The 71,250-nt window shown below is 44.4% G+C and overlaps 5 protein-coding genes across 5 annotated transcripts; 2 read left to right on the top strand and 3 right to left on the bottom strand.

Annotated features, from left to right (window-relative positions):
• The first annotated feature begins 25,282 nt into the window (after positions 1–25,282).
• On the top strand, positions 25,283–27,496 carry LOC124689323 (tyrosine N-monooxygenase-like). Its single transcript, XM_047222871.1, has 2 exons — positions 25,283–26,296; positions 26,837–27,496. Exons 1-2 carry the CDS (start codon positions 25,283–25,285, stop codon positions 27,494–27,496), a joined length of 1,674 nt encoding a protein of 557 aa, XP_047078827.1.
• Positions 27,497–34,257: 6,761 nt separating this feature from the next.
• Positions 34,258–37,970, top strand: LOC124691408 (peroxisome biogenesis protein 16-like). The gene is made up of 8 exons (XM_047224690.1): positions 34,258–34,337; positions 34,686–34,743; positions 36,127–36,325; positions 36,430–36,752; positions 36,861–37,126; positions 37,217–37,284; positions 37,377–37,438; positions 37,535–37,970. Exons 1-8 carry the CDS (start codon positions 34,269–34,271, stop codon positions 37,594–37,596), a joined length of 1,107 nt encoding a protein of 368 aa, XP_047080646.1. The 5' UTR covers positions 34,258–34,268; the 3' UTR covers positions 37,597–37,970.
• Positions 37,971–38,557: 587 nt separating this feature from the next.
• LOC124691407 lies at positions 38,558–41,969 on the bottom strand. Its single transcript, XM_047224689.1, has 5 exons — positions 40,370–41,969; positions 40,143–40,293; positions 39,888–40,035; positions 39,564–39,809; positions 38,558–39,166 (listed from the first exon to the last, which is right to left on the bottom strand). The coding sequence occupies exons 1-5, from the start codon at positions 41,967–41,969 to the stop codon at positions 38,903–38,905; spliced, it is 2,409 nt and encodes an 802-aa protein (XP_047080645.1). The 3' UTR covers positions 38,558–38,902.
• Positions 41,970–46,139: 4,170 nt separating this feature from the next.
• LOC124689322 (NADP-dependent D-sorbitol-6-phosphate dehydrogenase-like) lies at positions 46,140–50,264 on the bottom strand. The gene is made up of 5 exons (XM_047222870.1): positions 49,953–50,264; positions 47,730–47,847; positions 47,499–47,631; positions 46,680–46,899; positions 46,140–46,532 (listed from the first exon to the last, which is right to left on the bottom strand). The coding sequence occupies exons 1-5, from the start codon at positions 50,262–50,264 to the stop codon at positions 46,302–46,304; spliced, it is 1,014 nt and encodes a 337-aa protein (XP_047078826.1). The 3' UTR covers positions 46,140–46,301.
• A 14,950-nt stretch (positions 50,265–65,214) lies between these two features.
• LOC124691406 (NADP-dependent D-sorbitol-6-phosphate dehydrogenase-like) lies at positions 65,215–68,888 on the bottom strand. Its single transcript, XM_047224688.1, has 6 exons — positions 68,619–68,888; positions 68,162–68,256; positions 67,260–67,377; positions 67,017–67,149; positions 65,776–65,995; positions 65,215–65,671 (listed from the first exon to the last, which is right to left on the bottom strand). The coding sequence occupies exons 1-6, from the start codon at positions 68,758–68,760 to the stop codon at positions 65,441–65,443; spliced, it is 939 nt and encodes a 312-aa protein (XP_047080644.1). The 5' UTR covers positions 68,761–68,888; the 3' UTR covers positions 65,215–65,440.
• Between the last annotated feature and the right edge of the window lie 2,362 nt (positions 68,889–71,250).

The following is a 71,250-nucleotide window of genomic DNA, read 5'->3' as shown; positions in this document are numbered from 1 at the left end:
ATGAATGGGAAGGTATGTTTCGCTTCTCTTTGGAAAACTTTTGTGATATGTTGTGAATCATGTATGCACTAGTGTTGATGAGATGAATGTATGGCATTCATGACTTTGTCATGTTAATTTAGGTTGTATATTGTGGCTTGGTGGTATGAGTTTAATACCAAAGTTCACCTTAGTCAAATGCTACAAGTGTCATGTTTGCGTGCAAGCAAAGCATCCTCGTAACCCTCACATGTCTGGAGAGAAAATAAACTTGCCACCACTAGAGATCATACATTAAGATCTATATTTGTGAGATGAATGGTGTGTTCACAAAAGTTGGAAAGAAATATTTCATGATTTTGATTGATGATTCCACCAGATACTATTACGTGTATCTCCTAAAAACTAAAGATGAGACTCTCAATTTCTTCAAAATATATAAGGCTGAAGTTTGGAATCAACTTGAAAGAAAGATAATAGAGGGTTTGGTTTGACCGTGGTGGAGAGTACTTTTCTAATGAGTTTAATTTAGTTTTTGTGGAACATGGTATAATCTATGAGAGGATGCCTCCCAATTCCCTTCAATCTAATGGCATCGCCGAAAGGACAAACCATACTCTACCAGATTTTGTTCACCTTAGTCAAATGATCCAAGTGTCATGTTTGTGTGCAAGAAAAGCATCCTCGCAACCCTCACATGCCAGCAAAGAAAAGAAACTTGTCACCACTAGAGCTCATACATTAAGATCTATGTGATATGAATGGTGTCTTAACAAAAGTTGGAAAGAAATATTTCATAACTTTGATTGATGATTCCACCAGATATTATTACGTGTATCTCCTGAAAACTAAAGATGAGGCTCAATTTCTTCAAAATATATAGGGTTGAAGTTCATAATCAACTCGAAAGAAATATAAAAGAGGATTCGGTTTGATCGTGGTGGAGATTACTTTTCTAATGAGGTCAATTTAGTTTTTGTGGAACATAGTATAATCCATGAGAGGGCACCTCCCAATTCCCTTCAATCTAATGGGATCACGGAAAGGACAAACCAAACTCTGACAGATTTGGTAAACACCATGTTAGATACTTCGGGTTTATCCAAGGAATGGTGGGGGGTCTATATTAACTTCGTCTCATGTCCTAAACCGTTTTCCAACTAAAAATAAATAGATTGCCCCATATGAGTAATGGGAAAAAGAAAAGGTCAATACTCTCCTACCTACAAACTTGGGGTTGCTTGGCGAAATTGAATTTGCCAATAAAAAAGAAGCGAAAGCTTAGACCAACAACTGTGGACTGTGTTTTCTTGGATATGCTTCTCATAGCATTGCTTATAGATTTCTTGTGGTGAAAGTGCATGTCATGAATGTCGGAATAGTGTTTGAGTAAAAGATGCTACATTCGTGGAGGATATATTTCTATGAGAGATATACATAGCATGTCTAGTTGGGAATCTGATCCAATTCCTGAAACTCTTATGGATTTTAGTGAAGAGTCCGAGAGTTCAGATTCAGATGAGGAGGATGAAAATGAAGCTCCCACAAAGAGCAAGATACAAATGACTGCAAAGTCTTTTGGTAACGACCTCATTGTGCACCTCATGGACGACGATACTCCCACAACCGTTTTAGAAACTCTTGCATCTCTAGATACAGACTACTGGAAGGAAGCAGTTCAAAGAGAGATGAATTCCATTTTAGCTTATGGAACTTGGGAGTTTACTGAACATCTATATGGGTGAAAACCTATAGGATGTAAATGGATATTTATGAAGAATCTTCGAGCTGATGGTACCATTGAAAAGGACAAAGCTCGGTTTGTGGCTAAAGGCTATACCCAAAAGAAGAAAAATATTTCTTCGATACCTACTCACCTGTGGTGACATTTGGCCACAATTTGAGTACTACTATCATTGGCTGCCTCACATAGTCTGCACGTTCATCAAATGAATGTTAAGATGATTTTTCTAAATGGGAAGTTGGACGAGGAAATTTACATTTTATACTAGATGGTCAAGAAACAAAGGTGTGTAAGTTAAAGAAATCTTTGTATGGCCTCGAAAAAGATCCCAAAAAATGTAAAAGAACTTAATTTGGCATATGTGGGCCTTGTTGCTAATAAATAAGACTAATGTGTGTACTACCGCCATAGTGGGGGTGACTAATTTTTGGAACAAGTATCAGAGTGATTGAGGAGGTCAAAACCTTCATATCTCATTGTTTCAAGATGAAAAATCTTGGAGAAGATAATGTTATCTTGAACATCAAGTTGCTGAGAGATAAGAATAATGCGTTGGGGATTCGTAGCAGAAAACAAAAAATTCTAACTAACGCATCCCATTTGCCCAGATCTATCTAGGAGTAATGAAGTAATGGAGCTAATATCGGTGACGTACCCTCGTAGAATGATAGCGGTTAATGTTCCACTAGAACATGGTTGATGTACTCATACTTCGAAGCTGACCTCGAGGTCGTGTAGAATTCCTCTCGTATCACCATGAGTACCGCAAGGGCGGAACCTCGTAGTTTCGCTCACACACGATGCTCAACGACACTCCCGGCATCAGATCCAACTAAGGTTGCAGAAGAAGATCTTCTGGATCCGAATCCTGGTAGCGCTCCCGCGTACCGGGTGGAGTCAAATCTCTCCGTTTGCAGCTCTTCGAGGAACCACACCCGGGAGGAAAAAATCTCAAAGGGGGTATCTCCTTTTTTCCCATGAGGGATGATGGTGTGCTTGATGGAAGCGGTTGGGAAACCCCAAGAGGAATGTGTGATAAGCACAGTAGCAAGTTTTCCATCAGTAAAAAAACCAAGGTTTAATCGATTAGTAGGAGAAAGGAGTGACTTCGGAAGGTGTTGCTAGCTGACTTGTCGCAGGGTGCACTATCGGCATCGGCAACAACGTGGAACATGCACACAACACAACCACAATACTTTGCCCCAACTTACAGTGAAGTTGTCAATCTCACCGATTTTGCTGAAAACAAAGGATTAATCGTATAGTGTGGAAAGAGATGTTTGTTTGCAATAGAAGAACAGTACTTGCAGTAAGTAAACAGAACAGGATGATTGTATCAGTGTAAAAGAAATGACCGGGGTCCACAGTTTACTATAGGTGTCTCTCCATAATGATAAATAGCATGTTGGGTGACTAAATTACAACTGGGTAATTGACAGAATAAAGACCATACATGACAATATGATTACTATGAGATTTGTTTGGGCATTACATCATAATACATAGACCGTAATCCAACTCCATCTATGACTAATAATCCACCTTCCGGTTAGCATCCGCACCCCTTTCAGTATTAAGTTGCAAGCAACAGATTATTGCAATAAGCAATGTGTGTAAAGTAAATAAAAGAATTATCCTTAGAAAAAACATTGTTGTTTTCTCCCTAGTTGCAACATCACATCTACAACCTTAGAAGTTATTATCACTCTTCCAGATTACTAGAGGCATGAACCCACTATCGAGCATAAATACTCCCTCTTGGAGTCACAAGTACATACTTGGCCAGAGTATCTACTAGCAACGGAGAGCATGCAAGATCACAAATAACATATGACAAGTATATAGTCGATCTCAACATAGTATTCAATATTCATAGGACGATCTTGATCATGATAGGGAGCTCACAAGATCTAAACATGAGGCACAAATTGGAGAAGACAACCATCTAGGTACTGCTATGGACCCATAGTCTAAGGATGAACTACTCACGCATCACTTCGGAGGTGGGCATGGCGATGTAGAGGCCTCCGGTGATGATCTCCCTCTCCAGAAGGGTGGCGAGAAGAGCTACATAACCCTCCCGAGCTAGGGTCTGCAATGGCACCGCGAAGGAACTTTTCGTGGATGGAGGCTCGGGTGTTTAGGGTTTTCCCGAGATCGTGAATAAATAGGCGGAGAGAATAGGTCGGTGGGGTTCCTGGGGGCCCACACCACCCCTAGGCGCAGCCACCCAGGCATGGCGTGGCCGCCTCCTGGCGCCCCTCCGTCTCTCCTCTGGACTCCGTCATCGTTTCGGTAAAATAGGAACTTTCCCTTTTATTTCGTCCAATTCCGAGAATATTACCTGTACAACTTTCCTGAAATACAAAACAACATAAAAACATGGAACTGGCACTATGGCATCTTGTCAATAGGTTAGTTTCGGAAAATGTATAAAAGTGAAACGAAGTGTAAACAAAACTTGTATAAATTGGTGTAAAACAAGCATGGATCATAAAAAATTATAGATACGTTTGAGACGTATCAAGGGGGATTATGTGTAGAGAGGAGAGACCTTGGGGGCTATTTATAGGAGTCAAGGGGGAGAGGTTGGGCCACCTGGGGGCAGCCGCCCGCCCCTTCCCTCCATTGTTTCGGCGGCAGCTAGGGTTAGGGTTTGGGGAGAGGGGGCGCTGGCCCCCCTTCTCCCTTTTCCTTGGCCCCACCCGACCCCCATTGGGGCACCACATGGTGGCCCATGATCGAGACACTCTTCGATCAATGATCACTAGGATGTTATGGAGAACATGGTGGCCTTTGAACCATTACGTCGTATCCCATTCCCTTTGTTACTTATATATTGGCACTTGTCCGAGACTTGATCATCGGTATCATCATACCTAGTTTGATCTCGTTACCGACAAGGCTATTCAACTCGTTCAGTTCGATTCCATCCTAATGACCTAGTCATGTGTTGCAACTTGGATGTAATCTCACCGAGTGGGCCTAGAGCATCTTACCGCCACACGGATGGAAAAATCCTGCTCTCGACTCATATGTATGCTTGAACTCGTCCCATTGTATACTCAATTACACCTTTATGATCACCTTGTTATTGTGTGATGATTGATGCAGCCAAAGCAGCCTCCGGTGATAGTGATTCACTACTAGGAAAAATCCTATAGTTGGAGGCAATAGGTACCGGCGCACCACCAAGGACGTGCGCCGGTGGTCATTGTTGCCGGCGCACCTCATTGTCGCCGCGCCGGCGATGAAGCCCTTCTGCCGGCGCACCGGTGTTGTAGGCTCGCCGGCGCTATTTCCCGGCATGGCCTCGGCCGATTCGGGCCAGGCCCAGAATCATTGCCGGCGCACCAACCCAGGGGTGCGCCGGCGGAACATTCTCTATTGCCGGTGCAGCCCTGGGCCGGTGCGCCGGCAATGATTCTTGGGCCTGGCCCGGGGTGATATAGCCAAAAGGGATATATGCTGCCGGCGCACCCATGCCCTGGTGCGCCGGCAGTAACCTGGGCAGTTATTTCTGCTCAACAACCACTCCCCCCACTACTACCACTCCACTCCTCCACACAACCCGACCCTTCTCCCAACCCACCTATTTTTTTCCCATTTCTATCCCAAATTTAGCCAATTTGACCAAACAAAATCATATTTTTTTACCAAATCTTCCCTTCCTACATGCATCTCCCACATCCCCCTATGTAGATCTAGATCTACTATCCCGCATTGACCGCTCAATCTAGATCTAGATCTAGAAAGTCGGCTTCCATACGCCGTGGTAGCGGCGCGACATCTCGATCTTGTTGACGAGTATATCAAACCAATAGGTGATTAATGAACACATTGAGGAATGAAATCAACGTATATTGGACATTAATTTGAAGCAAAGCTCGTGTGTGGCATATATATATGTTGTGTTTGTGCTTGTGCTTGTGTGTGTTGGCGTTGAAAATGAGTTGCCAACGTTGCACCGAAATGTTGATTCTTTAAGTTTCCGTTTCGGCACATTTCGGCGCTCCTATGTCCTACCGTGTAGGAAGGTCATGCCGAAATTTTCCGTAAAAACTACCGACGGATGCATGGTTCTAATCAATTATGTAATCTTACCATGCAGGCGATAATGGTTATCGAGATGAGTGAAAGCATCGTGATGAGATATCTGAAATACGCGATCATCGACATGTATGAAAATAACCGCACGGAGGTATTGTGTCCGTGCCGGAGATGCAAACGAGGGAAATGGTTTGACCCGTATTCAGGCAAATTGCAGGGGCACCTGCTCACTAATGGTTTCATGCATGGACACACTCAATGGATGAGTGATGATGGCGCGGAGGTCAATGGGGCGACGACGGCAGGTGGTAATAATGGCCGGCAAGAAGGAGGGCATCATGATATTGATGACGATGAAGAGCTTGTCGCACGAGACGATAACCTTGACGACGACAATAACCTTGACGACGACGAAGAGGTGCCGCTAGCTTCAGCCGTGCGGGACCCTCATCTTCAAGATCTGCTTCTCGAAAAGACGAAAGGTGCCAAGCGGAAATCAAAGCTTGAGCAACTCGAGATAGACTCGAATACTCCGTTGTACGACTCAGGTCGCGGGTTGGGGGAGTCTCGCTTGAGAGTAGCTCTCGATGTGCTGCGGATGAAGGCGAAACACGGATGGACGGACACAAGCTTCGACGACATCCTCGGAATACGTGAAAGATCTCCTTCCTGCCGGGAACACGTGTCCCGGTAGTCTAGCCGAGGCCAAGAGAATCACGTGCCCTCTCGACTTACCCCACGAAAAGTATCACGCCTGCATCAACGACCGTATCATGTATCGCAAGGAGCACATGGACAAGACCAAATGTCCTGTGTGTGAAGCTGAACGGTACAAGAAAGGGAAGAAGAAAGCTCCTCGGAAAGTTGTGTGGTACTTCCCGCTCGCCCCGGCTTCAACGGTTCTACGCGGACCGCAAGGAAGCAAAGCTCATGCGGCTGGCACGCAGAAAGGAAGGAGGCAGTGTTGAATGATAAAGAGCGGATTGAGCACCCAGTCTCGACGCACCCTTCGGATGCAAGCCGATGGAAAGCATTAGACAATGAATTCGGAAGTTTTGGAGCAGATCCCAGAAACATCGGGTTGGGTGCGAGCACGGACGGATTCAATCCGTTCGGAAACCAGAGCAGCACACATAGCACATGGCCCGTGTTTGTATGGATCTACAACCTCCCGCCCTGGCTGTGCATGAAGAGGAAGTACATACAGATGAGTATGCTAATTCAAGGGCCGACACAGCCAGGAAACGATATCAACATGTATCTCGAACTATTAAAGGAGGAGCTTGAAACGTTGTGGGCGGAGGAAGGGGTAGATACATGGGACGCCGTCGCGGAAGAATATTTCCCTTTGAGAGCCGCGTTGATCACGACGGTGCAGGACTACCTCGGATACGGCTACATTTCGTGCCAGGTGTGCCATGGACACAAGGCATGTGTCAGGTGCATGGAAGAGACGATGTTTTTGCAGCTTGGTAAGGATCCCGGCTCTTCGAAAACAGTTTACATGGGGCATCGAAGGTGGCTACGAAGACCGACCCGTGGAGAAAGCGTGGAGATCCGTTCGATGGTACAAATGAACCCCGAGGACCTCCACGTAAGAAGAGCGGCGAAGAGATCGATACATTACTCGAAAGGTTGGAAGGAGTGCCCTGCGCCGGGAAAGATTCGTCAAAAGCACTGGAGAGAAGAAGAAGAAAAAGGAAACGACGCCGCTCATTGGTGTATGGAAAAGGAGGTCCGTGTTTTGGGACTTGCCGTATCGGAAAATTCTCGATACACCTCACTGCCTTGATGTCATGCATATTACAAAGAACGTGTGCGAGAGCTTGCTTGGCACTCTTCTCAACATGCCGGACCGGACCAAAGATGGGCCGAAAGCAAGACACGACCTGAAAGTTTTGGGCATCAGGGAAGAGCTTCAGATCCCGGCGGCCCAAGAGGGACATTCGGAGGAGGAGGCGGACGGCGGTCAGAAGCGCAAAAGGATTAAGCAGCCAGACTATTACTGTCCCCCCTCCTGCTTCACTTTTAGTCCAGCCGAGGTCGATCAATTTTTCAATTGCCTTCTAGGAGTCAGAGTGCCCTTCGGTTACTCCGGGCTAATAAGCAGATACATGGACCCCAAGAAACGAAACTTCAGCGGCATGAAGTCTCATGACCGTCACGTGATGATGACGCAGATTCTTCCGGTTGCAATCCGAGGTATAATGGATGACCATGTCCGTGCAACGCTGACCGGGCTCGTAACTTCTTCGACGTCATAACTCGGAAGTCGATAAGCGTGAAGAAACTCGCAAGGCTCCGGGAAGAGATCGTGGTGATCCTATGTGAGCTTGAGATGTACTTCCGCCTGCATTCTTTGACGTGATGGTCCATCCGTTGGTCCATATCATGGATGATATCGTCGAGTCTAGGACCGGCATTCTTACACAACATGATGCCGTTTGAAAGAATGAATGGGGCCATTAAAGGATACGTTCGTAACAGGTCACATCCGGATGGAAGCATCGTACGGGGCTGGCTCACCGAAGAGTGCATCTCTTTCTCGCACGAATTATCTAGACATCGAGGACCCTGTTGGTTTGCCTCAAAACAAGCACCTCCGCAGGTTCGAGGGAGTAGGCCACAAAAATGGAAGGAAGGAACTGCACGTGCACATGTCTGGTCGGACTTCCGACTTTGACAGAGCCAACTTAGTAGCGCTACAACACATTGACTTGATCGATCCTTGGTTGAAAGAGCACAAAACCATGATAGAGAACAGTGGCAAGCCGATGATGACGGAAGCAGAAATATACAAAGAGCACAACTCCTCTTTCGCGCGCTGGTTCAAAGACCACATTGATGCTAATCCCCCACCAATGGATTCTGACAAGGATAAACTAGTATTGGCCTTGTCACATGGCCCCGCGCCCAACATCATGACTTACCAAGCGTACGATATCAACGGGTACACATTCTACACAGAAGAAAAAGACAAGAACAGTGTTTACCAGAACTCAGGGGTAACGATGGATTCCCGGACGGGTGACGTAAAGACTAGATACTACGGAAGAATCGAGGAAATCGGGAGCTTAGCTACGCCGGGGAGAAAGTGCCGATGTTCCGTATCAGATGGGCTAAGAGCGTCAGAAAAGAAGACCGGTATTTCACCACCATGTTTCTACCCGAAGCCAACAAATCAAATTCCACGAACTCCACCGCGCAGAATGAGCCATGGGTACTGGCAGAACACGTGCACCAATGCTTCTTCATAACCGATCCATCCAGGCCTAGCCGTGTTATCGTGAGGAGAGGCAAGATGACCATTGTCGGAATGGATGGAGTCGCCAACGAGGAAGACTTTGAAGGACAAGTCGGAGACCCAATGATGAAAGAATCCGAGGACGAAGAGACAACATACACCACAAGAAGAAGCAGGACCACGCTACCGAGGTCAGGTCGACCCTTCAAAAGAAGAAGTCACGACACGGGGCTAAATTATTCAACGATGAGCAAGAAAAGCAAGAAGAAAGCGAAACACTCTTCTTAATCGATGATGTAAAACTTTATTTGCAATCTATAACTCATATTTTGTGTAATTCATAACTACTCATATGGTCATGGCCAATATTTTATGTATGAATAATTAATATTGTGTTGGTCAATATTTTGTGTATGTATAACTCATTTTTTTGTAATGCATAATTAACTCATATTGCTTTGTTATTATCTTGAAAAGAGAAGGAAAAAAATAGTATAGGATTTGTGGGAAAAGAAAAGAAACATAAAAGAAAGTGAAAAGAAATAAAGAAAAGAATAAAAATAAAATAAAATAGAAAAGGAAATGGCCAGCCAGGGTTGGGGGACAAGTCCCAGGTATAGCCGGGCTCACCTTATTGCCGGCGCACCACCTGTTTTGTTCGCCGGGGGTATAATTGTCCCCGGCGAACCAATCATGTGGTGCGCCGGCAATAAGGAGGGTCCGGCTATAGCTGGGACTTAACCGCCGCGCGACCCTCTCTTCTCCCTCCCCATTCCCAATCGAGCGCCGCCGCCACTGTCGATCTCGAGCGCCGCCACCACCGTCGATCTCGAGCGCCGTCGCGCGGAAGCCCTGGACCAAGAGACCTCGCTGCACGCCGGAGCTGCCGCGCAAGGAGGAGCAGGGCATCGCCGCGGAGAGGAGGGGAGGGCGTCACGCGCCAGCCACCGTCGCCACTGTCGCCGAGAGGAGGAGGGCGTCGCCACCTTCGGTAAGAACCGCCCTCTTCCTTCCCCAACGCCGCCAGGACCTCCTCGACCTCCCCTCCCCTCCCCTTCTTCCTTCCCCTCTCCCTTCCCCTCTCCCTGCCTCCGAAATTGGTATTGGTTTAGTTCTTGCAGTTCTTGCGAGTAGCCCTAACGAAATTGCTATTAGGGTTCTTGCAGTTCTTGCAGTAGCCCTAACGAAATTGCAAATGAAAATGTAGTAATTTTTAAATGAACCATATTGCAATTTCCTTGTTCAAATTGGAAATAGGGTTCTCTGGTTTGAATTTGTTCAACCCTAAACCAATTGGTTCTCTGGTTTGAAAAAATTGTCAATTGTTTGGTTTAGTTAAATGCAAATAGGGTGGTTTAGCTAGCAGTAGGTTTCAATTTTTGAATGCTAAAAATTGGTTTCAAATTCTAGCAGTAGGTTTCAATTTTTCATTATAAGTTATACATAAAAATTTTAATGCTATTAGTAGGTTTCATTTAATTGATTTAGTTAAATGCTAAAAATTGTACATTGAATTGTTTGCAGTAAGAAAAATTGAAAATGAAAATCAAATGAAATGATGCTCAGATGCTTGCAAATGCCTAATGCAAATTTACCTAATGGGGCATCTACCTAATGCTTTAAATTATGATAGCACTTGTATTATACGAGTATTATACAAATGCCTAATGCTTACAAATGCCTAATGCACTGCAGGTGACTACCTTTCACTGTTTTTCTGTTCTTTTTTTCTTTTATAAGTATGGGTGACTCCTATAAACTATGGTGGCTTCCACATGAGTGTTTCGTGAACCTTTACCTTTTTTCTGATATTCAGCTTAAATGTGTGTTTTGTTCTTTCCGTGTATATCTCCTGGGATGGTGTTTCAAGTTTCATTGTATCTGAAAGAAAAAGATCAAACTAGATGCCACCAATTTGGTCAGTTAGACCTATGTTCCAGTGGCATTTGTTCTGTCTTATTTTACAGCTTCCTATACGTTTTGCTGCAACTATTTTCTTCCGTTGGCTGCAAAGGCAGCAGGCAACTTAACCCGCCTGCAGTGCATAAGAACCTTACTCACTATTCACTAATAGCCATGGTTACCCACTACAAAGTAAAGAGAGCAACAACAAACTCCATCCGGTCCCTAGGAAAATATTACTCCATAAGATGACATTAGATCTAAAAAATAAATTCCTTCTAGCTATGTCAGATATTCGATTTTTTGTTGAATATGGCAGCATTAACAGTATTTACTTTATAGTGTTATGTGTAATCATATTAGTTAAACTTGTAATTAGAGATACATAGATAATAAAATCAAATTGCTTTAACCTGAATGATTTCTACAATCTGGATCAATCTGAATAATAGGTCATTTGTGTACATCAGCAGTGTACTGAATTGTACTTTTAAGGCATACACGCAAGAAAGATAAAAGGCACACTACACTTGTTTGTCCAAGCAGATAATTGGTACAAGCAAAATATTACAGAAGAATGTATTGAGAAATATAGCAATAAGTAGTATTTTTAAATGAACAACCATATTGCAATTATCAAGTCCATGATTCTGCCAATACTATTTAAATGGTTTGCTAAAATGGTTCATGTGTATTAAATGATTTAGGATTTAAATTGGTGCTATGCATGGTTGATGCTAGTTCTCTGGTTTAGGATTTACATGTTCAAAACCTTGTGATCCGTACCTCTCTTTTTCTCGGTAATGTTTAGATGAAAAGCAATTCTCTGGTTTAGATGTCTCTGGTTCATAAAATGCCATAAGTATATGCTTCTGGTTTGCTTCTGGTTGAGATGGTGATGTTTAGTTGATGCACTGGTTCATTTAAATTCCTAATGAAATGCTACTCATTTAAATGCTACTGGTTCATTTAATCTAAGTGTATTTCTAATGCACCTAGTTATTGTTATGTATTATGATGGTTATGGTGAAATGAAAATGAAAATCAAGCTGATCCCCTACTGTAATGGTCAAGTTATATTGTCTCTCGTTTATGGTGATGGTTATGGTGTTCATGGCTATATATATGTGAATTGCATTTCGTTACACAGGGATTGAGTTGCTATTGAGTGCCGGAATGTCGATTCATTTCCGTTCCGGCAATTCTAGCACTCGGCATGACCAATTTTTAGCAAAGGTCATGCCGAATTTTTCCGTGAATTCTAACTCTTTTTCATCTTCTATTAGTGCAAGCCACCATGGCGTCTCAAGAAGAATTAGAGGAGCACTACAATAGGCACTTCTTTAGGACGGAGGAGGATGCCGAGGCCGCTGGTGTTGGCGGCGACGAGGACCATGAGATGGAGGATGACGCTGGGGGTAGTGGCGAGGAGCCAAGCGGCAACGAGGCAAGCGACGCCGCCGGGGGTAGTACCTACGCGCCAAGCGGCGACGAGGCAACCGGCGCCGCCGGGGTGGCGGCGAGACAAGCGGCGACGATCCTAGCGGCGCCGCCGGGAGTAGTGGCACCGGGACAAGTGGTTCCAAGAGGCCGCGGAAGGCAAGGCGCCAAAACACGGTCGGCACCGGCAGAGACACAGTCAAAGAGGTGGACCCCGCCAGTGGTTTGCCGGTGGAGCCTAAGGATGTTGCCAAGGGGTATGGCAACCAACTGGCATGTATCCTCCGAGAGGTCGTCAATCAACGAGACGGACCTCCGAGCTGAGAGCAAAGCGCCTTTGCGAGCCCAGCTCATTGCGAGGTTGCACGCACGATACAAGTTCCTAGGCGACTACGCCTCCAGTCATCAAACCAACAACATTGTGAACTCACAAGCCCTCCTGAAGTTCACCAAACACCTCAGCAGCTATAAGTACATGGTGCGGAAGCTGATTGCTGAGGGCAAAGGTTTCAAAGAGGCCCACTCCACCTTTCCGCATGTCTCCCAGGCGGACTTTGATGCTTTTGTGGCCAATGAAGAGCTACAAGCAACCAAGAATCGCAAATTGTGGGGGAAGGAAATGCGGGAGCTTAACATCGGCAACCACAACCTTGGGAGCCGTGGGTACGAGGGAAAGGAGCCCTATTGGGCGAAGGAGGACGAGGCGTATGTAAATGCCGACATTGAGAACCCCTAGCTCAAGTACAAGGACCCGCTTGAAAGAAGATTCATCAGGTCCCGGTACCATAAGAAGAAACTAACCGGGGAACTTTTCACGGACCCGAAGGTCGTAACCGACATAATTTGGTTCACGAACGACAAGAAGGTCCTAGCGTTGGAGAAAAAACTGGTAAGCAATTTACCGGTTTAATTAGATCAAGTATCGTTCATATAATAGTACCAACATTTCTAAATGGTTCGCGTTTCTTCCGCAGGAAGAAGAAACACAAAGACTTTCTCAATGTGACGAAGGCTCCTCCTCCCGGGCGTCGACGGGCAGGGTAGCTCGGGACAAGCCTCTCGTACGGGCGCTAAACATCGTTAATGAGCATTCACCGACGAGAAGGCCGCATAGAGGCCGTGTGGCTGGCGCCGGTACAGGCTACAAGCATGGTCACTACGGCTTGTCGTCCGCGGCCGATAAAAATGCGCGCAGGTGAGAGGAAGCGAGCGGGAGGCGGAGGAAATGAGGGAGTCAATCCTAGCCCAAGTCTAAGCTGGTTTGGTACCGCAACTGGTACCGCAACTCAAAGCTACGCTCGTACCTGAAGTCAAAGCTGAAGTCGCCGCTTCAGTCCAAGCAGATTTCGACGCTCTACATGCGTGGTATCCCCCCCCCCCCTGAAAATGCAAGTGGTTAGCTTCGACGGCAGCAACTCGATGGCGCCGCCATCCGCCGGCAATGACAATGCTATAATGGAGACTCCTCCGGCCGCCGGCAATGTCGCTGGTGCTAGGGATTCACCGTCCATGCCGGGTAGCAGCCCCTCCGTCACTTGCACGCCCGCCGCCGCATGTGCCGGCCCGTCGACATTAGCCGAGCTCAATGCCCTCACGGTAATTAACTAATGTGTACATCAAGTTAATATATTAGTTTCGTCATCCTTGCCCTCTCTCTAACGCCATACACATGTTCTCGCGAGGCTAACTCAACGCCATGCACCTTCCCGATGAGAGTAAACGACGAACTCAAAGACGTCGCGAGGGGTCCATCCTTCGGCCCCTGGATAAGAAGTGGCACACACGAGATATGGCGGATGACGTTTACCGGGTTGAAGTGGATCGGGCGTTACCGGGCTATGAGGATTTGTTTCCTCCTAATCAACCGCATGGTGCCGATGACGATAGCCCGTTGAATCTGGCCTCACTGAAGGGTTGGGTACTGCTATGGCCGAAGACCCTAATTTGGATCAACACCTACTCGGGGTCGACGGCAAGCAAAGACAAGCACCTTGCGGCGCCACATGTCAGCGTCCCTCCACGACAGCCAGCGGCGCCGGTGGTCATCGCCCCACCAGAACGGCCAGCTGCGCCAGAGGTCGCCGCCCCACCACAACAGCCACCTGCGCCAGAGGCCGAGGAATACGAACGTGAGAACTTCCAATGGGATATTCCTACGTCTTCACAAGTTGTCCATGAGGATGCGCCGGCATCGAAATATGTGTGCTCCAAGAAGCTGTTTGATTCTCAAGAAACGGCCGAGGAGGAAAATCCCGAGGAGGTCGCCACCGCCGCCGTCAAAAATATGCTCGAGCCCAAACACACTCCGTGCTACGGCCACTACGGCGATGGATGGTCCAGCACTACAACCCAAGAAGAGGAAGAGGGCAAATAAGAAGGACGCCAAAGACAAGGCGGCGGCCAAATCCAAGGACAAGGTCCCACTCCTTGACAAGTTGCCAAACAATTGGCGACCTCTCGCATCACTTGGGTGAACCGATGCTGCCGGAGCATGTCCCGAATAAACTCACCCCGGATATGAGGAGCTTGCATGAGACCTGTCAGGCATGTGGAGAACATTCTTCTCAAATCAAAAGATCCTTCTTACCCTCTCTTCGTGGCGAAGGTGCCAACTGGCATGAACTTCATCGAGAAGTACCCCGCGGACTTGTGCTTCATCCGGTTCAACGACATCTTCAGCATCTATCGCATGCAAGCGCTCCACTTTAGTGTGGTTCGCCTAGTTGCTCTTAGCTTGTCTTCCCAGCATTGTTAAGGAGGGGACGCCGACCATCGCGATAATGGACCCCTTCTATATGCGGGAGAGCATCATCCGCAACGCCGGGGATCGCGCGATTGCCACCCGAACAGGTCGAGGATTTCATGCTGGCGAACATTAAAAAGGGCGCCATTCTCATCCCTTACTTCCCCGAGTAAGTAATCACTCGCTAGTCCCCCATCACCATTCTATCCTATATCTCCATTTGCATTTCCAAAGGTTAATCCGTGTGTTTTCCACAGAGACAAGTTCTGCACCCTCATCGTCGTGCACCCGCAACACTCGCATGCAGTCTATCTCGACTCGGGTAGGGACCGCAAGAAAGACTACACCCACATCACGGCCCTTCTCAATGATGCTCTCACCGGCTTTGCCAACAAGGCAGGCCCCCTCAAAGTAGAGAGGAAATCCCGAGGAGGCTTGGTCTTAACCCACACAACCAACTTCCCCTGCCTCAAGCAGTCGACGCAAGACAATGGGATGGACGCGTGGTACGCCATCCTTCAGATGCAGGAGTACATAAAGTACGCAGATGACATGTTGCTGCCAGAGAATCTCAGAAACAGGTTTGCAAACATGGCGGATGTCCCTGATAGAGAGATTAGAAAGAGCCGAGGTCGCATCCGGCGAGTTCATTTGCACGGTAATCCTGCAGGATGTCAACGCTAGGTCTGGCGAGTTCTTCCACGGCTACGGTCTACCACCTAATGACAAGATAGAACTCCGCTTGGAGATGTCGCGTGATGAGAGGCCGTTCAACTCGCTTGAGGGCTGCCGTCCATTCCCCCCTAGGCGTACAACCTGATCCTACGACGGGAACACTTGCTAAAGCTTGAACGATATGTCCTTGAACTTCCGTATTGTAATAATTGCTATATATTCCAATAGAATCGACTTGTTGCTTTTATTTAGTTGTATGAATGTGCATGTGAACATGTGTCTATAGTTTCATTTACTTTGCTATATATTTCAAGATTATGGCGTAGATAGCTTAATAATTATTTGCATTACTTGCCTCGTATTTGGAGTTCGCCGATGATTAGAATGTTCGGTCACTCGTACACTCGGGGGTGGAGCCAGTGAGCCTTGGTGCGACGGCCAAAAGTATCTATCTCTTGTGCATCCTACCTAGACTCACTGACTCCATCCCTGGATGTTAATATTTGTTTCGACCGACAAAGTATGAGGCACGCTATTTAATTCGTACTACTTGTCTTTTATTTGAGTTCGCACTTCTTAATTGCATTGGCCGATGATTAAAATGTTCGGTCACTTGTACACTACGGGGTGGGGCCAGTGAGGCTTGGTGTGATGGTCACAAATATCAATCTATTGTGCATCCTACCTAGCCTCGCTGACCTCATCCCTGTATGTTATTATTTATTTCGACCAACAAAGTATGAGGCACATGCTATTTAGTTCGTACTACTTGTCTCTTATTTGAGTTGGCACTTGTTCATTGCATTGGTACTAACGTTTTACTTGTCTTGTGAATGGAGATGCCGACGACATATGTCGTGTACAAGGGGAGGGTTCCCGGAGTCTACGACGATCGGGAGGACTGTCGGAGACAGGTGCACCGTTTCGGCGGCAACGGCTACAAGGGATACCCCACTAGGGTGGAGGCGGAAGGAAGATACGCCCGTTATGTAGCGGGAGAGATGAGGGACATGAGGAGGAACCGGATGAAGACCATGGCCTTCGTGATGATGGTCATCATGACCATGTTGGTCATGTTCTATGTGATTGTAGTTTAGGTTAGGACCTACATTGTGAGGTGTATGACGATACTTGTGACGACTATGTACCGAGACTTCTAACTTTGTGAAACTTCGTCGTTCGGTGTTGCATATGCACATGTGTTGTATGAATCAACATTCCGGAACGAGACTTGTGTATTTGTGTATTGATACCGAAATAATACTTGACTCTCTATGTGCTTCTCATATTGCATGTGCTGCTGTACAAATATGAACTGTGTTGTAAATATATACTGCTGTCAAATATGTATTCTAATATGCTGGAAAAAAGCTGAAAAAAGATTTTTCGAATTTATTGCCGGCGCACGTGGCATGCGCCAGTGCTGGAAGCACTATTGCCGGCGCAGCTGCTGGTGCGTCGGTGGAAATTGTACTTTGCCGGCGAAGCGGAGGTGGCGCGCCGGCAGTATCCGTTCTATCGCCGGCGCACTGCCTGGTGCGCCGGCAGTGGCCCGTTATCACCGGCCCGTTCGCACCGGCGGGCTCGTTGTGCGCCGGCAATGGGCCCTTTAGGTTCGCCGGCGGTAGGCCTTTCCCTTGTAGTGATTAGATATGATCTCACGGTCTAAGGATTAGGTTACTACGCTTTCATAAATATCGTAACGTTGAACTTGATGTGACTTTGATCACGTTAAAATTCATATATTTGGGAATGTCCATCATATCATTCATCCAATAATAAGACCCATTGTCAATGACGTGTGTGTCCATGATCGGAAAATCTGGATCATCGGTTGACCTCAATGAACTAGTTTGCGAATGCTCACTAGGGACCCTGGTTTGTTTACAATACCACACGTGTATCAATGTTTCCAATTGATATAGTTATAGCATGGCAAGAAACTATTATAAACTATTGATATATAATAATAAAACTATTTATTATTTGCCTCTAAGGCACTATATCCAACATTCTCCCACTTGCACTAGAGTATAAATAATCTGGTGTTGCATTTGTTTACTAATCATAACACCATGTGTGCTAATGATCATGCATGCTCATGGAGAGATCTTGTTAACATCCCGAATCTTTTTGATCCATATGTTCTTTGTAAATCATGTGACCTTGTTTGACATTACTCTATCATCAACAATGATAATTTTGCAATTATGCGTTTGGTAGAAGAGTGATACTTTTCTTTCTGTGTGCATCTATGACATTCTCATTATGACGTTTCGTTTTCTCTCATGGACTTCCACTTACTTTATCATGCACACCAGAAGACACACTCTTATAAAATTCAAACATTCTCAACCAAACTATCAATATAGATATTTAATGACAATGCATCCAATGACACTTCAATGTCTATCCATGTTTCTTTTAACTTTCTCTTTTTACCAGTGTGATATTTCCAATGTTCTAGGTCAGCACAACTTATACTAGCGTAACAACTTATGGTCAGGTTTGCCGTCCTCTACAGATTTAGAAAATATTGTCAGTTCTCACCAGACACTGAAAATACAAACTTCAAACTATGTTTAGTGATTGACTCAGAAATCACTTCGGAACATGTTCTTCAAGCTAAGAACTTGATTCACATTATGTTGTATACACAACACAATTTAATATAGAACCTAATGACTCAGGCATAAGGGGATGTAGCGCATTCCTTTTATCTCATGTAACCATTATCGTAGCATCGAGATCAACTCAACGCTCCACCTAGTTATACAAGTAATAACTCTTTCTTGGCTTGTTCTATTATGAACTCCTTCAAAATCCTCTAAGAAAATCATTCGACTGAATATTTATTTAAATATATTGATCCATCCTGATAGGCCTTTTAATGTTTTGATTTTCAACTCCATTCATAGAATATTTACTATCTTAAATAATCATAAATACCATTTATATAATTCATAATATGTCATATAGATATAAGAATGTCCATAAGCTCCCACTCAAATATGCCAGCTACATATAAAAGATCATGAAAATCACGCTCAACTCCCACTCAAAATATGTTAGTCACATATGAGTCTAGGAAATTCATTTAGCTCCCACTCAATTTGTGTAATCTCCATATAATGATCGGGAAATGATACATAGCTTGCACTTAACATGTGTTCTCTACACATGAGATTAGGAATTCTATTCAGCCCTCTCATTCTAACGTGTCATTTACACATAAGATCAAGAGGGCTTTATTAGCTCCCACTCAATTTCTTGCTAATCCCAAAATCCTTTGATCATCTATCAAATCGAGAATTCTTTCTACGATACACTAGCATCCATATGTTTTGGCAAATTCTGCTTGTTGTACCAATTAAAACTCTTCTACAATACATGTATTGAAGGAGATGCAAGTATTGACAAAATTTTATCAATACAAAAATTGAAGTAATTGTTAGTTAAAATCCAAATGACTATAGCATCGCTAAAAAAAATTAGTCAACATTTTGAATTTGTCAAAACATCCTTTGTGACAAATCGAGTTTTAAAAGTTTCATTTATTCGTAGGAAGATCAAGTATCATCTTTACATAATAAGATCAAATATCACAATATTTTGAAATCTTAAATGTAACCTAATATAGGATTTCATGACTCTTAAGTCATTTATCGCATTTAGGTCCATCATCGCTTCTTTGTAGTTTGTAGATATGTCTTATTTCAAGACAAGTGAATCATGAATATTATTCCACGACGAGGCAGAATGAATTCTTGAATCCTTCTTATTTTGGTAAAGCTTTAATTGAGAAGATATAATATTATCATTTTGTCTCTCCTTTTTTCGCAAAGTTTTGGTTCCGGAACAACTTCCGTTGTGCTACTCTGACACATGGAGGTGAGGTCAATTATCTTGGTTTTAATTTTACTTTCTTCCATCAACATCCTTAACGAGAATCTCTTTCCCGTGAAGGTACCATGTTTATAAATACAAACTTTGCCTCTTAGGTTTTGTTAAAGATGTATTCATAATTCAAAATTACTTGAGAATAGTTTACAAATAATTTATTTATCTTAATTTCGAATTTTCCCGTAACTCAAAATTTCCATGAATTTTAGATCGTCCCCTATTTCAAATGAGTGTTATCTATTCTTTAAATGAGGATTCTAGTTAATAATAATGGCAACATGATAAGAGATAATTTTGGACCACACAATATTTTAATAGAGTATGATTGCAGTGTTTTAGACATATCAACACCTTGATATATTTCAAACATTGCAATTTTGTGAAACATCTTCCACAAGTCTTTATGCAGAAAACCATAACTCAAAACTTTTTTCACTTTGATCAAATCATAGAGACTAGTTTTTCTTGTTAATTAATACCCTTCATCATTCTGAAATCTTTGAGCCCATCAATTTCTTTCAGATTAAGTGTCATTTCGTAAATACACATATTTACTTAAAATAACAGTGAATTTTATAAAATAATGATATCCACTACTTGCTAAAATCCAATATACATCATTATGTATGGTACTCGACAATTTTAGCGCACATTCTATTTTACCATAACACGGAGTTTTATTCATAAGGTATAACTTTACATGTGTCAAAATAGTATGCATCTAATGACTTTGTGTTTCATCGAATATGAACATACACCATGCCATACATGAATTAAACGGTAGTGTCATTCGAAAATGATGTCATTATCAAGTTTGGATATTTTCTGACATTTTAGTGTTTTCTAAATGTTCAATCTATCATCATCGGGACGATGATAGGAATAACTCATTCATAACCAATTGTGAACATAAAAGGCTATATTCATAAGAAGGATAACTGATTGTCTCTGACACATATGAATAACTATCTTGCGAGATGCAAGGCATGCTAATAAGGATCACACTCTTGGCATTTACAAATATTTATTAAAATCCATTAACTAATCCAAATGATATATGTGGAGGGAGAATGTCATCGGCCGTCAGCATCTTCGCTTTCCGTTAACACATGTTGTCACCTCAACTCTTTCAAACAAATCTCAAGCAGTAGGCTCAGTTTTCCAATAAATAGACCAAGTATCAAATACTTTATAAACCACGACAAGCATTTGTAAGAAAACATGTATAATGTGTATATCACATATACCCTCTTTCCGTCGATGACTTTTCTTGCCATTGGTTCTACTTTCAGAGTTCTTTAACTAAGCCAGGAATTCATGAGAGGTGAATGATTTCATTCTCATGACATATACCAAGACACAATCTTTGTAGTGTGGAAGTGAACAAAACCCCATCTATCACAAATTGGTCTTTCATCCAGTAGTCCAAACATGCACTAGATGATGTGATTGACACTTAGTGTCTACCTTTGAAGCTGTGCCAATGGTCGTGAAGATCCAGGGAGGCATATTGAATTGGGATCATGTAATCACCTGAAACATTCTTAGGGATAATGTTTTCTAGTTCGAACTCATTAATAATAATTTGAATAAAACATGAACTCACAAAAATTATGAACTTAGTCTTGAATGTCTCTGCAACATCTTTGTAGATCATATCATACCCAATGTTGAATTATGGTTCTTTTGTGTGTAATAAGAAACTTAAAATTGATGGGTCTAATTTCATACATTTGTACCAACGCCTGAGGTACACCCTCATTAAGTAATGACATGTTCTATGTAATACAATAATTTCTAGGAGATAAAATCAAGAACTCCACGAGTGAGAATGATAGTGGTGATTGTCGTACTCACCATAATTTGTTCATGTGCTATGCTTTGATGAAGTATGAGTGACTGGACGGGTTTCTTTCAACTAAGTTGGGAGTGGACACCTTCCTGAAGGAGCCACTTGGAAACCATGCATTGGATTCAAGGACGCCTGGACGCGTGAGGTCGGTCAGGGTCGCTTCATCAAACAATGTCGTAGTATGAACAAGTACACGTGAGAGGGTAACAATTATAGAATCGATTCCCGCATGCAATGCATGCATTCTAACCGTATAAGAATACTACGTACAGATTGGCTCTGATACCATTGTTGGGGATTCATAGCAGAAAACAAAATAATTCTAACTAACGAGCAACCAGGTTGCCCAGATCTATCTATGAGTAATGGAGTAACAAAGATGATATCGGTGACGTACCCTCATAGACCGATAGCGGTTAACATTCTACTAGAACATGGTTGATGCAGTCGTACTCCGTCGCCGACCTCAGGGTCGTGTAGAAGTCCTCTCGTATCACCATGAGTACCGCTAGTGCAACAGCTCGTAGTTTCGCACACATACGATGCTCAACGACTCTCCCGGCCTCAGATCCAGCTAATGTTGTGGAAGAGGATCTTTTGGATCCAAATCCCGGTAGTGCTCCTGTGTACCGGGTGGAGTCAACTCCCTCCGTGTGCAGCTCTTCGAGGAACCACACGCGGGAGAGAAAACTAGAGAGAGAGAGAGAGAGAGAGAGAGAGAGAGAGAGAGAGAGAGAGAGAGAGAGAGAGAGAGAGAGAGAGGAGGAAAAACTCCCAAAGGGAGATTGTGTGTGGAGAGGGGAGCCCTTGGGGCCTATTTATAGGAGTCAAGGGGGAGAGGTGGGGCCACCTTTCCTTTGCCCCGTGGCAACTAGGGTTACGGTTTGGGGCGGGGGCACCGGTGCCACCAAGTCAGCCCACCTTTTCCTTTTCCTTGGCCCCGCTCAGCCCCCATTGGGCCACCACAGGGTGGCCCCCTTTTAGGGGTTTCCTATTTTCCTTTTTATATTTAATTATTTAATTCATGTAATTAAATAATAAACATGTTTGCGAGTCTCCGAACTATTCTTTTGACCCCGGAACTATTCCGACGGATCTTCGAAACAATTCCGGTGTTCTCTTACTATTCTTCGGTGTTTCCAATGAATCCAAAACAATCTTAAGTTTGGTTGAACCTTAGTGTGTTTCCATAAGGTTCAAGAATGACGCAGAAATGACCGAGACACTCTCCGATCAATGATCACTAGGGTGTTCTGGACAACAATAATGACCCCTGTGTATTCTACAAAGATGTGTCAGTCGTATGAACCATTACATCGTATCCCATTACCTTTGTTACTTTGATACCGGCGTGTGTGTCCATGATCGGGAAACCTCGATCATCGATTGACCTCAATGAACTAGTTTGTGAATGCTCACTAGGAACCCTGGTTTGTTTACAATACCACACGTGTATCAATGGTTCCAATTGATACAGTTATAGCATGGCATGAAACTATTATGAATTGTTGATATATAATAATAAACACTACTTATTATTTGCCTCTAGGGCACTATATCCAACATAATGGGATTACACTTTTACAACCTCATTATGTTGAGAAGGTGTTAAGCAGATTTGGCTATGTTGAGTGCAAATTTGTCCCACGCCTTAAGATCCTAGTGTGTTGCTTCAAAAGAATGTATTTAACTTGCTCTAGGAGGCTTGCCATCTTGTTTGTTGTGAGAAAAAATTAGCCGGTTTGTGGCCAACCTGGGAGATGATCATTGCCAGGCTCTTGAACAAGTAACGCGCTACCTAAATGGAACCATGAGCTACGGAATTCATGATACCGGTTATCCAAGGGTACTTGAAGGGTATAGTGATTTAAATTGGATCTCAGATGTTGCGGATGTGATGAAGGCCACAAGTGGATATGTAATCACTCTTGGTGGTGACTCTGTTTCATGGAAGTATCATGAACTATGATAAGCAAACTATTGTCACACTGAACAATTCTAAGGATAATAGGAAGAGTTCAAAGCATGTCAAGAGGAGATTGAAACCTGTCAGAAAACTAAAAAAAACTCCAGAGTGGTAGCATTGGATTATGTCCAGATAGATGATAATATACCATATTTTTTCACAAAACATGATAGACCTTGCATCGAAAGAGTTGGGTTTGAGACCCATTTGAGTTTCCGAGGGGGTAACCCAACCTGTGTGATCGGAAATCCTGTGAATTAGGTCATTGGAAAACAAAGAGGGGCAACTGAGTTGAGAGAAATTTTATACTCCCACTCCGCTGTGGATGCAATTCTCTCATAGTTATGGTATGGCAAATGGTTATTTAAATTACTTACAGGGAAAGAATGTGGCAAATACTCTTACAAAAGAAGTACTTCAAGGATAAAACATTGTCGCAAGTTGAGACAAAACCAATGGGTTCTCCTTTTTTTTTTGGAAAGGTTTAATGTGAGTTAAATGATGCTTATTTAATAGAGGTTTTTAAAATTGGGAGATGAAAGTGCGGTTTTGGGAGGATATTTGGCTAGGTGATTCTTCTCTTGCGCAGCAATGCCCACCATTATAAAACATTGTACAAGATTTTTTTTATTATGGTTGCATGGTGATTACATTTTTTTTGGGGGAAATAATGGTTCGCCGAGTGTGTTAGAAAACACATGGAAAACCATTGCCTCCCATTTTCGTCTGCTAGCCGTCGGTTCGTGAGAACGGAATGTGGCACCATATAAAGTCTTTGTCAAGTTCCGAGAAGAATACAGTAAGCAAACCTGTTTGCCAACGGGATCCCTGCCGTGTAGGCTTTGCTGAGTTGGAGAGGGTCTTTGCTGAGTGTTTTGGCCACTCGACAAAGCCATTGTTTCCCACAGTGTCTCACCGTCAGATGCATGGGCTGTGAGGCTACACTTACTAGAAATAGAAAGACCACGGTTTAAAACCATGAGGCTTGTGTGCTTCTATAGGCCTACAAATTTCACAACAGTGTAAACCCCCCAAGCCGTAAAACATTTACACGATGGGTTGCCCACATTGAGGACAGACAACTGCAACGACCATTCCCCACATATTTGGCAACTAGAAATAAACAACCGTTGCTTAAATCCTCATCGGAGACATAGAGTTCGTCCGTTGTTCAGATCAGAAACCCGGAACGACTTGGTAAGCTCGCGAATTAGCCGCCCCTTTAGCTTGTTCAACTCACTATAAACTACTAGTAATAATCCTCCTACTAATTTAGGACTAGAACAATGCTAGTTCTTCCACAATTTCGCGCCTCGACTTAGAGGGTAGATTAAGGCAAATGTGAGTTTCATCCAGGCAGCTCATAATTATGTGTTGACTTTGATTTACACCAAAGAAAATGTCAATGAATCCCAACCCATTCATCATGTGCATCTGCTGGCATCGGCCGCCTGATGTCAGCATTAGAATCAGCCCTGTCCTTAGTTCCTTTTTTTTAAAGGGAACTGTCCTTAGTTCCTTACGCAGTTACGCTATGTGTTCTGATTTGTTCTTGGTATGGGATGCCAGCGTTCTGCTGCTCGATCGGCTGCTAGTTCGCGTCAAATCGAAGTACTTTGTTTGTCTTACTAATTAGATCTCGGCCGTAATCATTAGTACCCATTCGTACTCGTTGAATGGCGAAGATGTGTGGACTAACGTGGTGGCTTTATTTTCCCGCAAGTGGTTCAGCTCGACATGCGATACACGCTCAATCATTTCATGTCGATATAGGTAGGTTCAGAATGTACATAAATAGGGGCCTCGAGCTTGCGCAGACAGCATCAAGCAATCGCAAGCCAAGCTACACAATGCTGCAGGGAGCCTCCTCCTCGCTGTTAGTGCTGCTCGTCGTACTAACAACGATCACATACTACCTCGTCCAGAGGTTTAGGCCAAAGAGCCGATGCTCGTCGTCGGCGGCGCCGCTCCCACCCGGGCCTCAGCCGTGGCCGGTGGTGGGCAACCTGCCCGAGATGATACTGAATAAGCCGGCCGTGTTCAGGTGGATCCACCTCGTGATGAAGGAGATGGGCACTGATATCGCCTGCTTCCGGTTCGGCCGCGTCCACGTCATCTCGGTCACCTGCCCTAAGATAGCCATGGAGGTGTTTAAGAAGCAGGACGCCAACTTCGCGTCCCGTCCGCTCACCTTCGCCTCCAGTGCCGCCGGCGGCGGGTACAAGGAGGCCGTGCTCTCGCCCGTGGGCGACCAGTGGAGGAAGATGCGCAGAATGCTTGTCTCAGAGGTCGTCTCCCCGTCCCGCCACAGGTGGCTCCACGACAAGCGCGCCGACGAGGCCGACCATTTCACACGCTACCTCTACAACAAAATCGCTGGCGGCGGCGCCGCCGTGGACGTCAGGCACGTCGCGCGGCATTTCACCGGCAACGTCATCCGTCGGCTCCTCTTTGGTAGCCGGTACTTGGGAGAGCCACAGCCTGACGGCGGGCCGGGGCGGATGGAGCGGGACCAGATTGACGCCTCCTTCGCCGTCATTGCGGGCCTATTCTCGTTCTGCGTCAGCGACTACCTCCCGTGGCTAGTCGGCTTCGACCTCGACGGCCACGAGAAGATCGTCAAGGAGGCTAACGCGACGCTGGATAGGCTTCACGACACGGCCATCGACGAGCGGTGGAGGCAGTGGAAGACCGGCGAGAAGGAGGAGGTTGAGGACCTCCTCGACGTCCTCGTAACGCACAAAGACGGCGATGGCAACCCGTTGCTAACCATTGAGGAGGTCAAAGCACAGACCAAGGTAATCAGTCATAATAGTACATGAAAGCAAGTAAATAAATTATAACGATCGAACCTTTTTATCTGGAATTCTGAACGTGCATGCTGAACGAGGTTGACCGTCCCCATCGATCCTCTTAGGTAAGTAAATGATTTGAGATAGTACTAATCAATCTATCAGCACACTACGCGCGCCTTAGATTCCATTTTTGTTTGGAAATGACTAGTCCTTCCTGTTTTGTTCCAAGTCAGCTATCATGCGTATGTTTGACCTAATTTATATATTAATAAATATATTGGCTTCTAGAGTACTACTGAAATGTCAGCACACTATGTAGTATTTCATGATGTATTTAGTGATATTGATTTGTTAATGTAGACGTTGATATTTTTCTATGAGCTTGAACAAAATTAAAAATATTAACTTAGGGCTAACAATTTTTTTTTTTGGGATATGGTATTCTTGGCCAGTAACACATCTTCTCGTGGCGGTTGGCAGTCGTAGTTACCGAATGGCAACCCCAGTACTTACTTGTGTGCACTAAATGTGTGATTCATGCAGATCATAATATTAGCGGCGGTTGACAACCCGTCCAATGCCGTGGAGTGGGCTCTTGCGGAGATGGTGAACAACCCCGAGTTACTTCGGATTGCAGTAGAGGAGATGGACCGGGTGGTGGGTCGCGAGAGGCTTGTGCAAGAGACAGACATCCCACGGCTTAACTATGCCAAGGCGTGCATCCGCGAGGCATTCCGTCGGCATCCCGTTGATCCATTCAACTTGCCACATGTTGCACTTGCTGACACCACCGTTGCCGGCTACCGTGTGCCCAAGGGCAGCCATGTTCTCATAAGCCGGGTCGGCTTGGGACGGAACCCAACTGTATGGGACGAACCACACCTGTTCAAGCCAGAGCGCCACCTAGAAGATGGCGTGGAAGTGGTGCTCACGGAGAGTGAGATGCGGTTCATCTCATTTGGCATCGGACGTCGTGGCTGCGTCGCAACATCGTTGGGGACAGCCATGACCGTCATGCTCTTCGCCAGGCTCTTGCAGGGATTCACTTGGAGCAAACCATCTGAGGTGACGAGCATTGATCTTAGCGAGTCAAAGAACAATCTATACATGGCGAAGCCGCTGGTATTGCATGCTGAGCCACGCCTGCCGGTGCACCTCTACAATCTACATCCATACAAAAACATCCACCATCAGCCTTCTTGATATATTACCCTAGATTTATTGAGCCTGGGTGTAGAGGTCTCTAAAAGGAAGAAGTTTATCTTATTGTTAATAATCAGTCTATCTACTGAAAAGATTGTAGTATGTCACAAATTTATCTTGAAATTTTATTAGTGTTGTGGTAAAAAAATCAGGAACACAAATAATTTAGGAAAATAAAGGGCTAGACTCGAGCGCGGACATGTCCATATTTGCCCCATCTCCTGATGCACACACGTAGTTGCCACATATTTAGATGGTCGGTCCTGGCGACTTTCCAAGTGGCAAATATTTTTTTTATTGTCGCACACCATATATACTTGAAGACCCGATGACTAGCGATGCGTTCATTCTATGGAACTAATTAATATACTCAGGTTTGCTCTAAAATTCCAACTAGTAGTGTGAATCTTTCCGCTCCCTGGAAGTTGCGAGGGAGATTCGATTGTGGGCCCTCTGGCAATTTCCAATTGCAGTTTTAAAACAATGTCATTCACCGTACACTCGAAGTTCCGACAGCTGGTGAGGCATTTGCTCTATGGAACTAAAAATCTTAAGTTTGCTCAGTATATTATTATAATTTTTAATCTAATGCCAAATATGTGTTGTTATTCTCATAATTTAATAAAATGTGGAAATCATGCATGAGTTTCAAGGCCGGATTAACTGAGCACTAAGAAAATCACAACTGAATTAATGGAAATTGGGAAAACAAGTATTTTCTCGTACTATTGGAACAATGTTTAAGAATGGAATGAACACAGTCCTAACGGAAACATTCAATTAAGGGTGTATCTATGTCTCAGTTGACTGAGATTTTCTAAAGTCTCTGTCAACTTAGAAAAGTGCAACTGAAGTTTAATTAAAGAAAAGTGCAACTCAGTTTAGTTGCACATTTCTGGCAGAAAAATGCAACTGAAGCACTTCAATTAATTCGTCGGGAGAAACACATAGTATGAGCTTGGTACTTTATATGCGTAGAAACAGCTCACAAGGAAAAGACACGACGCTCGGCGTAATCTTTCGTCTTGCACTTGCATTTCACAACCTCCATGGTGTCAAGGTCAACAGAGAACAGCCATGTCTTGGTTGTTAGAGCGAGGATGGCAGACGTCATGCCGGCGGCGACAATCTCCAAATCACCGCCGCAAAAGTACTCCTCCTTGTACCCTGGGAGACCTTTGGCAGCCTCGATCAGCTCGAGGATCTTCCGAAGCACCCACACGCCGGCACCATCGCCGTAGATTGGTTTGTCAAAGACACGGAGGATACTACCCTGCAAGCTGATGACAGTCGTGTTCCTGCTGTCCCGGCGGACGATGACTCGCACGGTCGACGCCCGGACGAGGTCCGGCAACTCGATGGTACCGAACACGTCGTCAAATCTCAGCAACGATGACCCATCGCCGTCGTCGGTGAAGAAGTACAGAGAGCAGGCGTTAATTACGGCCGACGAAACGCAGCGAGCTCGCGCCGCGAACGTGCAAACGTGTTGGGCTCTTGGTGACGCGCGCACCAGCCGGGCTCCCTGCTGCCCGAATTCTTCATGTGCCGGCGGTAGTCCAAGACGCAGGCGGTCACGGCGCCCATATCGTCGTGAGGCAACCCGTCGAGCTCCTCGTAGAGCATGCAGGTCACCCTGAACTCTGACATGGTAGGCTGCCCCCCACCACCGGCTACTGACGCCGGCGCAGGCGGTGAGCAGACGGCGAGGTCCGGGAAGCTGCGCCGCCTCAACCGGGCGGTCGTCTTCTTCCATGAGGAGCAGGATGCTGGCGTCGCTGTCCGCGACCTCCCACGCGCTGCCACCGCCGCTGGGGAGGAAGTCGAGGGAGAAGTGGTGGCTATCGACGACGTCGCCGAGCGCCGCGGTTGGCAAGGACGGGACGAAGATGGGGCCGTTTGGCGGGGATGTCCGGTTGTAGTAGTTCCCGGCTGTTGACGTGTACAAGTAGATTGTATAGCCCTTTCCATCCGTTCGGATTTTTGGTTTAAGTGGCTAGTGCATGAAGCTTAACATGGTATCAAAGCCCGAGGTCTCGAGTTTAAATCCTAGCTTTCACAATTTATTCTAAAAAATCCCCGCGGCCTCCTACCGTGTGTATCCGGCCTTCTGCTGCCTCTTTGCCTCTCTACACGTGTTGACTTATCTTCTCGTCTTTCCGTCACACGTGAGAGGGGGTGTTGACGTGTATAAAGTAGATTGTCTTTCCCTTTTCCATCAGTTCGGACTTTGGGTTCAAGTGGCTAGTGCATGAAGTTTAACATGGTATCAGAGCCCCAGGCCCGGTACCGCCGGCCGGAGTCGTTGGTGTGGACCAGCAAGCGGGTGTACGCGGTGATGTGCCGGCGCCACCGCTTGCACGTGGCGGCGGCACGGACGGCCGTCACGGGCGAGCTGACGCGCCAGAGGAGATCAGCGGGGATGTCGTGGAGCGTCGTCGCCGGCGGCGGCATCTTCCTATCGTCATTGCCTGTTTTCAGATTGTGTGTGCGTTGCTGTCCTACTGTTCCGGCTGGCTCGGTCCTACGAAGTGAACGTGCCGCGTGCGGCCTCCGGGTACTCCACGTACCAGCTCCGGTTGGAGATGCGCACGGTTTGGTTTGGGTTGGAAATCGATCAAAATCTACCGGACGGAGCCGGCCATTCCGTTCCGTCGAACAGCAGGTCGGAGCGGTTCTGGTTAACCAAAGGAAGACAACCACCTAAAACCCTGACCTAATCTTGTAGAAAAATACTATTTCTAATAAAACCTCCACCCATTGATCGGTTTTCCACCCCTCCTAGCACCGGCAAGGCCGGACGGAGGAGGGGGAACCGATCTGTGATGGAGCAGGAGGTGGAGGCGGAGGCTATGTTTCTTTCAAGCGGTGGCACAAACACGATACTTCTGCAAGCGCCAATGAGCGGATGAGCTGGAGGGGCTTATCCAGGGCGTCGAGTGGCGAAAGACGGAAATAATTTGAGGCAAGGGGACTCCAAAAATTATGCATATACGAAAATAGTCCGGAGGCATTAATGCTATATATGATTCTAACACGGTCACTTGGTATAATAAAAATAGAAATATATTTGAGTATAAGCAGAACTTAAAAACTAAACCAAAAATGAAGCTTTAATGATCTATAGAATTCATGGGCAATGGAAAAGCACAGTCACTTTTTACTGGTTCTTTGGTAATTTTATCGTTCAAGTCTTCAAGTAATCAAGAAGCCGCTGTGGACATATTGTTGCACAACTCCGTTTTGATGATCTTTGTTGGCGAGAAAGCCTTTTCAATTGTTGGCGTAAGACGAGAAATTGCATTCATATTGAACTTACAAATTAAGCCTATTGAGTCAACACAAGAGAAGTTCTAAAGCAACTTCCAAGATAGTTCATTAAATCGAGATTCAAAATCATAGGCAATTGAGTCTATAGCAGCATAGAAGGTGTCTGCGCTGTAAAATATTAGTAGTGAAGCTTCCCCTCTTCGATTTCTCTCATTTTGTTACCATTTTATCATACTTAGGATTGTGATGGCACTTTATGCGCAAATAGACATCTTTAAAGGCTCTGGACCATCATTTTTCCAACTGAGCAAACATGTTCTCACATCCTTAAACAAAACATTGATTGAACTAATATGATTATTATTTTAAATCAGTAAAATATATGAATCCAAAGTATAACTTAGAACATAAACCATTGTATATCTAGAGCTAGTTTCAGCCATAGCCCGTAAGCTAGGAAAAATACCCTAAAGTACTCCTTAAATACACCACCTACAAAAATATTTAGAGTCAGATTTTGTTAGATTGAGAATTAGATACTGTAAAACAAAAAAAGTTGGTTTCCATGCTTCCGATTTAAAATTGGTTCCGCGCAGTATTTACAAAAACAAGCATATCTTTTATACGAAGTCCGTTTGTGAGCGTATACCACATAAACAGTGACAGAGGAGCCGATATGGCAAGCTATGGCATTTTCCATATAACTTATTTTTACCATACGTGTTAGATTGACTAAAGTATTATGAGTGACGTCTCATGAATGTTCTTTAGTAAACAACCAAGTATGAGTTATGGAACTCAAATTTTTTATGTCCCCTTGGTCTATTGTTTTGACTTTCGCCATACCAAAATTCGTTCTCCGTAATTGCACTCAAACTATTCAGGAAAAAACGCATGCATCTGACTCAAGGTAGAAGGACTGCCCTACCTTGCCTTACTGATATCTTCTCCCATTGACGTCGTCGTCCACCGTAGTTCCGCCCGATGATCCATGCATGAAGAAACTTGCGCGGACGTACGCATTGTTGGTCTGGCTTCGTGGCCTTGTGGTCGTCGACTTGCTTTACCTGGCCATCAACGGCACCTGCTACCTGCACTGCACCGCCGTTCCTCAGCAGCAGGTCCGCCACCGTGGCGATGTGAGTACTTCAAGCTTCCCGTCACCAATAACCAAAGTCTGTCATGAATGGTGACCCTGAACGCCAGAGAGAGACGGAGGTCTGGTGAAAACGCTGACGAAAGAGGAAAACACTTTGAGCAAGAACGTAGCAGAATTTGGGAACAAAACAAAGAACCGGTGCTAAAGGATAGTAACACGAACCGGTGCTAAAGGATCTACCGCGGCAGGAAAATGCTTCAAAAGGCTGCCGTGGCAGAACCCGCTACCGGTGCCATTTTTTATCCAATTTGTTTTCTAATTATTTTCCGCTCCCTCTTTTCTTCTATTTTTTTTCTTCGGAATTTCTAGTATTTTAGTTATTTGACAAGTTTAGTCTCTAACTACACTTAATCTCTACTCAAATTACTTACTTGTGGTCCTACTTCCCGCTCGGTCACCCATCCTCCCACTACTACAGCACTAGCAAGCTTAACTTCCGAGTTCCTTCTCATCCCGCTTCCAAGTGCTTCGCGCACATATTATTGATAGTAGTACCATATCAATCCTTTCAAATATTGGTCACGATATCACACTTCTTTATTGTTTGAATTCCAACTAATTCTTTTAACAAACAAAAGTAATGATGTAATAATAATCCTGAATAAATAAATAAACAATACATTTTTTATTTTTTTAAATTTAATTTTTTATTAAAATAAAAAAGAACCCGAAAATCTAAAAATTGGCTAATCTTTATGGTTAATTAATAGTTATCTTTATGCATGAAGGAATTATTAATTTAAATTTTTTTAAAAATATAAAATCCTGAATTTCTCAGAAAAAATAAAATTTTCCTGCTTTCGTATTTTCATTTGGAATTTTGAGAATCTAAAAATTGGCTCACCGGGTAAATCCAGGTGAATTTTACAAAGCTAAAAACAGCGATCCACGGGGGGAGGGAGGATGTGGAGTGCGTGGGGAGCAAAAAAACCATTTACGCCGGTTCGTGCCACGAACCGGTGCTAAAGGTCCCGCACGAACTTGTGCTAAAGCTCTGGCCTCTCGAACCGGTGCTAATGCACCCTTTAGTCTTAGTTCGTAGCCCATCCGGTGCTAAATCTCCGACAGCTCTAAACATAAGCCATGTTTTGAGAGTTATTTATTTTGCACTAGTCCCGCAGAACGAATTATGCCCGTGGAAATTTGAGAAGCAATGTACTCCCTCCCTCCCACCATAGGTGGATAAATTCATTTTTTAATAAAATTGAGACACTTTTTGTGGGACGAAGAGAGTATTGTTGATCAAAAGTGTAGATCGAGTTGCATGCTCTAGCCAATTCAATCAAAAGACCGATCTAATGGAGGAGGACTAGACAATTATATTCAATACCTCCCCTCACGGTCGGTGGGCCTTTTTTTTAGATCTCGCATGAGCCTTGAACATGTATCTCCTTGGATTTTTTTTAGAGAAGCCGCAAATATTTATTTTAAATACTGCGTTAGTTAGGATTTTAACCCAGTAGCTTTAATACCATGTGGAATTGCATGCTCTAGCCAGTTCAACTAAAAAACCAATTTGATGGAGGAGGACTAAACAATTATATTTAATAAAAAGATATATTTACACAAACGTTTTTATGTACACATTTTTTTGTTTAAAAGTATGGCCATCTTGAATCCATACAAACAATAAATGAAAAATGCCCGGCATATATTTGGTTAACAAAATGATCATGCTTTCTCACATGTGTTATGGTAACAACGCAACTTTGAAAGAGGAAAAAAAGACCTAATGTAAATGATAATTCAACTTTAATCAGTCTAATTTAAATAATAAGGTCCAAGGGTCTTACATGGGAAACGAAATTCTCCATCGAGCATGCAAGCTTTTGGTCAAAGTTTTGTGGATTCACACTTCACTTCATAGCATTATTATATCCGACATTCTCCCCATGAATTCAAGGTTTGGAAGTCAGATTTTTGTATACTGCAACTCATTTTTCGTACCAAATTAGACTCCATCTGTCCTAAATTACTTGTTGCAGATTTGTTATGATGTGTTTTAGTGTATAAATAATATGAATCTGGATAAATCTACGATAATTAATTTGATAAATAAATACTCCTATACAAGAAGAACAACGCTCACTGACTGCGGGTCCCACTAGTTGGGTTCCTAGCGGGTATATACCTCTTCCCGAGCAGTGGAGCCAGAAACCGAAATAAATCCCCACACCGGTCGCCGTGGCCGGCCACCGCGATTCACAGCCGCCGTCCGCCGCCGCCGATCAGACGTCTCCTCACGTTCGCACGCTCGCGAGCTAGTGCGGTACTGTCGCCACCGTCTTCATCTTCTTCTTCTTCGCCTAGCTCCTCCAGGAGGCGCCGGTCGTCGCCGTGGCCATGGACGCCTACAAGCTCTGGGTGCGGAAGAACCGGGACCTCGTCCGCTCCCTCGAGTCGCTCGCCAACGTAACCTCCTAACCCATACCCCCGACCACCTTCTCCTCCTCCTTCAGTTACGCGCGCGCAATCGCTTCCTGCGGTCCACGGGAGCTCCTGATCCCTAATCCGCGTGGTTGGTCGATACTTCAATCGTATGATTTGGCGGTTGGGTAGGGCTGCTAGCCTGGTGTTGCGCAAATTCGTGTGGTTCGGCTGCTTCCTGGCTCTGCAGACCACAAAAGGGGATTGAATTCCGCAGTATTAACTATATCGAATTCCAATTTGGTTCTGCTATGTAGAGTCCTTAGGATCGTGAATTGCGGTCGCAAGAGGCTGGGCTGTGAGTTTGCTTATGTTTGCTTGAAATCCTTGCAGGGGGTGACGTGGATACTCCCTGAGCGCTTTGGCAACTCCGAGATCGCGCCGGAAGCAGGTGCCGTCAGTCCTTCAATATGTGTTGTAGCATTTAGTTCCACCGCACGGTTTTTTATCTGAATCTTCTATCACCAGTTTACATGTTTACTTGCTGTCTCATGGTGTTTGTCCTTTGAGAAGTACTGAATTGAAGTGTCTCATGGTTAGCAACCGTGAATGTTGAAGTGTCTCATGGTTAGCAAATGCGAATGTTCAAGTGTCTATTGTGTGTTTGTCAGAGAAAAAATATGGTCTGTCGATAACGGTTTGCTGAAATGAATATATTTTGAACTGCTAGAAAGTATAATGCACCATAATAATTGTGATCAAAGAGGTGTGTGTGTGTGATGTAAAGGTACTGACTTGTGATAGGCTAAAATGTGAAATTCTAAATGTGAGATGTAAAGGCAAGTGTGGATGGACGTTACCATGAGCCTTTTGTGCTTCAGGAGTGGAATGTGATCATTACAATTTTCGGAGTCGAGATAATCTGTTTCATACACCCAGTACACATTTGTAGTTATCGTAAACTGTTAAAAACCCATATTAGGTTAGCTTTTTGAGGTATTATGATAAAAAATATTATTCATTACTGTCAGCTTTCTGATCATTTTGTGCATCTATGCAAGTTCCTGAGATGGCTTTAGCAATAAGTGATGAAACATGATGTAGAATTTCTTTTTCGTCATCAAGTGGCGCAGTTGGCTAAAAACTTCTGCACCATACTTGAAATAGGAGATTTTCAGAAATTTCCAGTGTATAATTTTGCGGATGTGGGGTGCACCCCATTGTTTGCTCAAAAATTGAGAAGATTGTCCTTGCGACCTTGACCATATATACCATTTCCCTCAACCTTGTAAAATGATCTCATTATTTGTACGTAATTATCTACTCCTAGTGAAAATGTATTTACACCGGTGTATAATGTATTATGCCGAAGCACATTTGCTCGCTACTCCTGAACCTGGCTACTTACCTAGCAAGTTACTGTATTACTAATCTGAAAAATAACATTTAGCTTGACCATATATACCATTTCCCTCAACCTTGTAAAATGATCTCATTATTTGTACGTAATTGTCTAGTGAAAATGTATTTACACCGGTGTATAATGTATTATGCCGAAGCACATTTGCTCGCTACTCCTGAACCTGGCTACTTACCTAGCAAGTTACTGTATTACTAATCTGAAAAGTAACATTTAGCTTAGCCCGTTAACTAGCTATAATCTTTCCAAGGTCACATGAGAAGCAAAACCATTTGCTGAGTAAGTAAGCGTGTATACACTAAGATAGGAAGCTGACTTCTATAATATACTTGTTTGCTTTTATTGTATAAGAAGCTGTTGAGAGCTATGAGCTTGATAATTTGACATTAATGTGTCTTTGCTTTTTCTGAACAGTATATGCACTTCTTGGCATTGTAAGTTCTGTCAACCAGCATATAATTGAGACGCCAAACGATGGTCAGGAGCAATCTATCCCATGGCCTCTTGTTGTATCTATACTCAAAGATGCGGAGGCAGTTGTCGAGGTTGCCGCCCAGCACTTTGTTGGAGATGATCGCAAGTGGGGCTTCCTGGCTGTTACAGAGGCAGTGAAGTAAGGCAATCACTTATGCATTCTTTTTCTGGGTTGCATATCTGATACTGCGATGCATTTCTAGCTTGGTTCAGACAAATGACAAATATTCTGCAACATTTCAGAGCATGTGTCAGATTAGCCGCTTTCAGGGAGAGTGGCTACAGGATGCTCTTACAAGGAGGGGAGGTGGAAAATGAAGAGGAGGATATTGTTGCAGACAATCATGGAGTCAAAAGTAACGTAGTGCCAGTCATCTATCCGATGAATGGACATGCCCAAAATGGCCATGAGATAGGGTCGAATGGTCTGGATGGAAAACCTGGATTTATATCTAAGAGTCTCGAGGGAAGAGCAGTAGCTGCTTTGAACAAGTTTGGCCAGAATGCAAAGATGATGTCAGATCCCATGTGGATGACCAGACTCCAACCTACTCCTGTTCTACCTGGTAATTTTTTTTTACATAAACTATTTTAGTTCTCACATTGCATTCCATTAGTTTACTTATGGGATTATACTTCCTTCTACACTGACTTATATGTTATGCGCTGTGCAGTGATGGAAGTTGAGAAGCCAACTTTGGCAACTATTTGGTCTTCTAAAGGGGTTTCTGGGCGCCTATTCATGTTGGGGGAAGCCGTCCACATATTCAGACCACTTGTCTACGTCCTTATGATCAGGAAGTTTGGAATCAAATCTTGGACCCCGTGGTTAGTGTCATTAGCTGTGGAGATCACAAGCCTTGGCATTCACTCACATGCAACAGATCTAAATCATAGAGCCGGGAAAGTTCATCATCTCTCATCTGCTGAGAGGGATGAGGTGAGATGGTTTCGGTTCTATAATTGTTTATTTTTTTGTCTGGTTCTCTGTTGCTGAACAGGCTGTTTTTCTTTGGATCAATTCCATCAGTTGAAAAGGCGAAAGATGATGTGGGCCCTTTACGTCATGAGAGATCCATTCTTCGCCAACTACACCAAGTAACCAACATTACACCCTGATATGATAATGTGCCGACTCTTGATTTGATTTTCCCTTTTATGCCCATGCTTACACTTGAGAATCCTAACAGGCGCCACCTCCAGAAAGCTGAGAAAGTGCTGAATCCAGTGCCGTTGGTTGGTTTCCTCATAGGTATGTAAACATTCTCCATATCTGGGCATTTCAGTCCTATGGAAACTTAGAGAGGCATCATTCTGTAATAAGCTTTACATGCTCAATTTATTGCAGGTAAACTTGTGGAGCTGGTGGAGGGGGCTCAGTCGCGGTATACGTACACATCAGGCTCATAAAGGAATTGGTTTAAGTGTGTGCCAGCCTTCGCCGGAGAGCTTCGTTGCTGATTTGCCATGGTGGACCTTTGCTGGTTGGTGGGTTTTGTTTGTTTTTGTAGATGAGGATTTCAATCGAACCCTGTCTGTGCATTGCCATTTCCTGGCCAGATCTGGCAACTGTCTTCTCAAGACATTGGCTACTAAGTTGCAGCCACATAACCTCTCCTGTGGGGGCAGCTGGGAAGCTTTACTATATAGTAGTATATCAGTGTAATGCTACGTACGGATAGACATGCAGTGATACCATGTATGTACCAAAAAGAAGTGGAAAACCATGATAAATTCTTCAAGGAAACTCATACTTTGTGATGCTAATTGATGTTATTCTACCTCGCTGTATGCTATCACATTGGTCTACTGTTGAGCATTTACTGGAAAGAACTGAACTGAATTCCTTTTGTTGGTGATGAATGTCCCATATTATGGTCAATGTCAACTCAGAAGCGTATTTGGGTTAGCTTGGATCATGCTTTGGTTGGGGATGTCCATAAGGCTCTTCAGATTCAGAGATTGTGAATTGTTGAACTTTCAAATTAACATTGTAATTCTTATATGTTCGTGAAATTTGCAAGATTCAGAATCCCAATTTGTATCCTCAAAATGTTGAATCAGGTAAGTACATGCATAGAATGGATAATCTAAGGCCTCCTTTGATTTATAAGATTTGTATAGAAATTATGTAGAATTTGAATCATATGAGAAAATTTCCTACACAAATTGTTCGATTCATAGATACATATCCTATAAGAACTAATTCTATAGAAATCTTATAGCGTAAATCCTATAGGAAAGAAACATTAGGTCATGCCTCTTTTTTTTTTGCTACAATTGAACACATTTCATCTTCTCATAGGATTCAAGTAGGTATGATATTCTAATCCTTCTTATGATTTTCCTATCCGATGAATCAATAGAGTCCTAAAGATGAAAAAGGCAGTATTATAATTGCAACATGCATCTATCTACACATACAAGTATGTTCCAGCTCGACAGCTATGAGCAATGTAATATCACAGCAGTAACTGGATTTGGAAATGTAGAAAAATAACCACATTTTCAAACGATCGCAGCCAGTCTACCGTTGTCCTAAAATATTCATGGAAGAGGTGACACGCAGTATCCAACAGAGGCTGAAGAAAGGCTTTTCCTGAGCTAGGGAGCTGGCTGGACAGCTTCATGTAACTTGCTTTTTTTCCTGTACAAATCTTTACATACAAAATTAACAGCATGTAATTCGCCTACTGTTTTCCCCTAAAACAAAATATCACAGGCGTGCAACAGTTCTGTTCAGGCTCAGCTCAACTCCGCCTGTAGAACGAGCATTCTTCGCGTTATTGCGAGATTCACGAATATTAGCTTGAGAGCTTAAATAGGATAGGGACTGCAACCACGAAACAAGCACGGGCTTCCGTATAACATCATCAGAATCTGCGACACTGGCATGCATGTCATCAAGGAGCACATCCTGGCCTTCCTTTGGTAGCCAAGTGACAAATTCTGCCAGCTCCTTGAGTAGATAAGAGAATGACTGCAAAAAATAAAATAAAAGGGTGTTTCAGGAATAGTATCTGCAAAGACTTACTACAGGTAGCAGTGATGCAAACTTAGTTAGAAATCACCTCAAAAGAAAACTTAGTTAGAAATCATGGGAGTTATGTGAACTGACATCAACCACCAATGGTCCAAGATATATCTTTACAGCAATTAAGTCAGCACATAAAAATACTCAACATGATAGTGCTATGGGAGAAAGGTTGGTTTGTGTTTCCAATTTTCCACTATTCTGTGTTAATGAAAAAATTGTCCTCGAAAATTGATTACCCATTTTTCTGAATGTCATAAAGGACATAACCACCTACTCATATTTCAGAAAGTTACTGTTCTACACACCATCAGAAAATACAAACGCTGTGATCTCATCTTACCTGAATATCGACAAGGAAGATGAGCCGCAGCAACAAGTCTGACATTTTCTTACAAGGTTCTGTGCTCTCTTCCCATGACCTCCACAAGGATCTGTCCTGAACCATCGCAGTACTGCAAAGATCCTTAGCTTTCACAACAAGGCTATGTACACAGAAAAGAATGGCAGGGCTCTTTGCAGGAAGGTGCCGAACAAGTGCTACAACTCCTGATGCTAATCCTTCGAATGGGGTTACCCCAGGGTAAACCTATTAAATGAGAAAAGTAGAAAAAAAATGTGAGTGTTCAGGAAAAGAAGATTTGAAGAATGGTACCAATTAAACTACCTCCAGAGATCTCCCAATATAGTCAAAGGCAAGTTGCTCTTTCAAAGCTTCTCGATCATCCTGGTCAGCCTCAGTACCAGATGACAGGAATGATACCATCACCGAGTGTGCAGCACGTGTTACTTTTTCGTTCGAGTGTTGTATATATCTGATATTTTGTATTAAGGGGACAATTTTGTATATTAAATATCAAGATAACCAAATAATAAAAACAAATAACAAGACATAAATAGTAGAGTTGTCTGTAAAGGATACAGGAACATGACCGGAGCTACTTTATCCCGAATTATGTGAGCTGGAATGAGGGAAATACAAGTAGGCATAACTCGCAGATAAAACAATATGCGTGATGTCTGGACCTCATCCATGTAACAGGTATATCTTGTTTCATCCATGGTTAGTAAATCTACAATATACCAAAGATCTATTTTAATCAACAGTTGCAAGTACATCCAAGCAATCAAATGAGGAATTTTCATAACCTGGTTTGCTTGTCAACTCAGAACATGAAGGCATTGACTCAACGAACAAAGCAGCGGCCGCCGCATTCTCCTGATTGACAATGACAGCACGCTGGATTGCTTCAGTGTACTCAGGAAGACGCACACGTCTCAGATGTTCCACACAAGAGAACGCGGCCAAGATCCTAACGGCAACCTCTGGCTGGAACCCCCCTGAGGAGTTTGCATCCAGCCTGTGTTTCGTGACCTCTGCTGCAAACACCACAATCATAAAAAATACTGCATCGGCAATCTTATCGATCTCTCTGAGCAAATCCTTCCGTTTCGTCTGGTACAGCAACACTGCTGCACGAAGATGATGATACAGCTCCTGTGCATATTCACATACACGAGTTTCAACATAATCTTTAGCCTTCTGATCAGCAAACGAATACTGACTGCACAGCACCCCTGTCACCGGTCCTGCCTCGCTGAAAAGGATGCTATCCTGGTGTTGCTTAACCCGGTCCTTGAGAAGCTCGGCAGAAGTTCCATCTGGGATCTCAATTGACATCCTAAGCAGATGTGGCAGAGGGAGGAGCTCCTCCAGCAGCGCCATGGAAACACACTGCAACACCGACTCATGATACGCTACCTGCCCGCACCGTGTCAAGCCCAACGCGATACACTGAAGAAGGACACGGCGAAGATCATCACCATGTCTCCTCCCTTCTTCACTCGCCCTCTCAGCCGCGAAACGGATGGTCCGTTCAGGCGCCTCCTTCAACTTTGGATCAAAATCCAACCGGAGCCTCACGGCAGAAACCCTCAACGCCCGCAGCGCACCGCAGGCCGCCATCACCACCGGGAACAGCACGTAGCCCTGGCTCTCGCAGTTTTCCGGCGAGACTATCTCCAACAGAACCTGAACCTTGCGCATCCTCCTCGACTCGACGAACCCCATGACCAGCCACTCCACCAGTTTAAGCACCCTGATACCAACACCTAGGTTCCCGACCCTCCCGCAAATCCTAACCAGGGAGCCAATGATCCCCCGAAAGCGCAGCTCGTCTGCACTTGCCAGCGCGTAACCGATCCCAGCGAGCGCCAGGTGATCAATACCATCGCAGCTCTCGCCGCCCTGCTCCAAATCCTCCAGAATGCGGCTGACAGCCACAACAGGATCGTGGTCACTGCCCCTGCTGGGGGTCCCTGAGCTGGAATTGATGGGGGAAGTCTTGGAGCTCTTGGCGGTGGAGAGCGCGCCGAGGAGGAGGAGTCGAGGGGCGAGGGGGAGGGAGGAGAGGGGGAGCGAAGAGGAGGTGAGGAGATGCGGGGCGGTGGCGAGCAGCGGGGCGACGAGGCGGGGGTGGAGCGAGAGGAGCGGGAGGAGCTGCTCGAGGTGCGCCGAGCTGAGGCGGAGCGAGCGGCGGTGGAGGTGGAGGGTCTCGAGGGCGGCGAGGGTGGGCGGAGAGGAGGAGGATGGAGTGGCGCTGCGGAGTTGCGACCACGCGGAGAGGATGGCGGCGGGGGAGGGAGGATGGGGAGGTGGCGCGGGGGGCGCGAAGGTGAGGGACTCGAGGAGGTCGGCGAGCGGCGCCGCGGCGGCGGCCGGCGGCGGGAGATTGGTCGGCGTTGACATGGGTGGGGCTTTGTGGATTGCAATTGGAAACTGACACGACGATGCCGACGACGCCGCTACTCTGCTCTCTTCAAGTTGAGAGGACTCTGGAGAAACCAGAGCAGCACAAATGAGTCCACTTGCATTAGTTGCATTTCATGCTTAAATTTAAATTAACTTTTTTTATTGAAATTTGCATATTTGAACAAATTTTATTTGGAACTTAGGGGTGATCACTTCCGGCAAACATGAGCACTTGTCAGCGTGTCGACGTCTGGAGAACCAGGACTGAACTAAAGGACTTAGGGTTCCAAGGATATTCGCTTACATATGACAATAGACGTTGGGGGAATGCAAATGTTAAAGTGAGACTAGAGCGGGCAATAGCCGATGATTGGTGGTGGGATATCTAGACAGATGCTTCGTGGTACACTTAGTGTCACCCTGTCCATTGCCCCATGTTGATCAAGCTAACACGGGAGGTAATATCGTCGCCGATGCACAAGTGTAAGAGATATGAAGTGGGAAAGATAGCAAGCACTTCGAAAGGTGGTGGCAAAATGCATGGCGTGAAGTAGGGGCAAAATTTGATGTAGGAGAGGTGTGGCGCTAAGAAAGGTCATGGCTGTGTTGCATGTGTGGGGAGGATGTAAGTACGGGAATGGTACTAGGGAGCTATCCTGCATGAAATGGAAATTGGAGGATCTATATAAGGAAAATGCACTGATGGAGATCATACGTGGACCTATGGATGATATGAATGAGTTACTATACCGAGAAGAGATGTTGTGGCTTCAACGGTCTCGGATTGCATGGTTGAAAGAAGGAGATCGGAACACTAAATTTTTCCATCGTAAGGCGGTGTGGAGGGCAAGGAAAATATCTTATCGAACCAATAAAAGACCAAGACGGTGTGGTGCAGGACACCCCAAGCGAGATGGAACATATGTCAACATCCTATTTTCAGTCGGTCTACACACGTGATCCATATCTCTACAGCCAACACCAGTGGTCAGTTTGGTTGGGGAGGTGATATCGGAGGAGATAAATGAGAACTTATGTAAGCATATTTCAGAAAAGGAAGGAAATCTCGGATGCAATATTCCAAATAGGGTCTCTCAAGGCGCGGCCCAGATGGGTTCCATGCAAGGTTCTACTAGAACTAGGGTGTGCTCAAACATGAAATCATCCAAAGGGTCCTCAAATTATTTGACACGGGTCAGATGCCCAAGAGTATAAACGACATATCTGTTGTGTTGATACCCAAGATAGATAATCTTGTGGATCTCAAGGACTTGATGGCAATAAGTTCATGCAATGTGCCATATAAAATAATATCTAAATGCTTGGTTAACCAAATTGAGGCCTATCCTTGGTGATGTTATTTCGGAGAACCAAAGTGCATTTGTCCTTGGACGTCTTATTACGGACAATGCATGGTTGGCCTTTGAGTGTCTCCATTTTATGGATCACGGTATGAGTGCAAATAATCCTTATTGTGCTTATAAACTGGACTTATCGAAAGCTTATGATCGCGTTGATTGGATTTTTTCTAGAGGAAGTGATGCATAAGATGGGCTTCTCTCACCCGTGGATACAGTGGATAATGTAGTGTGTTACCACGGTGAGGTACTCTGGAAAATTTAATGGAGGTCTATTATAATTGGAAGCGTTCTCCCCCACGAGAAGCTTGAGGCAAGGTGATCCGTTGTCTCCTTTTCTTTTCCTCTTTATTGCTGAAGCTCTTTCTGCATTATTGCAATCAGAGATTAATACGGGTGGATTATCTCCTATTAAGGTGTGTAGGCGAGCACTCGGTATTTCCCATCTTCTATTCACAAATAACACACTATTGTTTTTCAAGGTAGAATGTGGGCAAGCGGAACGTCTGAAAAATATATTATTGGCACTTATGCAATCATGGGAAGGGCGGGCCTGGTGCAGCGGTAGAGCCTCACCGCCTGACTGAGAGGTCCCAGGTTCGAGTCGTGGTCTCCTCACATTGCACTTTGTGAGGGTAAGGTTTGCCACTAACACCTTCTCCAGACCCCGCACAGTGCGGGAGCTCTCAGCACTGGGTACATCCTTTACTTATGCAATCGTGGGGCGACTTATAAACCCAGGAACCCGCAATGCCCGGAGGATGTGCAAGGAGTAACTCAGAATATTCTTAATGTTCAGCATGATGATTTTGAAGAGAAATATTTGGTGCTTCCTACACCTGATAGTAGAATGGGTAAAGATAAATTGATAACTTACAAGCTATGCTTTCCAAAAGGTTTTTAAATGGGGTGATTTATCACAAGGTGGCAAGAAGATTATAATCAAGGCGGTAGCATAAGCCCAACCAACTTACATTATGGGCGTTTTCAAACTACCTATGTGGTGGGTGATGATTTAACCAAACTGATCCGTGATTTTTGGTGAGGGCGGGGTGCTGAAATAGGAAAGAGGAAAGCCCATTTGGTTAGTTGGGATATTTTAGTGATCTGAAACCTCACGGTGGCAAGGGGTTGAGAGATATGCGCACGTCAAACGTAGAGACTTATCATTAGGCCTAATATCCTGCGTGCCCGTGTACTGCATGCAAAATACTATCCACAGAGTAATCTAGTGGACACGATATTTACGGAAACCCATCGCCGATTTGGAATGCTATCGCTTATGGCATGGAACTACTAAAACATGGCTTAGTATGAAGGGTTGGAGATGGGAGATCAATACGCATATGGTGTGATAACTGGATACCACAAGATGTCGAGATCAAAGTGATTGGTCCTAAGGGACGATCATGGTTAACAAGGGTCTCTAGTCTTCTTGATCAGCATGGGAATTGGAATGAAGCACTAGTCCACAAAACATTCTCTGCAATTGACTCTAATCTGATTGTGCGAATTAAAATATTGTCTAGGAGGCTGAATGATTTTCTAGCTTGGCAACCAGAGAAAAATTGTATCTTCTCGGTGCGGACTACATATCGCATTGGCTTGCGTCTAGTTCACAAGAGAGAACAACTGGGACAGCAGTATTGCACCGCTGGGTGAAAAACTGATTTGGAAGAAGACATGGAAATGTAATGCACTAGAGAAGGTTCACATTTTCGCTAGGAAGATTTTATCCAATGCGCTTGCTACATAAGATAACAAACTGCGACGTCGTATGCCGGTGATTGGTCTTCGTCGTATTTGTGGCTCTGATCGGGAGGGCACGCACCATGCTCTAGTTCAGTGCTCGCACACGAGTGCCCTCTAGGAGGCGATGAGGGAGGTTTTTGGCCTATACCTCGGATTGATGGTCATGTCCGTGGACCATGATGATTGGCTAGAAGGGTGGTTGTTGTCTATGTCGTGATGGAGATGTGTGGACGTGTTTTTATGATCACATGGAGGACCTGGTATGCACGTAACGAGGTTACACATGATAAGCCATTGCCTTCAATTGAAGGATCTAGGCGCTTCATATGCAGCTACATAAAGACCTTGGAGAACATTACAAACCTATCTACTGAAGAGATTGTGAAGGAGAAGCAAACCATTGTTTCTCAACCGGTTGAAGGAGAAGAGGCCTGTGTCAGCTGATGGCATCATCAAGCTGAATGTGGATGGTGCTTATATAGCCCAGAACCGTGCAGCAGGGGCTGGAATGATTCTGAGGCGTGGTGATGGATCCATCCTTTTTTTTTTCGTTGTGTTGACCCTGCGGTTCTGCTCTTCAGGGCAGGACTCGGAGCTTAGCACGTGCATGGAGGGAATCACTATGGCGCTTCACTCGAGCTAGGAGAAGATCATTGTTGAATCAGATTGCCTGGAACTAGTTTCGATGGCAAATAATCCTGAGGGATAGCTCTTGCTTCGAACATATGGCACTCATCGTATTGTAGCTCTCAATAGGATACTTAGGGGACAGAATAGTGCAAGTCATGTGCTAGCTAAGTTTGGCATGTTGCAAGACAGATTTGAAGGTTGGGTGGGAACGGTCCTGAGGCCTTAGTGAGTCGTATCCTTCGGGATTGTAATGACAATATTATCTAATTAATACAACCCCGCTTTCCCTGCAAAAAAAAACAGATATGATCTAGTTTCAGATTATGGAAGAGTTCTACCATATAAGGGCCATTGATTTGTGTAACAAATAATTTGCCAGGAATCATTTGTTCAATGGAGCTCAAATGCATATAATTTTGTTTTAAGATACCATGAGAATGAACCGGATATATATTAATTGGCATGAATCGGACAATGAACTGATCAGCGGTGTTGCAAATACATCCTCTAGAAATCAATTTCGTCTCAGCTAAGAAATGGTAACTTCTTGTTGGTGCTGTCCGGGAAGCAAATCATGCAGTGGAATCGATCAAGCGTAGAGGTCAATGCCCCAGAACTTGGCTGGATTGTTGGTGCGGTAGTTGCGGTCAAGGGCCTTGATCTTATCCATGTCCTCGCCCGAGATGTCGAAGTCAAACACCGCCAAGTTCTCATCCAGCCTCTCCACCTTGGAGGTCTTTGGGATCACCACCGTGGTCCTCTGGAGGCCCCACCTGAGGACGAGTTGCACCGGCGTCTTGCCGTACTTCTCCGCCAGAGACTGCAACGTCGGTACAGAAAATGGTGTGAGAAACCCACCACACCATGTATTCACAAATGTTCTTTTTCTACAGATACTGGAATGTAATGTGATTCTGTGTAGAGCATGGAGCGATTATGTGATGTCTTGTGATTCTGTGACACCTACCTTGATGACAGGGTCGTCGAGGCATGAGACGGAGCCAAACCGCTCCGTGTTGGCAGTGGAGCCACTCAGGGGTGTGTGTGCAGTGACACAGATTCCATGCTTCTGGCAGAACTTCACAAGAGAGTCGCGCTGGAAGTAAGGGTGTGTCTCGATTTGGTTCACCGCGGGCTTTATCTTGGCATACGCCAAGCAGTCTCTGGTAAGGAAGATGTCGTAGTTGCTGCACTAATAACTCGACAGTAAGATCGAGGAACACAATCCTTCCAGGATGAGAGGTAGGCCGTGAAATGTCCAATCAGTAGAGACATGTGGACAACAGAATGGAACCACAGATTTATATTTGTGGTACAATCAACAACACCAGTTTATGAAAATTCAGGTTCAATAAGCCTTGAAAGGTGAGAGCACGCTCTTGAACTAGAAAGGAAAAGGATAAACTATATGCATTCGGCAACAAGTAACACCAACTAATTTGTTAAAGCAGTAAGTGATAACTAAAAACATCAGGAAGCACTGAATCATTATAAATAGGCAACAGACAAGACATATACGTCAAACAAGTTTATCTACTAGTAGACTAAGGGAACAACCAAGCTGGGCTGTTTCTATACTAGTACTACTCCGTATAAGTAAACTAAACTATGGTCATGACTAGGAAAAATGAAGACACTATCAACTAACTGATCCAAGTGATGAATTATAACATCAAGGAAGGTTTGCCACGCTAGATGAGTCAAGAACAAATACCTCAAAATCTAATTAGTATGTTTAAGGAATAAGGAAACACAAAAGAACCAACAGTAATATGTTTTATTATACCTAATCCCAATGCTGCGAACCAGTCCCATGGAAACAAGATCTTCCATTACATGCCATGTTGTCTCCAGTGAGATAGTGGCATCAATATCAAGCACACCATCGTCGCCAAGCACACTGGGAGTTATGCCAACTCCTGTTACAGTTTAAAATGCTTAATTCAGTGAGTCACCTGACGAAACATGATGAAATGTAATTCATCCATGCACAGTGAAAGAAAGACAAAGATTATACCAGTATGCTTAGTAGCTACCGGGAAGTGAATAAGGTAGAGATCTAGATAATCCAGTCGCAGCTTCTTCAGACTATCCTTGCAGGCTTCAACTACATGCCCATGATCTGAATTCCACAACTACAATCATAACAGACATGGAGATTTCAGTAACATAATAGACGTGTGGGGGGGGGGGGGAGGGGCAGGGGATATTGCAACATCCTAACAATCTGAATATTTGTAGTGAAACATAGTTATATTGAACATTTCATCAGGGTCCTAATGGCATCACATCACACGTCAGCCTCAACCGATAAAGATTTCTAAAATGAAGAAATGCAACAATTGACCCCCAAAAAATGGAATTCAGATCAGCGCCGAAAAATAAATTTTATTTGTGCTGTGGTAACTCGTAAAGTTGACCATGGTGTGGAAAAAGCACTGCTACAGCCTACAGTCTTGCTGCTTTTGTAAGCCAGCCAGTCCAGGGAAATTAGTTTCCAGACGACTATAAGACCTTTTTCCAGAAGAATTCACATGGCCACCATCAAGCTTTTTGACCACTTAACCTAATACTCAATAGGTTGTCATTGGTGAATCGAATTTTTAAAAGACGGGACCAGATGTGCAATCCATGCCTACCATTGATCTATGTAGCACCTGGCCTTACAAAATTTAGATGAAAAATATGATTACACTCTATCTTGGGTTCCAATATCAAATCTAACCAACTATCATACAGTGGTTTAACCAATGTTAAGAATTCAAAATTCTGCTATGTTATCTCATCCTTCTGTATGCAAAGCCTCATTGGGCCTGCTCATAGGCCATACTTTGACTCAGGTCTTTGCCCAAAGGGATAATGATGGCGTCATTTCAAACTATCTGGATGATCTTGTTTGTGACATATGTCGAGAGATAACCTCGTTAGCCTGTTATCTTGTCAGGGTGTGAACGGCGCACATAGGTTGTGTGCACGCTGTCGTGTGAACAACACACATAGGTTGTGTGCAGGCTATAGTGTGAACATCACACATAGGTTGTGTGATGGTTGTAGTGTGAACAAGGCACATGAGTTGTGTCCTGTGTATGCGAACAATGCACATAGGCTATGTACTGAATAGACGAGGCATGTTGCAGTGTCTTTGCAGTTGCCTCCAATTTGGGCTTGTCAGGTTTGAAGGGAACTGACAAGAGTAGCTAGCACAAGTTGAGTTTGAGTTGCTCGCCAAGTCGGTTCATGGAGCAAGCTGAACTTGTGTATAAATAGATCGTAGCATATGGTCTTTTTGGTTCGGATCCGATGCTCGCCTTACCAAAAAGTTGATAGGCCTTTGATATTTGGCTCTTATTCCATCGACCTCCAAAATTTTGGCTAGCCTAGCCCAGCCCCAGAGGTACAGTGTAAATTTATCGCCGCGAAATCTCTGAAAAAACATTGCCAATTAGAGCTACCACAGAATAAAAGAAGAAACAATAGCTACAGCTCTAACTCGATTGTTTCCTTCCTGCAACTCTGTTGCTCATCATCCGAATTCAAATCGCACCACATCACCAGAACAAGATTTTTTCGAACCAAGTTGAAGTTTCACAGCGACTGCACACAAATCATCCGAAACGAGGCAAAGTTTTGCATTTGATTAGTGGAAAAACCGGATGGAAACCAATACAACCGGGGCCAAGCACTAGCACAGGTACGATCCCGTGCTCCATTGCTCGCAGCATCGTAATATAACAAAATGTACTACTGTATGCATGTAAAAAAGCACAGGTAAGAGGTAAAAGCACGGGTAATATAGTGCCAAAAATATACTATTGTGGCCAAAATGGAATCTAGTTAACCACCTAGACCCGATTAGTCATCGGTGTGATAGCCGATAAATCGGCTTGCCAGAGTCAGACTGATTGATTGGCCACTGAATAGACCCTTATGGTTTTGGTGACCCTCCTCATCGGCCAGTTAACTGAAATATCGGCCTGACATATGGAACAGTGTCGAGCACTATGGCTACCACTGTCGTCCGCATGATTCCGGGCGGGGCCGCCCCAGCGTCCTCTCCTCGCCATGGACCGAGCAGCCTCCTGCCAGCAGCTCACGACGCACGCAGTGGGTTGGCTCCAATCAATCCCGACGTGGGCCTGCTGCCGGCTGACAGCAACACGTACAGCGGCCGATCCAGAGCCGCCCCTGCAGGTTGCAGCAACCGCCGCTGGACCGGACGAAGACTCCGCAGCACAGTTGCCTCTACTCCACCGCGCAGTGCGAACCGTGCCGCCGCCTCGACCACTTCCGCGGCGCCGCAACACAGCATAGAACCCCGCCGGCGCGGAGATGAGTCGCGGGGATTCGATTCGATGTGGGGAGGTAGAGACTGGACAGGAGTAGGAGGCGGGCGGGCGCGCGGGTGCGTACCGGCGCAGTCGAAGTGGCGGTAGCCGGCGCGGAGGGCGGAGTGGATGAGGCCGCGCAGGGCGGAGGAGTCCATCCGCCAGACGCCGAGCCCCACCGCCGGCATCTGGTGCCCGCTGCTCAGCGCCAGCGTCGTTGCCGCCATCCCTCGCTCCTTCACCGCTGCTTCCGGTGCGCGGGCTCGCTCGCCGGAGTGGAAGTGTGGAGTGGGAGTCGGCGATGCGATTACGCGCGGATCGGCCGGTTTGGCTGCCAATCCTATTTTTTCACGATTACTGTACAACAGGTTGGGCTGCAAAAACGGGATCGCAATATCCCGCAAATCACAGTAATTAGTACTCCCTCCGTTTCTTTCTATAGTGCCTATAGATTTTTGGCATTTGTTTCAGAATATAAGGTTTTAGCTTAGACTTTTTTTCAATTACCCCCTCCCCGTTCAGCTCCCAAATCATTCAGCTCCCAAAATTGTTATGGTAAGTTAGGAATATATGGATTTCCCAAATTTTACGTTGATCTCAAATCGTTCAGCTAGGGGTCTTGTGTAAAAAATACTCTTGCGCTAATTTCCGTGCTAAAAAACAATAGGCACTATAGAATGGAACAGAGGGAGTAGTACAAACTATACACTACAGTACATGAAATCAATCGGCACGTGCTAAGTTGTACTATTGGAAACCCAATTCGACACCTTAGAGCATCTCCACCAGCCAGCGAGCCCGAAATACTAGCCATCGCCCGCCGCAAACACTCCTTAAAAAAATTAAACTGTCAAAAGTATGTGCCGGCAACAAATAATAGAGAAGAGTGTTTGAATGGTAGGTGGAGAATGAAAAAGGAGAGAGAAGGGTAGATCCGAAGAGAGACAATACCACAGCGGAAATCTTCCTACGTAGACTTTGTTGCCAGCAGATGTTAACGTGTCCGATAGCCTCTCTTCCAATAGGATTCCTTTGAGATTTGCCGTCGCTTATATTGGGATTGGGATGACGTGAATTTCCACCGAAAGCGTTGGTGCGAACTGTTTCTCTCACTGTGATCCCAATAATACACGTGGCATTTTGGATCGTACATGGCCTAAGAGCATCTCCACTCGTTTGCCCTCCCCACGCCGAAATCCGGGGAAATTTACGTCCAGATTGGACGTAAATTTGGCGTGGGAAGGAGTAGTTTCCAGCCGCGATCTCAGGCCAAGACGGCGATTTAAATTTGAAAAAAGGGAAACTTGACAAACTACGGCATAAAACCGTCGAATTTAGACTAAATTTAATGATATTTACTATATAGAGGGCGAAGTTCGTACATAGAGGCCGAATTCGACTATATTTTGAATTCGGTTAGGGGGAATACACTTGCAAATATAAAAACACGGCGCTCTACATGCCGAAATGGCGGTAGAACACCGTGTAGTCGCCGCCATCATCGTCGGAGCCGTCGTCGTCGAACTGCGGCGGCGCCGAAGCCGCCCGGGCCGCCGCCTTGGCCGGCGTCTCCCCAACGGCCGCCGATGCGAGGCGGGGACGGCGATGGCTTGTACGGCTCGTCGTCGGAGGCTTCGAGGTCGATGACGGGGACGACGGCGCCGGACGGAGGAGTCGCAGGCCGCCGGAAGCGAGCGGCGTCCCGGAGGTACCTCGCCCTGCCGCTCCGCTTCTTCCTTCTCCCACGCTCCCTCGACCGAGGCGCGAGCCCGGTCGAGCGGCATGGCGTTGTCGGCGGGTACGAGATCCTGGAGGGAACTCGCGATGACGGCTTCGAGGATGGCGGCGTCCTCGGCGCTTTCTTCCTCATCGACTTTCACCTTCGCTGGTTTGCGCTTCCGCTCGCCGGAGGTGTCGTGGTCGCGCTTGGGGCGGCGCCGTCCTTGTGCCGTCGATGGTTCGGGGATGACGATGCCGCCGCCGCCGCGCGTGCGGTGGCTCGCCGGGGAAGAGGGCTCCTTTTTCACCGGCGCCAAGGATGGCGCCGATCTGGAGATCGACCTCGCCGCCGAACCGGACGACGAGGAACTGGCAGCCATACGCCGTGGCTGCCAGTGATACGTCTCCGACGTATCGATAATTTCTTATGTTCCATGCCACATTATTGATGATATCTACATGTTTTATGCACACTTTATGTCATATTCGTGCATTTTCTGGAACTAACCTATTAACAAGATGCCGAAGAGCCGATTCTTGTTTTCTGTCGTTTTTGGTTTCGAAATCCTAGTAACGAAATATTCTCGGAATTGGACGAAATCAACGCCCGGGGTCCTATTTTGCCACGAAGCTTCCGGAAGACCGAAGAGGAGTCGAAGTGGGGCCACGAGGCGCCGCCACCATAGGGCGGCGCGGCCCGGGCCCCGGCCGCGCCGACCTATGGTGTGGGGCCCTCGTGTGGCCCCCCACGTTGCCCTTCCGCCTACTTAAAGCCTCCGTCGCGAAACCCCGCACCGAGAGCCACGATACGGAAAACCTTCCTGAGACGCCGCCGCCGCCAATCCCATCTCGGGGGATTCTGGAGATCTCCTCCGGCACCCTGCCGGAGAGGGGATTCATCTCCCGGAGGACTCTTCACCGCCATGGTCGCCTCCGGAGTGATGAGTGAGTAGTTCACCCCCGGACTATGGGTCCATAGCGGTAGCTAGATGGTTGTCTTCTCCTCATTGTGCTTCATTGTTGGATCTTGTGAGCTGCCTAACATGATCAAGATCATCTATCTGTAATACTATATGTTGTGTTTGTCGGGATCCGATGGATAGAGAATATCATGTTATGTTAATTATCAAGTTATTACCTATGTGTTGTTTATGATCTTGCATGCTCTCCGTTATTAGTAGAGGCTCGGCCAAGTTTTTGCTCTTAACTCCAAGAGGGAGTATTTATGCTTGATAGTGGGTTCATGCCTCCATTGATACCCGAGACGATGGATGTAAAGTTCTAAGGTTGTGTTGTGCTCGTTGCCACTAGGAATAAAACATTGATGCTATGTCTAAGGATGTAGTTGTTGATTACATTACGCACCATACTTAATGCAATTGTCCGTTGCTTTGCAACTTAATACTGGAAGGGGTTCGGATGATAACCTGAAGGTGGACTTTTTAGGCATAGATGCAGTTGGATGGCGGTCTATGTACTTTGTCGTAATGCCCAATTAAATCTCACTATACTCATCATGACATATATGTGCATTGTTATGCTCTCTCTATTTGTCAATTGCCCGACTGTAATTTGTTCACCCAACATGCTTTTATCTTATGGGAGAGACACCTCTAGTGAACTGTGGACCCCGGTCCATTCTTTTATACTGAAATACAAATCTGCTGCAATACTTGTTCTTTACTTGTTTTCTTGCAAACAATCATCTTCCACACAATACGGTTAATCCTTTGTTACGGCAAGCCGGTGAGATTGACAACCTCACTTGTTTCGTTGGGGCAAAGTACTTTGGTTGTGTTGTGCAGGTTCCACGTTGGCGCCGGAATCTCTGGTGTTGCGCCGCACTACATCCCGCCGCCATCAACCTTCAACGTGCTTCTTGGCTCCTCCTGGTTCGATAAACCTTGGTTTCTTTCTGAGGGAAAATTTGCTGCTGGGCGCATCATACCTTCCTCTTGGGGTTCCCAACGAACGTGTGAGTTACACGCCATCAAGCTCTTTTTCTAGCGCCGTTGCCGGGGAGATCAAGACACGCTGCAAGGAGAGTCTCCACTTCTCAATCTCTTTCCTTTGTTTTTGTCTTGCTTTATTTTATTTACTACTTTGTTTGCTGCACTTATATCAAAACACAAAAAAATTAGTTGCTAGTTTTACTTTATTTACTATCTTGTTTGCTATATCAAAAACACACAAAAAATAGTTACTTGCATTTACTTTATCTAGTTTGCTTTATTTACTACTGCTAAAATGGCCACCCCTGAAAATACTAAGTTGTGTGATTTCACAACCACAAATAATAATGATTTCCTATGCACACCTATTGCTCCACTCTGCTACTACAGCAGAATTCTTTGAAATTAAACCTGCTTTACTCGAATCTTGTTATGCGAGAGCAATTTTCTCAGTGTTAGTTCTGATGATGCTGCTGCCCATCTCAATAATTTTGTTGAACTATGTGAAATGCAAAAGTATAAAGATGTAGATGGTGATATTATTAAATTGAAATTGTTTCCTTTCTCATTAAGAGGAAGAGCTAAAGACTGGTTGCTATCTCTGCCTAAGAATAGTATTGATTCCTGGACTAAATGCAAGGATGTTTTTATTGGTAGATATTATGCCCCTGCTAAAATTATATCTTTGAGGAGTAGCATAATGAATTTTAAACAATTGGATAATGAACATGTTGCTCAAGCTTGGGAAAGAATGAAATCTTTGGTTAAAAATTGCCCAACCCATGGACTGACTACTTGGATGATCATCCAAACCTTCTATGCAGGACTAAATTTTTCTTCGCGGAATTTATTAGATTCAGCTGCTGGAGGTACCTTTATGTCCATCACTCTTGGTGAAGCAACAAAGCTCCTTGATAATATGATGATTAATTACTCTGAATGGCACACGGAAAGAGCTCCGCAAGGTAAGAAGGTAAATTCTGTTGAAGAATCCTCTTCCTTGAATGATAAGATTGATGCTATTATGTCTATGCTTGTCAATGATAGGACTAATGTTGATCCTAATAATGTTCCTTTAGCTTCATTGGTTGCCCAAGAAGAACATGTTGATGTAAACTTCATTAAAAATAGTAATTTCAACAACAATGCTTATCGGAACAATTCTAGTAATAACTATAGGCCATATCCTTATAATAATAGTAACGGTTATGCTAATTCTTATGGGAATTCTTACAACAATAATAGGAATACACCGCCTGGACTTGAAGCTATGCTTAAAGAATTTATTAGTACACAAACTGCCTTTAACAAATCTGTTGAGGAAAAGCTCAATAAAATTGATATTCTTGCTTCTAAGGTTGATAGTCTTGCCTCTGATGTTGATCTTTTGAAATCGAAAGTTATGCCTAATAGAGATATTGAAAATAAAATTGTTACTACAGCAAATGCCATCCAAGTTAGAATTAATGAGAATATAAGATTAATGGCTGAACTGCGTGCTAGGTGGGATACAGAAGAAAATGAAAAACTAGCTAAAGAGAAAAATATAGCTAAAGTTTGGACTATTACCACCACAAGTAATGTTGATTCCTCACATGTTGCTGCACCTCCTACTATCAATGATAAAATAATTGGTGTTGGCAATGTTTCTACTCCTAGTGCAAAGCGCGCAAAATTACCTGAAACTGCTAAAACTGCTGAAACTGCCTGTGATAAAACTGCTGAAATTTTTTTCAACCTTGGGGATGATAATCCCATTGCTTTAAATTGTAATGATTTAGATTTTGATGATTGCCACATCTCTGAAGTTATAAAGTTCTTACAAAAACTTGCTAAAAGTCCCAATGCTAGCGCTGTAAACTTGGCTTTCACAAAACATATTACAAATGCTCTCATAAAAGCTAGAGAAGAGAAACTAAAACTTGAAACTTCTATTCCTAGAAAGCTAGAAGATGGTTGGGAGCCCATCATTAAAATGAGGGTCAAAGATTTTGATTGTAATGCTTTATGTGATCTTGGTGCAAGTATTTCTGTTATGCCTAAGAAAGTCTATGATATGCTTGACTTGCCACCATTGAAAAACCGTTATCTGGATGTTAATCTCGCTGATAATGTTAAAAAGAAACCTTTGGGGAAAGTTGATAATGTTCATATTATGGTTAACAATAACCTTGTCCCCGTTGATTTTGTTGTCTTGGATATTGAATGCAATGCAACTTGCCCCATTATATTGGGAAGACCTTTTCTTCGAACCGTTGGTGCTACTATTGATATGAAGGAAGGGAATATTAAATATCAATTTCCTCTCAAGAAAGGTATGTAACACTTCCCTAGAAAGAGAATGAAGTTACCTTATGATTCTATTATTAGAACAAATTATGATGTTGATGCTTCGTCTCTTGATGTTACTTGATATACACTTTCTGCGCCTAGCTGAAAGGCGTTAAAGAAAAGCGCTTATGGGAGACAACCCATGTTTTTACTACAGTATTTTTGTTTTATATTTGAGTCTTGGAAGTTGTTTACTACTGTAGCAACATCTCCTTATGTTAGTTTTATGTTTTTTTGTGTCAAGTAAAGTCTTTGATAGTAAAGTAAATACTAGATTTGGATTACTGCGCAGAAACAGATTTCTTTGCTGTCACGAATCTGGGTCTAATTCTCTGTAGGTAACTCAGAAAATTAAGCCAATTTACGTGAGTGATCCTCAGATATGTACGCAACTTTCATTCAATTTGGGTATTTTCATTTGAGCAGGTATGGTGCCCTAATAAAATCCATCTTTACGGACTGTTCTGTTTTGACAGATTCTGCCTTTTATTTCGCATTGCCTCTTTTGCTATGTTGGATGAATTTCTTTGATCCATTAATGTCCAGTAGCTTTATGCAATGTCCAGAAGTGTTAAGAATGATTGTGTCACCTCTGAACATGTTAATTTTTATTGTGCACTAACCCTCTAATGAGTTGTTTCGAGTTTGGTGTGGAGGAAGTTTTCAAGGATCAAGAGAGGAGTATGATACAATATGATCAAGGAGAGTGAAAGCTCTAAGCTTGGGGATGCCCCGGTGGTTCACCCCTGCATATTCTAAGAAGACTCAAGAGTCTAAGCTTGGGGATGCCCAAGGCATCCCCTTCTTCATCGACAACATAATCAGGTTCCTCCCCGAAACTATATTTTTATTCCGTCACATCTTATGCACTTTGCTTGGAGCGTCGGTTTGTTTTTGTTTTTTGTTTTGTTTGAATAAAATGGATCCTAGCATTCACTTTGTGGGAGAGAGACACGCTCCGCTGTAGCATATGGACAAGTATGTCCTTAGGCTCTACTCATAGTATTCATGGCGAAGTTTCTTCTTCGTTAAATTGTTATATGGTTGGAATTGGAAAATACTACATGTAGTAATTCTAAAATGTCTTGAATAATTTGATACTTGGCAATTGTTGTGCTCATGTTTAAGCTCTTGCATCATATATTTTGCACCTATTAATGAAGAAACACTTAGAGCTTGCTAATTTGGTTTGCATATTTGGTTTCTCTAGAGTCTAGATAATATCTAGTATTGAGTTTTGAACAACAAGGAAGACGGTGTAGAGTCTTATAATGTTTTCAATATGTCTTTTATGTGAGTTTTGCTGCACCGTTCATCCTTGTGTTTGTTTCAAATAACCTTGCTAGCCTAAACCTTGTATCGAGAGGGAATACTTCTCATGCATCCAAAATCCTTGAGCCAACCATTATGCCATTTGTGTCCACCATATCTACCTACTACATGGTATTTCTCCGCCATTCCAAAGTAAATTGCTTGAGTGCTACTTTTAAAAATTCCATCATTCACCTTTGCAATATATAGCTCATGGGATAAATAGCTTAAAAACTATTGTGGTATTGAATATGTACTTATGCACTTTATCTCTTATTAAGTTGCTTGTTGTGCGATAACCATGCTTCTGGGAACGCCATCAACTATTCTTTATTGAATATCATGTGAGTTGCTATGCATGTCCGTCTTGTCTGAAGTAAGAGGGATCTACCACCTTAATGGTTGGAGCATGCATATTGTTAGAGAAGAACATTGGGCCGCTAACTAAAGCCATGATTCATGGTGGAAGTTTCAGTTTTGGACATATATCCTCAATCTCATATGAGAATAATAATTGTTGCCACATGCTTATGCATTAAAGAGGAGTCCATTATCTGTTGTCCATGTTGTCCCGGTATGGATGTCTAAGTTGAGAATAATCAAAAGCGAGAAATCCAAAATGCGAGCTTTCTCCTTAGACCTTTGTACGAGCGGCATGGAGGTACCCCATTGTGACACTTGGTTAAAACATATGTATTGCGATGATTCGGTAGTCCAAGCTAATTAGGACAAGGTGCGGGCACTATTAGTATACTATGCATGAGGCTTGCAACTTGTAAGATATAATTTTCATAACTCATACGCTTTATTACTACCGTTGACAAAATTGTTTCATGTTTTCAAAATAAAAGCTCTAGCACAAATATAGCAATCGATGCTTTCCTCTTTGAAGGACCATTCTCTTTACTTTTATGTTGAGTCAGTTCACCTATTTCTCTCCACCTCAAGAAGCAAACACTTGTGTGAACTGTGCATTGATTCCTACATACTTGCATATTGCACTTGTTATATTACTCTATGTTGACAATTATCCATGAGATATACATGTTACAAGTTGAAAGCAACCGCTGAAACTTAATCTTCCTTTGTGTTGCTTCAATACCTTTACTTTGATTTATTGCTTTATGAGTTAACTCTTATGCAAGACTTATTGATGCTTGTCTTGAAGTACTATTCATGAAAAGTCTTTGCTTTATGATTCACTTGTTTACTCATGTCATTACCATTGTTTTGATCGCTGCATTCATTACATATGTTTACAAATAGTATGATCAAGGTTATGATGGCATGTCACTTCAGAAATTATCTTTGTTATCGTTTTACCTCGCTCGGGACGAGCGTAACTAAGCTTGGGGATGCTGATATGTCTCCGACGTATCGATAATTTCTTATGTTCCATGCCACATTATTGATGATATCTACATGTTTTATGCACACTTTATGTCATATTCGTGCATTTTCTGGAACTAACCTATTAACAAGATGCCGAAGAGCCGATTGCTCGTTTTCTCGCTATTTTTGGTTTCAGAAATCCTAGTAACGAAATATTCTCGGAATTGGACGAAATCAACGCCCGGGGTCCTATTTTGCCACGAAGCTTCCGGAAGACCGAAGAGGAGTCGAAGTGGGGCCACGAGGCGCCGCCACCATAGGGCGGCGCGGCCCAGGCCCTGGCCGCGCCGTCCTATGGTGTGGGGCCCTCGTGTGGCCCCCCCACGTTGCCCTTCCGCCTACTTAAAGCCTCCGTCGCGAAAACCCCGCATCGAGAGCCACGATACGGAAAACCTTCCGGAGACGCCGCCGCCGCCAATCCCATCTCGGGGGATTCCGGAGATCTCCTCCGGCACCCTGCCGGAGAGGGGATTCATCTCCCGGAGGACTCTTCACCGCCATGGTCGCCTCCGGAGTGATGAGTGAGTAGTTCACCCTCGGACTATGGGTCCATAGCAGTAGCTAGATGGTTGTCTTCTCCTCATTGTGCTTCATTGTTGGATCTTGTGAGCTGCCTAACATGATCAAGATCATCTATCTGTAATACTATATGTTGTGTTTGTCGGGATCCGATGGATAGAGAATACCATGTTATGTTAATTATCAAGTTATTACCTATGTGTTGTTTATGATCTTGCATGCTCTCCATTATTAGTAGAGGCTCTGGCCAAGTTTTTGCTCTTAACTCCAAGAGGGAGTATTTATGCTCGATAGTGGGTTCATGCCTCCATTGATACTTGGGACAGTGACAGAAAGTTCTAAGGTTGTGTTGTGCTGTTGCCACTAGGGATAAAACATTGATGCTATGTCTAAGGATGTAGTTGTTGATCACATTACGCACCATACTTAATGCAATTGTCTGTTGCTTGCAACTTAATACTGGAAGGGGTTCGGATGATAACCTGAAGGTGGACTTTTTAGGCATAGATGCAGTTGGATGGCGGTCTATGTACTTTGTCGTAATGCCCAATTAAATCTCACTATACTCATCATGACATGTATGTGCATTGTTATGCTCTCTCTATTTGTCAATTGCCCGACTGTAATTTGTTCACCCAACATGCTTTTATCTTATGGGAGAGACACCTCTACTGTGGACCCCGGTCCATTCTTTTATACTGAAATACAAATCTGCTGTAATACTTGTTCTTTACTGTTTTCTTGCAAACAATCATCTTCCACACAATACGGTTAATCCTTTTGTTACAGCAAGCCGGTGAGATTGACAACCTCACTGTTTCGTTGGGGCAAAGTACTTTGGTTGTGTTGTGCGAGGTTCCACGTTGGCGCCGGAATCTCCGGTGTTGCGCCGCACTACATCCCGCCGCCATCAACCTTCAACGTGCTTCTTGGCTCCTCCTGGTTCGATAAACCTTGGTTTCTTTCTGAGGGAAAACTTGCTGCTGTGCGCATCATACCTTCCTCTTGGGGTTCCCAACGAACGTGTGAGTTACACGCCATCAGCCAGCTGTTTCCCCGTTGGTGGTTGTTCGATGGAGGAGGCATCGTGAGCCTCGGCGAGTTGCCGCCCTCGATGTGCTCGAGGACGTTGTGGAGCGTTCTGTTCGGCGTGCTCCACCATCGCCGGCGGCCCGCGGCGTTGTTGCGCGCAGGCGGAGGTGGCGGGCCGTCGTAGGCCGCCAGTTCCCGCTCCCACCGCCGGAGGAAGAACGAATTCCACCGCATGATGTTGTCGGGGTGGTGGAGCGGGTCGGAGCGCTCTTCCTCCGTCATCACCATCCGAGCCTCCTCGATGGTGACGTCGAGGGCGTGGCCCTGGGGCGGCGGCGGGATTGGCACGCCGCCAGCGCTTAGCCGCCACCCGCCGTCGGGGGGCCTCGTGTCCGGTGGGCAGGGGTACCCCGCCTGGTGGAGGAGGTGCCCCTCCCACGCGTGTAGGGATCGGCGGGGGAACCCGTTGTTCGCTGCGCCGTCGTCGTCGTAGAACGCCATTGGTGGTGGTGGAGGGTGAGTGGAGGGGAGAATGGAGGAAGAGTGGAGCAGGGACGTCGCGGCGAGTGCAGCGGCTTATATATAGGCGCGGCGGGCGCCGGCGATTAATGCCGCGTGGAAGACGATGCGTGCACGGAAGACGATGCGACAACATTAACTCGCCGCGTGGAAGCTACGCGGCCGGCGAATGCTGAACGGCGGCAGGCTTTTACAGCGCGCGGAAGACGATGCGATGAGGACGACGATCGTGGTCTCTCGCCGACAAGTTGGGGCCACCAGACGCGCGGGAAGTTTCCTCGCCGTTTCGCGCGCTTTTGTTTCGTCCGGAGTCCCCGAGAGCTCCCCGGGGGGCCGGGGATGGCGTGGGATCGCCGAATGAATTTAGGCCCAAATCCGGACGAAATCGAGAAACCGGGGGCGCGACTGGGCCGAATTTCGCCGTCCGAATGAAAAAAACGTCGTTCGGGGGCCTCGTCGGGGAGACGAGTGGAGATGCTCTAAGGCTGTAGAACTGGATTGTTTCCCTCACTAGCAGTTTCGGGAGCAGTAGTGTTTATTTATAAGAAGAAGATACTTAACTAGTTGCCCATTTTATTACCCTTTTTTATAGTAGTAAGCATTTTTGTTTAAGAAAGAACTTGTTCACTTCTATAAGCACCTTGCTAAACACTTCTCGTTGTACATGGCCTTCAGAATTACAATCAAATTCAGAAAAAAGTTAAAATCCTTCAACACAACAATAGCCATAAAGAAGCAGGGTAAAACTAAGGAACGAGCATATATACCCCTTAACTTTTCGAAATCGAATAGAGAACTCTCTCATGCCAAAACAGACATATGTAATCCCAGCAGTTTGTAAGAAGGGACGAAGCATCCTATCCCCGATTTAGGGGGTTTCTGAATTATTATTCTTTTTGTATATGTGGCAGTGGAAAGGTCTTTTAGAAAGTAAGTGGCTTTGGTGTTGATATAGTATATTGACTGGCCTCTTTTCATTAATTTGGACTTTTGATTGGGTTGCTTAGTGCATTAATTGTACATGGTGTCAGAGCAGTTAGCTAGTCTCACGGCATCGATACTGAGTTTTTATACCACTTTCGCATTGAGCCGTACCTAGGTAGATTAATCCCCTCTCCATGTGGCACGGCACCTGATATCGATCAAAGATTGGACCGGGTTTTTTTTTTTTTGGATTAGACCAATTAAAATTTTAATTTCTCAACTCCATAGATTAGATCCAATTTAGCCACCAAATAAAAATCTCTAAATGCATGATCCTCCACCGGTGCAAATCAATGCAAAATGTAACACCCACACATCCTAGGTATGCTCTCGCTTGTTGGTCGAGGGATGGGCAACATATGGACTTGGGGTATGGGAAAGGTAGAAGAGGCAACAGACAGACAACATCAAATAGAATATTACTCCCTCCAGTTCGTGTAATCATTATCCAGCAATTTTGTCACATGGACTAGACCACCGGAAGGAATTTTGAAAATAAACGTCGATGCAGCCTATAATGGTGACCAAGGACGAGGGAGTATTGGTACAGTGGTAAGGGATTACGCGGGTAAATTTATTTTTGCAAACTGCAAAGAGCTACTGTTTGTGACTGATCCTTTTATGGCCGAAGCTTATGCGGTAAGAGAAGGTTTAAGTGCAGCACAATTCTTGGGAGGGAATCAATACATCATCCAATCGGACAACTCCCAGATTATCGATACGATGAATGTTGGGTGCTTCTCAGCCACGTCCTCGGTGACCATTTTTGATGATTGTAGACTCCTGGCGGCGGGGTACAGAAATATTAGTTTTGAGCACTGCAAAAGGGAGGCTAATCATGGGCGGCGCCAGGGGTATGCCCCTGTATGCCCAGGCATACCATTAAAATTCGGCCCAAAACTTTTTTTTACTAGGCCCAAGCAGCAAGGCCCAGCGAGCGAGCGATCGACCCAGGTCCCTCCGAGTCCCAGCGAGCGATCGACCCAGGTCTCGTTCCCCAGCCTCCGTTCTCCGTATCGATACCCAGAGTCCCAGACCCGCACGAGACACAGAGGCAGAGAGCGGCAGAGCCAACCCTAGCGACTGGCGGCTGGGCAGGGCGACGGGCGGCGACCGGCGGCGACCGCCTCTCCGGCGACCTGCGGCCTGCGGCCACGCCGGCCAGGCCACGCCCAACCTCGCGCCCTCGCAGGTACGAAACTAGGAATCCTCTCCTCTCTTGCCTCTTCCCCATTTTGATTTAGGATTTAGATGTTCATAGTTCTCTACTAAATTCGAAATTACTTGCACCAAATTGGTATTTTAGGCATTTAGAAGAGCCGTAGATTACTAAACTAGCACCAAAATTAGTAGATTGAAAATCAGAGTAGGCCATTTGTTCATATCTCAAATTTTCCATTGTTTTGGTTGTTATGTAGATGAAGAAAAAGAATGGTGCTGGGCTTGCTGGAAGCAGCATATATGCAATGTGGAATAAAGCTTCAAAAGCAAAGAAGATAGATGAAACATCCACACCAAATCAGATTGTTGTTGAATCAAGTGCTTCTCATGATGAGGTTCAGAACAATCTTCAGTTGGCGCTAGTGCAAACAGCAGATGAAGAACGTGAACCGGACAATAGCGTCGGAAACGCAGCCCCAATGGTGGAAGATGATTTGTCCACCGATGAAGATGATGAAGCAACACATGCAGAGTCCTAAAGAAGAGCCCCAATGGTGTGAACCGTGTCCTCTCTCTATATGCTGCAATAAAGAGAGTCCTAAAGAAGATTGGAAAAGAGTACCATGGTGCGGAGGCTCAAGCTGTTCTATCAGTGGAGACATCAATTTTGTCATTTGAGTTTGTTTTCATGGCACACTTGTTGCAAGAAATATTTGGATACACAGATGACTTGAGCAGAGCTTTGCAAACAAAAGACCAAGATATTGTTCATGCTATTCAACTACTTGACAATACGAAGTATCACTTGGCGGGCTTGAGGTCTGATCCCGGATGGGACGATTTCCTCATTAAGGTAACATCTTTCTGTGCAAAGCACAACATCAAAGTTGTTGATATGAAGGCTCGTTACTATCCTGTTGGTCGACCTAGAAGAGGTGATCTCTTTAATGGTGCAGATAATTACCATCGCTTCCATGTTGATATGTTTGTGAGTGTGATTGATAGGAAAATTTCAGAACTAAATGGCAGATTTGATGAGGTAAACACAGAACTACTTAATTGCATGGCAGCATTCTCTCCCGTTCGCTCATTTGCCGCTTATGATCAAAATAAGTTGGTCAAGCTTGCTTCACAGTTTTATGCTACTGATTTCACAATTGATGAATTGGCAAGAATTCCATGGCAACTAGACATGTATATTACTCATGTGCGCAGAGATGAAAGGTTTAAAAACTTGAAGAATATAGTTGAGCTTTCGAGTTATGCTTGTGGAGACAAATATGCATGCACAGTACTTTATTGTTTACAAGCTTCTCAAGTTGGTACTGATTTTGCCGGTAGCTACTGCCGGTGTTGAAAGGGTATTCTCCTCCATGAATTATGTGAAGAATAAGCTAAGAAACAAGATGGGTGATGATTACTTAAACAATTGCATGGTTACATTTGTTGAGAGAGAATTATTCAATCAAGTGAAGGATGAGGATGTCATCAATCTCTTCCAAAAGGGTGCCCGCAAAGTTATATTGTAAGAGGCATGAGGTACTTCCTCTTTCCATTGAAATTTGTTGTTGTACTTCGATTTGTATGGATTTAAGCACTTTAGTATTATGTATTGTACTGGAATAACTGTCCAACTGAAAATATAGCCTATATAGGCTTTTGTTTGTGCTTTTCTAGGCTTTGTGAAAATTATAGGCGTTTGCTTGTGTTTTTGTTTGCTTTGAGAACATTTTTTTGGCTGGTGGGAATACCCACCAGCAATTTCCTGGACCCGCCGTTGAGGCTAATGAGGCAGTTCATGAGATAGCTAGGTTTTGTTTTGAGAATCGCATAGAGTGTACTTGGGACGATGATCCCCCTAGCTTTTTACTTCCGAGGATGATAAATGATGTAACTGTAATTTAAACTCGGAGCAGCAAGTTCCAGACACGCTCTTTTCCTTACCAGGATACCGAAGAGGATTGGAAGGTTTTAATGAGGCGGCTTGCTTGCTCTTTTTTAATATATGGTATGATTTCAAAAAAAAAAAATTTACTCCCTCCAAACGCTTATAATCGACACGGGCCATAGTTGTGTGTGTGCATGCAGCTAGTTTATACCCGAGGTGGTGGAACAGAACAAAACTAAAGCTGTGTTATCCTCTAGTATGAAGTACTCGTAGTAGCATCTTTGCCAGGACTAAGTTGTTGAGTGGGCTTTAATGAAATGTGATTTATTATCGGATAATGGAAGAATTCAATTCTAACATGACAATTAATTTGTGTGACCAATATTCTGCCAGGATTCATTTGCTCAATCCAATCCAACCGCATACGATTTTTAAGGTACAATCAGAATGAAGCGGATATTGGCACGAACAGTACAATAACCGATCGGTTGTCCTCTAAATTCACCATCAACAAATAAAGTTCGTATTAGCTAATGAAAACTTCCCATTTTATTGTCGGTGCTGTCCGGGAAGCAAATCATGATAGTGGAATCGATCAAGCGTAGAGGTCAATGCCCCAGAACTTTGCCGGCTGGTTGGTGCGGTAGTTGCGGTCGAGAGCCTTCATCTTCTCCATGTCCTCGCCGGAGATGTCAAAGTCGAAGACCGCGAAGTTCTCCTCCAGCCTTTCCACCTTGGAGGTCTTGGGGATCACCACCGTGTTCCTCTGGAGGCCCCACCGGAGGACGAGCTGCGCCGGCGTCTTGCCATATTTCTCGGCCAGAGACTGCGACATCGGTACAGGAAAACAGTTTGACAAACTATCACCACGCACGTAGGCCTGCACAAGTTCCCTTTTTCGCAGATACTGGAATGGAATGTGATACTGACCTTGATGACTGGATCGTCGAGGCATGACACGGAGCCAAACCACTCGGTGTTGGCAGTGGACCCGCCCAGGGGTGTGTGTGCAGTGACGCAGATCCCGTGCTTCTGGCAGAACTTCACAAGAGATTCACGCTGGAAGTAAGGGTGTGTCTCGATTTGGTTGACCGCGGGCTTTATCTTGGCATACGCCAAGATGTCTCTGGTGAGGAAGATGTCGTAATTGCTGCATGAATAATTCAAGGGTCAGGCTCAAGAAAACAAAGTCCTACAGAGGTAGGCCATGAAATCTCAACTCGTGATGTGGAGACAACATAACGGGACTACGAAAGGCGAGATATTGGTAATTAGGTTCAAAATTAACACTCAGCCGTCACAGTAGTCTATAAACCTGATATTGCGGAAGAGTTCCCAAGTTGCGGCTACTTAGAGAGAACAAAATGTCATGGATACCATATGTAGAATCATTATTCTAATCGTCACTAAGGACACTGCAAGGAGATAAATCAAAGACTCTCTATACAGAAGAATAAACATAGAAAGACATAATCTTATTCTTTGTGCCAGCATATGTCATCATTCGGTCTAGTTACCTGATATTGGCACATACAAATTGTAAGGTATTCGATTGGATAAGATGGAACAGTAAAAATCACCCGGAATCTATTTAAAATTTAACAGTATCGGCCTACATAGATTTATCAGTAACCTAGAGGAAAGAGTTCATTGTACAATTGTACGAATGAAGCAAGAACATAAGAAATATTGAAACATAAATATACATAGTATAGACTATAGAGTCACCCACACGAATCTATGACAACTCACGTTCAGCAGGACTTGGAAGGTTCCCAGCATAAGAATGAGAAGAGGATAAACTATGGGCAACAAGGAACATCAACTAATTTGCAGAAATAAGCCAATAATTGAAAAGATCAGGAAGCACCACATCACTATAAAAATGCAGTTGATAGGAGTAGACCAAACAAGTTTTTTTTGAGGGATATAGACGAAACAAGTTTACGTACTAGTAAACTAAGGGAACAATTAAGCTGGACAGTTCAATACTAAATATACTGAACTGTGGCTTCAGCTAGGAACAAAAGGGAAAATAACAAGTAATTGACAAATGATGAATCGTAAGAAAGAAGGCAGGCTAAACGAATCAAGGAACAAATACCACAAAATTCAAAAAGTGTTAAAAATAACAAAACGTAGAAGAATCAATGTAACATGCTATGCTTTACCTAATCCCAATGCTGCGAACCAATCCCTTGGAAACAAGATCTTCCATGGCATGCCATGTTGTCTCCAATGAGATTGTGGTATCAATATCAAGCACACCATCGTCACCAAGAGCACTGGCAGTTGTGCCAACGCCTATTACAAATTGAAATTAAAATACTCAATCAATTCAGTGAGTCACACAATGAAACATAACACAAAATGGTCTTCATCAATGCAAGGTAAAATAAAGACGAGGATCATACCAGTATGCTTAGTAGCAACTGGGAAGTGAATAAGGTAGAGATCAAGATAATCCAACCGCAGCTTCTTCAGACTGGCCTTACAGGCTTCGAGCACATGGCCGTGATCTGAGTTCCACAACTACAATAAAAACATATGTGAAGATTTCAGTAACAAAATAGACAATAACAACATATGTGGAGATTCCAGTAATGTGATAGACAATAACAACATATGTGGAGGTTTCAAAAACATAATTTATGTGGGAGGAAAACAGATTCAAGATTATCATCACATGAATGTTGAGACCCAAATCAGGTGTACATAAAAACAACCATAGGTGTACTGAGAATGTCTCATCAGGGTCCCAATGTCATCACATCTCACGTCAGCCATAAGCCCATCCCATTCTAAAATTAGGAAAATCCAACAACTTCTGGATATAGCTGGGATTGGGGGGGGGGGGGGATACTATCAGCAGCGACCACATCATACTCACGACGCATTGCAATAACAACAAAACCTTGTTCCAGTTAAGTCACAGGGCCACCTAAGTTTTTTAAGCGTTCCATCAGACACTTAATAGGTCGTCGTCATTTGAAGGTTAAGAGATGGGACCTGATGTACCAGCCACGCCTATCACTGACAACAGATGCAACACCTTTTCTCAAAATGCTAGATCAACCATTTGATTTCAATCTACCATAGTTTCGAATACCAGATCCAACCACACTATCATACAGTGGTTTAACGAAGGGACTATGTTATATCAGCATTTCCTATATAGAGCCTCATTTAGCCTGCTCATAAGACATTGTTGTTAACAGATTCAGGTCCTTGCCCAAAGTGGCAGCTGGCTCGTCATTTCCAACATAGGAAAACAACAGTATTTTATTATCTGAAGAATAACCGTCCATATATGCACCTTGGTTGTGATGAAAAGATCTTCCCTCTTGACAAGTCCAGTTTCAAATGCCTCCGCAAGTGCATCACCAACTTCAGACTCGTTTTGGTAGTCGGCTGCAAGAGTAGAAAGCAAGCGCAGTTAGAAAATCATCGCCCCCAAATATACCACTGCCAGTTAAGAGCTATTACTATTGCAAATTCGTTCCTCGTCAACCCTTGCAAATCTACTGCCCACCACCGAGTTCAAACCGCATAAACTAGACATGAGGAACACGGTTATTCAAAATCAGATTGAAGTTTCACAGGCGGACACACAAAGCATATCCTAGATTAGAGCCATTGGACTGTAAGGATACGACCCGTGGGGATTCGTTTCGATCCGATTCGATTCCATCCAGGTGGGCGGGCGGGCGTAGATGCGAAGAGGTGGATAAGGGGAAGCGCGCGGGCGGGCTGGCGGACGGAGGGGCGCGTACCGGCGCAGTCGAAGTGGCGGTAGCCAGCGCGGAGGGCGGAGTGGATGAGGCCGCGGATGGCGGGGGAGTCCATCCGCCAGACGCCGAGCCCCACCGCCGGCATCTGGTGCCCGCTGCTCAGTGCCAGCGCCGTCGCCGCCATCGCTCGCGGACCGGGTCGAGCAGGTCGGATGCGCGGGCTCGTCGGAGACGGAGATAAGAAGAGAAGCCGGCAAAGCGCAGTAGAGTTCAGTCAGCAGCCCGTGGCATCTGGATGGTGAACGAAGAAGATTCCGTTGGACTCCGGTGAGTGAACTGGTGGTCGATAGCTGAACACATGAATTTTGTGCAAATCTGTAATGTAAATGACAATTATCAAATCAAAAGATTCCCTCCATCTCATCAAAAGTATCTTAATTTTATTAAAATATACATTTAAATTTTAGGGAGTGTCTAATTATCAGCTAGCTGAAAATACAATTGGGTTCAAGTCAGATTCCCCCCAGCCCAATTCATTCCACGTTCAGTCAGATTTCCCACGTTCAGTCCCTCTCAGTCCATTTTCGTTCCCCACTCAGTCCGGCCCAAAAACCATCAGTCCCGGTTTTTTCTGGTTTTTTCAGTCCTGCTGTAGCTTCATGGGCCTTACAACTTCGGCAAGGAACTAGGCCCTTGTAGACCAATTCTAATAACTACGTCTCCACGTCACCTTTCTTCTCCTTCTTCCTCCTCACGTAAAGTATCTGGAAACAGTGGCGACGCCCAGGCCGCCGGGAAAACGCGATCAGAAAAAGAGATCTGGAAAAGAATAGAGGGCAAGACCAAGAGAGATCGAAAGAAACATGGATGGCAACGAGGAGGGACCTACGTGGACTCGGAGAAAGATGCTTCGCTGGGAAGGCCTTTGGATCTCCTCCCGTCTCAGCACAGGTGTGTCTCCCACCTCCTTTTCATCCATCTCATCTTTTAGTGCAACTGTGTTTCTTGATCAAAATCATGTACCTGACCAAAACCAGAAACAAACTTGCACAAATTAAAATTGAAAAGATAACACAAGTGAGCACATGGGACAACTAACTAGTTCAGGAAATCAAGCCATATCTGATTACCATTTTGTCCTCATGGAAACCGAATTCAAGACATATCCGATTACCATTTTGTCCAGAGTGCACTAGTAGACATGATTAAAAACATCAACAAAAATCATAGGACCACTCACTTTGGTTATCATATCGCACATTCTCCGTTCTCCGGCAAACAATGAAAGCCTTCCAATATACGAAAATAAATGAATTGGAAACTAAGAAAAGGAAAACCGAATAAACAGAAAGCCTATTTAGACTTTGGAGAACAATGATGCAACTGAAGAACAATGATGCTGCAGAGGCCTTTGGATCTCCTCCCGCATATGTGTTTGACGGTGCGGGAAAAGAAAGAAACTAAAGAAGAGACTAAAAAGAAAGCACCGCATATGTGTTTGACGTATCCCTTCTCCAGGCCAAGGTTCTCGGCACAGCAGGTCCAGTGAGCTCCGCCCAGCTTGTAGAAATCTCCAAAACAACACACAAAGCAGCAGCTACATTAAAAAGAAAAAAATCTGAGGCTAATAAAACAACACTGAGAAACAACCATGTACATGAGGCTAGGAAGATATCAGAACAATGCGGAACCGGAAACTTGACTTATAGTAGATAAGGGCGAAGCACTTTCTCACCTGAAAATCCATTGCGACAAAAAGAAACATTGGTGAATTTTCCTTGCACTCTAGCATGTTGTAATGCCCTGCATTTTCTGCATGAAAAAAATGAAATAAACTTAAGAAAAGATGAACTTTGTGCACAAAGACAAAACGGAGAGAGTTTAGATAAGAAATAGGAAATGAGATGGCAGAGATAAAACCACCACATCTGTTTTGTGTACAGGGATATCCCATTTGTTGTGTGTACATAGAAATCTCATTTTAGTTAAGCAGGGAGCTGTACTGAAGGACTTCAGTAGGACTTACAACCAAAAACAACAGGCCTAGTAATGAAGCCCCCTTTTAACTGTCTTTATCTCAATAGGAATAGTAGATTGTATTCTGAAACAACACAAAAGACCATCATGCTTAAGAGAAGCAAAAGCCCCTAGCCAGGAATCTTATCACTGATGAGTAAACAGATGAGTAAATTGAATTACCCGCTACGGTAGCTGCTCCACATGTTGCTTGCTTAGCAGACTACAGCTCACTCTCATTGTTACCTCACGATCCGCAAACGAACATAGGGAGACACTGAGTTTAGAACCTCTTGTGTTGTAAATCCGAGATATAAGCTACTGTGAATAAAAGAAACCTGCACCACAATGAAAGTGAGATTAGTACAACACACTTTGAGTTTAGAACCCGTGTCCGGCGTAGCAACTACAGAATGATAGTGGCTAACCTCTTCCCCCGGTGGCCGTTAATCATAAGAAGAAGAATTGAAAGAAATACTGAGAGACTCTTATATCAAATTACTGATAGAATGATCTACAAAAATGAGAAAATGATCAAACTAAAGAGGGGATTAGAATAAAATGAGCTTTTTGTTCACAATATGGTAGCAAGCAGCAGGTTCTTTCTGATGGTTATAGTTGCATACCTGGATTAGGAAATTAACTTTGATGCACTGTT

Source organism: Lolium rigidum, chromosome 2, assembly GCF_022539505.1.
Source record: "Lolium rigidum isolate FL_2022 chromosome 2, APGP_CSIRO_Lrig_0.1, whole genome shotgun sequence".
In the NCBI taxonomy this organism is placed as follows: Eukaryota; Viridiplantae; Streptophyta; class Magnoliopsida; order Poales; family Poaceae; genus Lolium; species Lolium rigidum.
The sequence above is the reverse complement of the archived record's forward strand: the minus strand, read 5'-3'. Positions and strand labels throughout refer to the sequence as shown.

Bases quoted from the DNA above. Each gene is read 5' to 3' on its own strand.
- LOC124691408 (XM_047224690.1), top strand. From the start codon at position 34,269: ATGGACGCCTACAAGCTCTGGGTGCGGAAGAACCGGGACCTCGTCCGC. The intron at 36,326-36,429 runs GTAAGGCAATCA...GCAACATTTCAG, and splicing joins GCTGTTACAGAGGCAGTGAA to AGCATGTGTCAGATTAGCCG. The intron at 37,439-37,534 runs GTATGTAAACAT...AATTTATTGCAG, and splicing joins GTTGGTTGGTTTCCTCATAG to GTAAACTTGTGGAGCTGGTG.
- LOC124691406 (XM_047224688.1), bottom strand. From the start codon at position 68,760: ATGGCGGCGACGGCGCTGGCACTGAGCAGCGGGCACCAGATGCCGGCG. The intron at 67,150-67,259 runs GTATGATCCTCG...AATTTGTAATAG, and splicing joins AGTTGCTACTAAGCATACTG to GCGTTGGCACAACTGCCAGT. The intron at 65,672-65,775 runs GTCAGTATCACA...CCGATGTCGCAG, and splicing joins TCGACGATCCAGTCATCAAG to TCTCTGGCCGAGAAATATGG.
- LOC124689322 (XM_047222870.1), bottom strand. From the start codon at position 50,264: ATGGCGGCAACGACGCTGGCGCTGAGCAGCGGGCACCAGATGCCGGCG. The intron at 47,848-49,952 runs GCAACTGTGCTG...TTATGATTGTAG, and splicing joins CACTGCGCGGTGGAGTAGAG to TTGTGGAATTCAGATCATGG. The intron at 46,900-47,498 runs GTATAATAAAAC...TTATTAGTGCAG, and splicing joins GTTCGCAGCATTGGGATTAG to CAACTACGACATCTTCCTTA.
- LOC124689323 (XM_047222871.1), top strand. From the start codon at position 25,283: ATGTACATAAATAGGGGCCTCGAGCTTGCGCAGACAGCATCAAGCAAT. The intron at 26,297-26,836 runs GTAATCAGTCAT...TGATTCATGCAG, and splicing joins AGGTCAAAGCACAGACCAAG to ATCATAATATTAGCGGCGGT.
- LOC124691407 (XM_047224689.1), bottom strand. From the start codon at position 41,969: ATGTCAACGCCGACCAATCTCCCGCCGCCGGCCGCCGCCGCGGCGCCG. The intron at 40,294-40,369 runs GTTATGAAAATT...GGTATATTGTAG, and splicing joins TGAGTTGACAAGCAAACCAG to ATTTACTAACCATGGATGAA. The intron at 39,167-39,563 runs GTAAGATGAGAT...TATTTTTTGCAG, and splicing joins TCTTCCTTGTCGATATTCAG to TCATTCTCTTATCTACTCAA.